The sequence below is a fragment of the Harmonia axyridis genome, chromosome 7, assembly GCF_914767665.1.
Source record: "Harmonia axyridis chromosome 7, icHarAxyr1.1, whole genome shotgun sequence".
In the NCBI taxonomy this organism is placed as follows: domain Eukaryota; kingdom Metazoa; phylum Arthropoda; class Insecta; order Coleoptera; family Coccinellidae; genus Harmonia; species Harmonia axyridis.
In genome coordinates this window covers 6,629,441-6,693,922 of record NC_059507.1, presented here as the reverse complement: position 1 = coordinate 6,693,922, position 64,482 = coordinate 6,629,441, and the positions used below count along the sequence as shown (strand labels likewise).

General features: G+C 36.0%; 1 protein-coding gene and 3 long non-coding RNA genes across 6 annotated transcripts; 3 read left to right on the top strand and 1 right to left on the bottom strand.

Moving 5' to 3' along the window:
- Positions 1 to 27,664: 27,664 nt before the first annotated feature.
- LOC123685087 (leucine-rich repeat-containing protein 24-like) lies at positions 27,665 to 47,430 on the bottom strand. 3 transcript variants are annotated; one of them, XM_045624669.1, is made up of 2 exons: positions 47,329 to 47,430; positions 27,665 to 29,881 (listed from the first exon to the last, which is right to left on the bottom strand). In XM_045624669.1, exon 2 carries the CDS (start codon positions 29,835 to 29,837, stop codon positions 27,816 to 27,818), a length of 2,022 nt encoding a protein of 673 aa, XP_045480625.1. In that variant the 5' UTR covers positions 29,838 to 29,881; positions 47,329 to 47,430; the 3' UTR covers positions 27,665 to 27,815. The 3 variants fall into 3 exon arrangements, with proteins under 3 accessions (XP_045480625.1, XP_045480627.1, XP_045480626.1); XM_045624671.1 differs by lacking the exon at positions 47,329 to 47,430 and adding an exon at positions 46,949 to 46,972; XM_045624670.1 differs by lacking the exon at positions 47,329 to 47,430 and adding an exon at positions 37,811 to 38,067.
- A 7,422-nt stretch (positions 47,431 to 54,852) lies between these two features.
- Positions 54,853 to 55,392, top strand: LOC123685089. Its single transcript, XR_006748254.1, has 2 exons — positions 54,853 to 54,987; positions 55,202 to 55,392. It is a non-coding gene; the product is annotated as an uncharacterized LOC123685089 (long non-coding RNA).
- Positions 55,393 to 59,985: 4,593 nt separating this feature from the next.
- On the top strand, positions 59,986 to 60,637 carry LOC123685088. Its single transcript, XR_006748253.1, has 2 exons — positions 59,986 to 60,156; positions 60,451 to 60,637. It is a non-coding gene; the product is annotated as an uncharacterized LOC123685088 (long non-coding RNA).
- Positions 60,638 to 62,077: 1,440 nt separating this feature from the next.
- On the top strand, positions 62,078 to 62,642 carry LOC123685091. The gene is made up of 2 exons (XR_006748255.1): positions 62,078 to 62,269; positions 62,450 to 62,642. It is a non-coding gene; the product is annotated as an uncharacterized LOC123685091 (long non-coding RNA).
- The last annotated feature ends 1,840 nt before the right edge of the window (positions 62,643 to 64,482 follow it).

The window sequence follows — 64,482 nt, the reverse complement described above, 5'->3', positions numbered from 1 at the left end:
AGAATTGGAGGCTTTAGTTGATCAAGACTCGTGCCGAACGCAACAAGAATTGGCAGAATCATTGGCAGTGATGCAAAATATATGATGGCCAGAACGTTACAGTCAATGGTGATCTGTATAGAGCCATGATTACTAACTTTTTCATTCCTGAATTGAACAACCTTAATGTCCAGGAGCTGTGGTTCCAACAAGACGGCGCAACATGTCACACAGCTCGTGCCACAATAGATTTATTGAAAGACACGTTTGGTGACCGCCTAATTTCACGTTTTGGATCTGTGAATTGGCCTCCAAGATCTTGTGATTTAACACCGCTAGACTACTTTCTGTGGGGCTATGTAAAGTCATTGGTCTATGCGGATAAGCCACAAACCCTTGACTATTTGGAAGACAACATTCGCCGTGTTATTGCCGATATACGGCCACAAATGTTGGAAAAAGTCATCGAAAATTGGACGTCCAGATTGGACTACATCCGAGCCTGCCGTGGTGGTCTTATGCCAGAAATCATATTTAAAATGTAATGCCACAAGATTATCTTGCAGATAAATAAAATTCATGTCAATCGAATAATCCATCGTTGTTTCATTGCAATTTAAAGTTGTATAGCTCTAAAAAAAAACACTCTTTATAATATTACTGTAACTAGCGCATTCACCATTTTGCACACTGTGCTGTGAGAACGACCCGTTTCTTTAGGCTTGCAGATTTCTCCATCGCGAACGTAACTCAGCAAGAGGCAGTAAATCAGAATTCCACATATCCCGAAAATTCAACGAACGAATGAGAAACTCAGAGCATGACCGTGGCTGTGAAATATATTTTTTTCAGTGCGGAAATTCGAATATAGACCCGAATGTCTTGTCAGGTCCTCATATCCCACACATTATTTACCGAGACAGTCTCGAAGTGTCAAGTCGAAGACGCGGAAAGCGCAAAAGTCGTTTGCCAAAGTCGGTCTACGTCGTGCTGGTACGTGAAAATAGGGGATCTGTAAGGACACGTTTCTATAATAACATTTTTATTAGTGATTTCGTGGCGGCAAGGACATTAGCCCCGCAGTAAAGATGGCAAAACCTGCCAGCTCCGACCTCCGTAATACCTACTGATGAATGGTTTACTTCCTCAAATTTATGGAATTGTTATAGATTTATAAATCACACATGTAGCACTAACGAGCGCTCTGATTTTCTCGAAGTTTTTTTCGATATTGAACAGTTGAAAGAGAACACACACGTGGCTGCGCAGTTCAAGACGAAATTAGAGATATTTCTTCTTACAAACCATTGAGATTTTTATGTAGTTTCAACATAACTTCCTTAAATATTAATCTACATTGTAGAAAGTAAATATTTTTATTTAGTTTATGATATGTACTTTGTACAAAGCACTGATATATTTTTGAAATATTCGTGAGAAAAAATCTACCAAAAATGCTCACAAAAAAGATACAACTATGATTTCGTGATAAATATAATCGACCGTCGTACAGTGCTGCCCTCTACTCATTTTCTGCGATAAATGAATGAAGATGAAGTGCATATACAGGGTGGACAAATAAGCGAGGTAAGCGGCTATATCTCAGGATCCACTCATCGTAGAGACTTGCGTAAAAATTATTACCACTAAAGTCTAAAGTGTATAAGAAAACACACTGGAAATTGTTTTGAAGTTCATACCTCTACCGCTAGGAGGCGTAATAGCTATCGTCGAGTAGAAAAATGAATTTTACTCGAGTTTCACTTCCGATTTTACGACATCAAATAAGGGTAGGGAAAAGGGAGAAATCTGACTGATTGAAATGCCTGTAACTCCAGTTTGGCTTAACATTTTTGAGCAAATAAGATTTCGTCTGAAAGATAATATCTTGTTGATTGAGGACAAAATATACCCATGATAAATTTGTTTTTGCTGCTTTAGATAGGGGGCGCTAAATCAGAAGTTCATTTTTTGTTCATTTTACTCCGCAATTTCAAATGTAATGATAGAATTTTCTCGAAAGAAGCAGACGTACCATCCAATTTGCATGAAAAAACCTGTAGGTCGCAGAGCGATGGTTTCAGGCGTTCTGGAGTTATGACCGAAAAAAGATATTCTTCAACTGATGCACTGAAAACCAAAATTGTGTCTTTAGGTTCTGACAGAAACAGAAATCCCATCAAATTTGTATCAAAAACCCTGAAGGTCGCAAAGCGATAGCTTCAGGCGTTCTGGAGTTATGACCGAAAGAAGACACAATTTGGTTTTTCAGTGCATCAGCTATCGCTTTGCAACCTTCTGGTTTCTTCATACAAATTTGATGGGATTTTTGTTTCTGTCAGAACTTGAAGACACAATTTGGTTTTTCGCCGTGCATCAGTTGAAGAATATCTTCTTTCGGCCATAACTCCAGAACGCCTGAAACTATAGCTACCTTAAGGTTTTTCATGGAAATTTGATGAAATTTCTGTTTCTGTTGGGAAAATCCTATCATTACATTTGAAATTTCGGAGTAAAATGAACAAAACAATGAACTTCTGACTGAGCGCCCTCTATCAAAAGCAGCAAAAACAAATTCATCATGAGTATATTTAGTCCACAATCAACAAGATATTATCTCTTAGACGAAATCTAATTTGCTCGAAAATGTTGAGCCAAACTGAAGTTACAGGCATTTCAATCAGTCAGATTTCTCCCTTTCCCCTACCCTTATTTGATGTCGTAAAATCGAAAGTGACAATTCAAAAAGATAGAGAATTTTCCAAGGATTACAGTGATGATATTTTTTCTTCAACTTCATATGGAACGATAGCTATTACTCCCCCTAGCGGCAGAGATATGAACTTCAAAACAATTTCCAGTGGGTTCTCTTGTACACTTTAGTAGTGAAAATTTTTACCGCAAGTCTCTACAATGAGTGGATCCTGAGATATAGCCGCCCACCTCGCTTATTTGCCCACCCTGTACAACTTCGTACACCTTACAAAGTTTGGTCATCGCAGGAGAGCCAGAGATAAATGAATGATACGCAAAAAGCAACGTGATGATAATCCCTCTAAAGTTCTATTTTCCACTATGTCAGCAAATAGACCAAAAATAACTAATTCTAGAGTGCTGAGATTTTGGGAACGTCGAAAAAGGAGAACACAACATTGGCAGAGAATACTTTTTTGTTGACATGATTATTTTTTGCCATTGTTGAATTTCCAAGCGGAAAATACGTATATTGGTATCAAAAGATAATTAAAAGATAGAGGCCTTACACAGTACAGTTCTATATCACTATAATAATCAAATTTCAATAATACTCGTATTCGAGTATTATTAACCTAAGCCGAGTTTCAAAGGACATCACCGAGGTTGACAGTGTAAAGTGAAATGACTTTATTAATCCTGCAGAACAGGTCATTTTGATTGGCATATGTTCATTAATAGATGGTCATTTTGATTGGCATATGTTCATTAATAGATGGTCATTTTGAAAGGACGAACACCTATAAATTCACGTCATTCATCGTACGTGTTTGGTTGGTAATCTTTCAATGCGTGAAATAACAATTTGGTTTTTTGTGATATTGCTATCCGCTATTTGCTGATTGAAATGAAAAATAACAAACGAACTGAATTTTACCCACATTGAAAATGTCAACTAAGATATGTTTTATACACGAATTGACGTCCATTTCGTTAAACCTACCGGATGAAATAAAAATGTTTAAATTGAAATGGTGTAGTCACACCATCTGAATAATATATATCATTTGTTCAAACGTTTTAGTTGGAGAGTAAATGATGAACGGTACGAAATGAATAACGTGGCCCAAATTTTGTCGCGTTGTTTCGCTAATATTTGTAATTTATAGTGAATTATTTCATATACGAACAGAGCATATATTCGATATATTTTTCTGAATCGGTGATAAATCTAATAATGCGGATATAAATTTATATCAAAGGAAATGAAGGTAACGTCCCGGAATTACTTGATACGTTTAAATGGATCTGTAAAGGTTTAATCAGCCAACTTGTTTTCATCACAGCAATATTTGATATATCAAATTGGCTTTCATAATATGGCGATGAAATTAGATAGTAAATTACATATACACGTGATTTATCTGATTTGATTCAAAATATTTGTTGCATTCCATAGACATAAGTTCTTTTGGACTTCAGCATTATCGACCCCATCTTGTGTTACCTCTGACGGTTGAGCATCGCCGGCAACGATTACAGTTAGGCAGAGAACGACAACATTTGAATGTGGAATGGCATCAGGTCGTCTTTTCTGATGAATCTCGATTCTCCTTGGGTACACATGATGGCCGAAGAAGGGTTAGACGACGTCGGGAAGAAAGACGTGAACCTCAGTTCGATGTTGAGCGTCATGTACACCGGACAGTAGGCGTTATGGTATGGGGTGCTATTGCACATGCAAGTTGGTCACCTTTAGTCTTCATTCGAGGTAACATCACAGCGCTGCGTTACCTCCAAGAAATAGTGGAGCCCTATGTTCTCCCTTACCTTAACCGGCTCGAGAATCCAATATTTCAGCAAGATAATGCCCGAGCTCATGTTGCCAGAGTAAGTTGAACTTTTTCGAAGCCACTCATGTGAATCTTTTGCCATGGCCGCTTAGATCCCACGATCTTTCGTCCATAGAGCATGTTTGGGACATCATTAGTAGAAGGCTTGGAAATTTACTCCAGCCTTCACGGACTTTGGCGACTCTGAGACATGAAGTAAAGGTAGCTTGGGTTAGAAGAAGAAATGGACCATCTTATTGCATCAATGCCGAGACTTATTATCAACAAATTTATTGAAAAATATTGTAAACTCTTCGTTTTTTTCTCCAAATTTCAATCGTTTACTCCAAGCTATACTACCTATGTTTTACCAAAAAAAAAAAATTTTAATTCAAATAGCTCCTTCTGAGTGTTGCAATTTTTTCGTCAGTTATCATTTTTCTCACAGTATGAGCTATATATAGTATTCAAATTCAGTAAGCTAAAAAGAATACTGCTACTTTTCATAGTAGTTGTAGGAAAACTATAATACAGTGTTCTCCAATAGGTACATGAACGAACGTTCAAAACTCAGTATAACCTCCACTAATTGAATATTGAATGCAATAATACTAAGTGATCCTTTTATTTCAACAATGAAATGCATATGATATTCTGCTTTCGGTCATTTCTCGGCTAGCAAACCACTAGATCTTGTCGCAAAATCGACTTTTTTGCCTCTCGAAAATTTTAACTACAAAATACCATCAGCTTTTATACCGTTTATCGAATAACAATAGATGGATATTAAAGCATTGGTTCCAATTTCCTTCCTCAACGAGGAATAATACAGAGATTAAACTTTGACGACTCGAAGCCTCGAAGATTCACAATACAAGGGTTGCTGTAAATTTTGGTACTAGTGAATACTGTGTTTTAATATTCAAGAACTTAACTCACCGAAAATACGGGGCTTACGTTGGTGAAGTGATTTAGTACAGATGTTCCTTCAGTCTGGGAATTGGAAAACTAATCAGTTGAAAAGCGTCTAACGTATAGACGACGTGTTGTTTTCGACACCAGCCCACTTGTGAATGGGGTGAGTATGAAGAAGAAAAATTCTTGCTTCACTTCAGGAATATTAATGTATTTTAACACTGAGCAAAAAAAACAAGTTCCTACAGACACATAGAAATATTCAATGGATTTGCTGAAAATACATTATCAAACATTTCAACAAATTTTATTATTTACAACAATTATTTGGCCAACACTAAGGCTTCTCCAGATGAATTTATATTTTGACCATTTCAAAAGAAAATGTAAGCCACCTTATAAAGGTAACAAAACTGTTCTCTCAACATTATTATAAATGAACAAATAAAGAGAAATTCATGGTTATAGTTGAATATCTTCTGATAGTTTGGAAATCCCAGGCTGAAACTTTTGAAGTTTAGTTTCTATGAATTTTTGATCAACTTCCGAATTTTGTTAACTTTATAAGTTGGTCGACAAGCTCTGTTTTGTATCAGAAGAAATGTAAAACTTACCCGAATAAGACACAGTGCAGGAGAAACAATTTTTGCCAACATTAAAATTTGTCTAAATGGATTATATTTTATTAATGTTAATATTGTAGATTTTTGCTCAATAAATTGTATTTAATCTTCCGAATTGGTATTCGAAAAAAAAATCAAAAGTTACTCGTCATCTATCATTAGTTCTTCTCTTTCCACAAACAACAACACACATTCCAGAAAAAATCATCTCTCTAACTATCATGGATCAAATTTAGTGTTGTAACATTTCAGCCGAAACCGGGGTGATAGTCGATAACTGACCCCGCCTCTGTATCTCCGATAATTATTCCATTTTTCCTTCCTATCCAACTGGAAAGAATGAAGTATTCCATAACATGGAACCGGTATTCATCAAAATCGACCCGGATCCTCTCACCAGGAAACGCCAGAAGTTGGGCTCACTGCAAAATATAAAGTTGAGTTTAAATTATGTCAAAAATAATAAATGGAGCAAAGTTTAACAAAGTTATATCAAGGATGACTGGTATGCTCTTTTGAATTTCCTCAGGCCCATTCCATACTCGGGTTTGTCGCATCTCATAAGGGACCTGAAATGATACTAAAAATATGGTCGGAGTTGGAATCAGATACTTCGCTGAACTAAATGAAATTATTTTGCTTTGGGGATATCTGTTTGATTATTTCCCTCATTGTGAAATGAACCAGAGACAGCCATTTTCCGAGTGAATTATGTCATGAATAAATGAATACTGCATAGGACCTTCTTCAACGCGATTATTTTTTTCGTTTGTCCTCCACAGAGACTTTCATTTCGTCGTTTATTAGTTATTCTGACATATTTTCGATCGTTCGATTGACTTAAATTGATAAAACAGGCCAATTATTGAAAATCCGCCGGTCTACCTCAGTAAAACACATTTTTTTTGGCAAAATTTTTTATTATTCAACATAGTTGCCTTTTCGATACCATTTTCGTAGTACTATTCGTCTTCTGCTTCAAAATAGGCGTCAGTTTCGGCGATTATTTCTTCATTGCCGCTAAATTGCTTTCCAGCGAGCATTCTTTCGAGGTCTGAGAACAGGAAAAAGTCGCTGGGGGCCAGATCTGGCAAATACGATGGATGCAGAAGCAATTCGAAGCCCAATTCATGCAGTTTTGCCATTTTTCTCATTGATTTGTGACCTTGATATTGTCTTGATTAAACAGCACCTTTTTTTTCTTCAAATGGGGTCGTTTTTTTAACAATTTCATCCTTCAAACGATCCAATAAAGCTATTGAATAATCGCTGTTGATGGTCTAGCCCTTTTGGAGGTATTCAATTAATATTATACCTTGCGCATCCCAGAATACCGATGCTATAACCTTGCCAGCTGACTGTCGTGTTTTTCCTCAATTAGGATTCGGTTCATCGTGTGCAGTCCATTCAGCTGACTGTCAATTGGACTGCGGAGTGAAATAATGGAGCCATGTTTCATCCATTGCCACATACCGGCGCAAAAATTCAGGCAACATCCCTATTGTCGCAGCTGAGGCTCGGAAAATCCAAGTATGATTGTTGAAAAGCCCCTCCATCCTCAACGTGTCACAGTTTTTGTGATATTTGTGTTAGTGGTGTAATTGGACCTTCCCCATTTCACAATGAGATTGGTGCAACTGTTACGATGAATGAATTGCGATTCTGAGCTATTATTGATGATTTTTCAGGTCAGAATTTGATGATATTTATTTGGACGTCGTTTATTTTCAACAAAACGTCCGTACATCTTCCACAAGAATCGAAACAATGAACACACAATGAAGTAATCCTGTTAAAATATTCTCTTTTTGTCAATATCAAACATCTAATTGAAAAAAAAAGGCAAATCCTTAGTTATCTCTATTCTACTATTTCAATTCTATATCATTCTGTGAGTTTCAATGATAATAATTGAACATTATCAAGTGAATTTATCACATATTGACACTCTAGCTGATTAGGCAACGTACATAGTGAAGCAAATAGTAATATAGGAACAATTCCAAAGGACAAACAATAATTCGTATTGTGAAATGTGATACCCAATCCCAGGGCTGTGTTCACGACGATTTGACTATATGAAATTTATACCCAACTAAAATCATCTATCCTGATTATTCCATTTGAATGTTGCTACGAATATTTCTTAACGATGAAATTTTCTGAGGCTATTATCCGAATTTCCACCCCAAACCAATTCCTAACAGTCCCTTCATAACAGACTTGGTTTACATCAAATCAAAATAATCCAAGAATGCTCCAATTACCGCAGAAGTGTTGTTGAAAGTGAGAAATCATGTAAAATATACTTCAAGGAGATTCCACATTAAGATCATCAATTTTTTTAAACTGCTGGGGCTTAGACTTCATAAAGTTCTAGACTAAGTGAAGTAATATAAGGATGATTATGGCAGGATATAAAGTGTGTGGTAGAGATAGCAGAACAGGCGAGGTGCTCATGGTATGCCACTTTATTAGTAATGTCTTCAACATCAGAACCGTTATCTGAAACTGAAGGGAGAATATAAGGACAGAAGATTACTTGGGGATGGGAAAATTTCATCATTTGATTGTATCATTTTCTAGAAAAATATTGCATAAACAAAACATCATGTTAGTATTTATTTATATTTGAAGATGTTACAATACATTCAAGAATGCTTCAAGAGCTATTGCTCGTTCATACAGAGACAAAAAATGAAGTGAATAAGTTTCAGAATAGTAATTTTTCGGCAACCGTCCGGGAAGTGCTCACTTCCCGGACGCTTTTTCTCTGGGAAAGTAGCATTTCCCGGCCTAGTCCGGAAAGTACGTACTTCCCGGACTAGGCCGGAAAAGAATCATAGAATCAATAGCAACCGAGATAACGGCTGACAGTTCATATGAAATTAGTTGTCAAAAATTTGCATGTTTTTTGATCGCAATCGCAATAAATATGGAAAGCAGCAGCGATAGTGTTATTTTAGATGGTTGCCGAAAAAATATTGTACGCAACACGCCCGAAAATGGTTTTTTTGGACTCACAGACTTCCAGGACTCGCTTACGCTCGTCCTGGAATTTTGTCTATTCGTCCAAAAAAACCCTATTGTCCGGACTTGTTACGTAAATTACTATTACGTAACAAGTCCAGAAAATAGGGTTTTTTTGGACGAATAGACAAAATTCCAGGACGAGCGTAAGCGAGTCCTGGAAGTCTGTGAGTCCAAAAAAACCATTTTCGGGCGTGTTGCGTACAATATTTTTTCGGCAACCGTGTAGAATAACACTATCGCTGCTGCTTTCCATATTTTATTGCGATTGCGATAAAAAAACATGCAAATTTTTGACAACTAATTTCATATGAACTGCCAGCCGTTGTTTCGGTTGCTATGGATTCTATGATGCTTTTCCGGCCTAGTCCGGGAAATACGTACTTTCCGGACTAGGCCGGACGGTTGGCGAAAATAGATATTTACGGTAGTTTCATTATAGGAAACATAATGTTTATTATTTCAATATATACATACTAACTGACAGAGGAACTGCAACACTCAGATGAAGTTGTTTAGATTTCATTTTTTTTTTGGTAAAACATAGATAGTATAGCGAGGATTGAATTTGAAGAAAAAAATCGTGAAGGTTTTTTCATGTGAACAATTTTTGTTACTTAAATATTGTAGTAAATCAGCTGTTCGAGGAGATCCAAAGTCGATGTTCAGTTGTTGTTAAAATGCCTAGAGCACGTGTACGCGGAATTTATCGCCAGCTAAGTGAATTTGAAAGAGGTCTAATTATTGGGAAGCGGGTTTGTCATTTCGAGAAATTGCAGAAATAAAACGACTGTTATGAGATGTTGTCAAGCGTGGTTTGATAATGCCTAAAATGGAAGAAGAGTAGGCAACGGACGTCGGAGGTGCACAAATGAAGTTCAAAATCGACGTCTAAGACTTATCTCCATTAGAGACCGATTTGCGACAACTCGATCTTTGGCTGATGAAAGGAGAACAAGATTATCCTGTAATTGTCCGAATGGTTAACCGCCGGTAAAGGTCTTTTGGACTGCAGCATTATCAACTACATCTTGTTTTACCTCTGACGGTTGAGCATCGCCGGCAACGATGACAGTGGTCTAGAGAACGTCAACATTTGAATGTGAAATGGCATCAGTTCGTATTTTCTGATGATTCTCGATTCTCCTTGGGTGCACATGTTGACCGTAGAGGAATTAGACGACGTCGTGGAGCAAGACGTGAACCTCAGTTTGACGTTGAGCGTTCTGTACACCGGACAATAGGTTTTATGGTATATGTTGCTATTGCACATGCAAGTAGGTCACCTTCAGTCTTCATTTGAGGAAACATGAGAGGGCTGCGTTACCTCCAAAATATAGTGGAGCTATATGTTCTCCCTTACCTTAACCGACTTGAGAATCCAATATTTCAACAAAATAATGCACGACCTCATGTTGCCAACGTTAGTTTGAACTTTTTCGTAGCGATCCATGTGAATCTTTTGCCATGGCCGCCCAGATCCCCCTATCTTTCGCCCATAGAGCATGTTTGCCGAGACGTGTTGGGGAGTGTGAAATCGCGGTGGACGAACACATTTTTAATAAATTCATTAAAAAAAATTGTGGAATTTCTTCAAATTTCAATCATTTACTCCTTGTTATACTATTTATGTTTTACCAACAAAAAAAAACCGAAATTTAAACAGCTCCTTCTGGTGTTGCAGTTTCTTTGTCAGAAATAATCCATTTATCCAACACCTCATCTTCATCGGAATCGTTATGAAAGACGGACAAACGGACGAAGTGAGAAACTAAATAGTCCATCTTTGACACCCAAGTCCGGATCCATTTAAAACGAAAAAGGCTCGTAGGAAACGCATTCCGTACGATTTCCGGGTCACAGGAAATCCTCTATGGAGGTTAATTTATTCCGAATTTTGCCATTTCGTTCTTTACGGCCCGATAAGAAAATGAGGCGGCAGCAATTGGAATCGAATATTTCCGCTCCGGGTAGCGGCGACTTTGTAACTTCATAATCCGGGAAATTATATCGGTCCGGATACGGTCCGATCTCCTATACAGTTCGTTTCCGACGAAATTGGGTTATTACTGGAGATAACCGAGAGAAAATTAGTTCCATTTTCAGGGGAAGCTAACCGATGCATCCAATCTTCATGAGGATGTTGGTACTTCGCACTAATAAGTAGATAGATTCATTAGAATCACATATAGTCCGGTCAATTTAGACATTCGAAGGTACATAAGTTCCCAACAAGCTGAAAATGAGTAAAATTGTTTAAAACATAATCATAAACAATACCTAAAAGATCCTCAACATTCCTGTGTAAGGAAAAAAATTATTCAAGGTCAAAGGTCAAAAAAATGAGTTTTTCGCGATTTTTAGTAAAACGGTGAGTTCTATCATAAAAGTGCTTCAGACAAACATTGTAGATTATAAAATTATATATGAAAAATGTATCAATAGTTTTTTTCTTACGAGCCATCGTTTCTGAGATGACGATTTACCAAAACTCTCCACATACAACAAATAGAGCAATGGCCCAAGCACCGATCCTTGAGGTAAGCCACATCTAATATTTTTTCCGACGGAATTGGGTTATTACTGGAGATAACCGAGAGAAAATTAGTTCCATTTTCAAGGGAAGCTAACCGATGCATCCAATCTTCATGAGATGTTGGTACTTCGCTCTAATAAATCGATAGATTCATCAGAATTACAAAGTGTGTAGGTCAGTTTACAAAAAAAATTGATATACCTATACCTACTTATACCGAGTGTCCCAAGTTATCGTATACAGACAATATCAAGCCAATTTGATAAGATTTTCGAAAAATTCAATTTTTTCCCAAATTTCGAGTTCAAATTTCCTCAAAACCGGGAGCTTTACGAAGAATCGGTTAGCGGTGCCAGAATTGAGGATCTCTGATTAGCCGAATTTCGATCTAACCTGAAAAATTTTTTGTCGAAAAAGAAATTGAAAAAAAATAAAAGTTCCTTCATGGGAATATTGTATCATTTAATTGATCGAATTGACCATGTAGATCACCAAAATGCTTGCATTCGGGCGATCAGTACATTAATTCAGAAATCATAGGTAAAAATCTGAAATTTTCAAAGAAAAAATTGATAATTTTCCCGGAGGTGCCACTTCTTCTGGAGGTGAGCTACGCACTTGAAACCTCAGTATGTTTTAGATCGTAGCTTGAAGTTTGAAAAAGTTTTCATTTGAGGGGTCTGTGACGAATAATTCAGGAGATATAACAATTTTTAGAGACAAATTCAATTTTTCCCAAATTTCGAGTGCGATTTTCCTCAAAACTGTGAGGCACTTTCTCTCACTAATAGCGACCTCATCATAGGAACTTTAGAGCATTCGAAGAATCTTAGCCGCAGATTTCTTCAGATCAAAGCAGAAAATTAAAACCTTCCGCAAATGTCATCGAGAACTTGATGCATGATGCAGACACAAATTGAGTAATATCTCGATGACCTTACTTTATCTTATTGTATGACATCTACGATCTATTTATTTTGACTACCACTTACCACTACAGACATCTATTGCAAAACGGCGAAAATAAAGTTGCACACCCAATAAAATAACAATTTCAAGCTTTTTCCCATAATCATAAAAAATTGAAATAGTATATACAAAAAAAAAACAATATTTCTGTGATTTCTAAAATATTCCTACTTTGAGTCAGGTTTGACCTCATTTTTCATTTTGTCAATCAGTCTTTCAATCATCTGATAATATTCTACGAGAAAATAATAAACCAGAGTGTAAAATTCACCGAGTTTTCAAAAAAGTTTTTATTCATGAGAGGTTGTAATTCAATGTCTCGGTGCATTCTATCAAATTGTCTAACGCCTTCAGCCGTCTTATAAAACTCCGTGCATTCTCCCCTCCTATCCAATCCTCTCGAAAAATATTACACGGAAATAAGTGGAATTTGGTCCGCTATCCTCGCTCAGGATACAGATTATCCCAGGTTACTAAGAACCATTAAATTAAGTCATTAAATGAAAATGTCAAGAAGAAGACATTTAAATAAGTTTGAGGTGAATTATATTTCTAGTAGTAACTCTGCATAATTAACGTGTCACCCTGGTGGGATAAGAATCGAGCTTGAGATTCTTGCAGCTTCAGCTACATCGGCGTTTTCATTCTCCACTTCTTCAGGAAAGGAGTTGGAGTAGCTGTAATGGATGTGGTTTGGAACGAGCGAGAACTAGATGGGATGGAAGGTTTTTTAGAAGTAATCAGGAAATTCACAGTTTTTGTCGCGATGAATATCTTCATGTACAGAGTGTCCTGAATTCGATGCTCAGTGAAAGCGTTTTAAGAACTATGAGACTCAGAGAAAAAATCTTCAAGATAGAAAATAGTAAGATATCAGAAAGCTGATCATAGATATATTGATTCGTCCTCGAGCTACAGGGCGTTTCTGAAAAATGACTGTTTCAAATAGTTCTAGGTGCTCTAGTCATTTGTCATCGTAGTCTACAGCTCGCCCTCCAGTTCCTGAGTTCTAATGAACTCCAATGTTTAGGTTGTCCTGAAGCAGGTTACTTCCTCACTTCTCCAAGTCTCTTGTTCAAGGCATTTTATGCGTTAGCTAGCAGTGGCGAGGCATTCCGTCACCAGTTGATCAGGAGTTTCTTCCTCCTCCCCACAGAATCTGTACTCGTCGTTTTCTTCTAGACTCATTCTCATGAGTTGCTTCCTGAGGTGACGTCGCCCTGTAAGGAATCCTGTGAGGAGGTGTAAGAATATTTTTGCTAAGATCCATTTACTCCTGAGATCTCACAGTGTCGAAGTTTCGAAGAAAGTTTTAGGAATGATCCAACTCAAGAAGATTCCACCAGGGTGTTTCTCTTTCAGTTTTTATTTCTTAAGTGTTTGATTAAACTTCTACACCTGCTGGACCTGAGCTTTTCCAGGGGCTAGCAAAAGACCAATATAAGGCAGCGGTCCAGCAATGACAGTTGAATAACAGGATAACCCACTGGACAAACACTCCTGGACATATTCAAGCCAAGAAATTCGTGATGATCTCACCCAACTACGCCAGAAAGCTCTTGAAGCTGTCACGAGCCGAGCTTCGGGTGATGGTGAGACTGCTGATGGGGCACTGTAGGTTCAAACATAATCTGTACCGTAGGGGAAAGACAGCAGATTAAATTTGCAAGCTCTGTGGATCAGAAGCAGAAACAGCCATACACATGGTATGCAAGTGTCCAGAGCTGGCTGGCCTAAGAACCATTCATATGGGGAAGCCAGTCCTGTATACCCGAAAGGTAACAGCCAAGGCCCCTAAGGAGGTTGTCAGTTTTATCAACGACATTGGGTTTTCATGAATAAGTAGAGTAGAGAATAAAAGATCTACATGGTCGCTGTTCCCGGAAGGCTTACCGAGCCACAACGACTCCAGTTCAAATAATAATAATAATAATAATGATAAATTTTCTAGTATACAATGAAACCATCAGGATAATATCTCAAAATTTGTTTAACAAGCGGTAAAATGATTGTTTGACAGTCTGGCAATGACATTTTCAATCACTTTACAATGAGACAAACAACCATTGATTTCTCTTGAATAATACTCGATTTTTTTTCGATATCAGAATGAAACCTCTTATTGGAAAACTCAGTATTTGCATTTTCATTTATTATTGACACTTCGTTTTCTGATGTGTTACTCTTCTCACTCCTGCTTCGTCATTGTAAGGACTTTTTCGAACAGTAACTGAGTTTGTTCGCAAACAAGCGGATATATGAAGTTTCTTTTGGCGATATGACACAACTTTTCAGGTCCTTTTACTTACCCAATTGATATCTTCGGAAGCGAAGCGACAAATACGTGATTTAACGTGCTATTTGTTATGGGTTTGAACTTCAAGTAACTTTCAGAACTTCTATTAGATTATTTCAACCTCGGGCAAGTTTGCTTTCCGGTTATTGAGAAAACCATTTATCTTCCTTAATTATATCATGAAAAAGTTTCAAACTTTTGGATTATATTTTGAAGGTAATTAATACTGATAAGTTGAGAGAAGCATTGGCCGGGAAAGGTGAATTGGGAGGTTAAAGGTTTGGCAAGGGAGAAAACAGACAAATGATGGCTATGGAAACAACATTTTAAATAATATCCACCGTACATTTCACCGAAATTGTAACTAATGTACAACAAAAGTATAAAGCAACTCTTTTTAGTACTTGGGAGATTTGTCGCACTGTCTTGGAATCAGGAGCTTTTGAGCGCTGCTCGTTTGTTCATGCATTGCGTCATTGGTGGCCAAAGAACTGTTTACCTCAATATCTATAGTTTATTAGCAATGGCATGACGTTCCATTAATGATGGAAAACGATACTAGCCAAATGGCAACGGTTGCAGCTCCATTTCCTTCACATGAAATTTTCCATGACCATTTCAAAAGTTTGCAGTTGTATGTCCTCGATATCTTCACGAATTCAATCCTCAAGGTCTTGAATCGATTGTGAAGCATAGGCCCCAAAGGAAAAAGTCTAAAGGTGTTAAATAACAGGAACTCTGTGGCCAATTGTGATAACATTCTTTACTTTGCCAAACTGCGATTGTAGGGATTCATCAAGCCAATTAGCTTGACATTTTAACAAACTACTTGACTTGAAAATCAAGCTCGTGAAAAATTGCATACTTGAGCTAGACTTGACTCGATTTTAGATATTTATTGCTTGATATCAAGCTACTCGATATTACTTGAGCTTGATACATATTTCTGCAATCTTGTGCGCGCTAAGACTATTGGTAGATTTTGGTAGTTTCAGAAATATACTTCCAAACTTGACTGAAATGGCCAATTTTTTCTATCAACGCCAGCATCTTCAGCTCTTGTTGAAAGACAATTCTCCAGAGCAACTATTGCAGTTACAAAAACCCGCAATAGGTTAGGCGACAAATCTATAACATGCTTCATGAAACTTTATTTTTTCATTATTGTTTATTTTGTTTTGATTAATAGTGATTCAATTTATGTTTCTATTTCAAAAAAGTTGATATTTTCGGTTCTTTCATACAATGAGTTCAATAAATAAAAGTGTTTTTTGCAACCCATAAACAAGACTTATCGTCTTGGCAACAGATACTGTAACCAACACAGAAATTTGTCAAGCAGTCTTAACAACAATTTTTTCATATTAACAGAAGCCATAAAGTTATGTTTCAACTAGAATATGTTTTTAGGCGTATAATTTTTCGTATTATTCTTCAAATTGGTACCGCGTCAAACGAATATGTGATATTTCTCCGTAACATTCGGGAAAGCTGGATCCCAAAACTTTCTGTGATATCCAAAGCTTTCCAGAAAATGAAAACCTATATTCCGCTACTTACCTAATCCCATCTCTCCTGATTTATAACGCATCCTCAACATTTTTTCCCTTCTGACACATCCGAGGACGTAGTATTAGGTCATAATTTCTGGAGGAAATTTTCAGCTTACAGTTATCAGTTCCTGTTTCAGTGCCCCTATTCATATAAATATGATTTACAATTTTTTCAGGGCAAGGATTTCTGTTGTGTTGTTATATGTTGAGTTGAACCAAGGCCAGGATTTTTCGTTCAGTTTTGGCCCCCTTTATTCTGGGAAAATGGTACGAAAATTCCCAAATGATCTATAAGCTTTCGTCCCTTTTTCAGTGCTTTCAATTTTTCAAGTAAATTTTTTATCAAGAAAATTCTACTATACCGGGTGATTCTTTTTAGTTGAATCGGTCAAAAATTTTGAGTTTTTGATGGGGATGTCCACTTATGCTGAAACCCCTTTCATTTTATTCCCCCTTGGATTGAGTAAGGACGTAAACTTCGAAATTTCATATAAAGGGTGTTTTTTTTAGAGCTATAGAACGTTAAATTGCAATAAAACAACGATGGATTAATCGATTGACATGAATTTCATTCAACCGCAAGATAATCTTGTGGCATTACATTTAGAATATGAATTCTGGCATATGACCGCCACGGCTGGCTCGGATGTAGTCCAATCTGGACGTCCAATGTTCGATGACTTTTTTATAAATTTGTGGCCGTATATCGGCAATAACACGGCGAATGTTGTCTTCCAAATGTTCAAGGGTTTGTGGCTTATCCGCATAACCAATGACTCCACATAGCCCCACAGAAAGTAGTCTAGCGGTGTTAAATCACAAGATCTTGGAGGCCAATTGACAGGTCCAAAACGTGGAATCAGGCGGTCACCAAACGTGTCTTTCAATAAATCGATTGTGGCACGAGCTGTGTGACATGTTGCGCCGTCTTGTTGGAACCACAGCTCCAGGACATCATGGTTGTTCAATTCAGGAATGAAAAAGTTAGTAATCATGGCTCTATACCGATCACCATTGACTGTAACGTTCTGGCCATCATCGTTTTTGAAGAAGTACGGACCAATGATTCCACCAGCTCATAAAGCGCACTAAACAGTCAGTTTTTCTGGATGTAACGGTGTTTCGACATACACTTGAGGACTAGCTTCACTCCAAATGCGGCAGTTTTGTTTGTTGACGTAGCCATTCAACCAGAAGTGCGCTTCATCGCTAATGGACAGAACCATTATTTTCGAAATAAAATTGCACTATTTGCGAGCGTTGTTCAGGCGTGAGTCTATTTATGATGAATTGCCAAACCAAACTGAGAATAAATCACTTGACAGCTGTTAAATCGGTTGCCACCTCGAACAGTAATGCCAACTTAAAGTTGTATACCTCGAAAAAAAAAACACCCTATAGAAACTCCTGTTTTTTATTGCAGATTCGTATTCTGCGGAAAAAAAAATACAATAGTTTTGTAAGAAAAATTCACAAATTACCACAAGAGGCTCTGTAATCCAATTTGAATTTTCCGTCTAAACGACCTAAATGTTTCTGTGCATTACTCATATGAAATTTTACTAGTAAATTGTCAGACAATTCGTTAAAACAGGGGCGCTCATTTGAAATTTCAAAGTTGACCCCCATACCCCCACAATTGAGGGTGAATGTTGTCCTCAAAACAATCCTTATAATGCTGATAAAACAAATTTTGAGATTCTATTCCAAACGTTTCGTTCATTCAAAGTTTATATGAATGTTGATTAACAGAAGTACAACAAATGAAAGTTAAACCTAAAACAACTGAAATAAACTGTTATTACGAATGGAATAAATTCGCACAATGAAAATAAGCACATCGGAAATATACAAAAGGGTCTCGACAACATATACATAAATTGCTGGAATTTGAGTTTTCAAGGTGGATACAGTTATTGAAATCTCCGTTTCGTCATCCGTGACGTCATACCATCGCTAAATAAATAAACTACATCACCTCATATGTTTAAATTTACAGCGATACAGTGATCCAGTGAGTAACAATAATATTCCAATAGATCAAATTTTCGCCCTGCTATTGATTAAACTATTATTATATGTGAAATCGTTCCGAAAACGACTGTTTATTGTTGAGCTGGAACAGAACAAGTCTGCAAATTGATTCGAAATGCGTTGTCAAAATAGATGGATAATGAGAGATAATAGGTACAGTTTCAGCTATCATGGATAGTTTATTGTATTTGCAAGTGATTTCGGATATTTCAATTATATGTAATAATCTTCTATAACAGATATTGTTGGATGAGGAGAAACATTCGAAATTGTAAATTGAATGAAATACCTAATATGTTTTATAATCATATATGAAAATGATAGTTCTAGGTTTATTTTTATGATTTTGGCGGTTTCTAACTCTATATTGAGCTAATTTCACAGTTTTATTTTCATTCTTTCATTGTTTGCAGGTCATTCAGATGTGAGATATTAAGATCTTTATTGAGGATGTATATTTTACTCAACCATAACTCTATCAGTTTATGAGCCAGAAAGTTTTTGTAAGCTAAGTTCCCAAATAGGGTCAAGTAGGAATGGCCCCTAAAAAATTTAGATCATCGTGGCTTTGGCGGCTAGAGGGTGTTAAAATTGCATAGAGTTAAGACCTAGTTACCTCATAAGTATAAAAGCTGAAATTTATATGTATGTGCTATTTGAATTACTACCAAGAAATGTTTTCAAAAATTAGAAAAACTTTTCATAGTGTCAACCCCTTGCAAGATACCCCAAAGTTAATGAATTTTATGTTCAATTTACCTCATAAGTGTGAAGGATGAATGTCATATTTTATGTTGCTTGGACAATAAACAAAAATTCAAGTGTACTCACGTCATATTTGGAATGAGGCAACTATCCAATATCTCCACGGCTGCTATAGAATACAGCTTTTTTAAATTCGAATTTGATCACAAAATGTTAGTATTCCATCACTTGATACGGGTATTATATAATAATTCTATAACACCTGATTCCGAAAGCATTTTGGCTGAATTTAATTCCTTCACTTGTTATGGAATAAATATTTCGATAACATAGAGAATGAAATCTATCTGTAATCTGAATTGAATAGCATATCAATTTCAGTTTTCATATTCATTTCTGAATTACATGATTCATTATTTATCGTTGAAACAAACAAAAATGGATGCTTCAAGTGGATTAGCTCTCGAATTTCGAAATCAATGTTGAATTATTGAATCTGCTCATACCATAACCGAAATATTTTCTCATTTTATGGTCTGGAATGGAATGGCAGGATACATTGAAAATTCAATGTGACATCGGATGAACGTAGCCAATACTTTGATCTCTTCGATAACTGGCTATTATCCTTTATTGAACAAGCCCTCAACCACAAATACTACGCATACAAACAAAACTTATCTTCTGAAAAACATGTTATAGGGAGTGCTCCACGAAATATCTGAGGTACGGTTTTCGATTACAATAATTGACGAAATACAGCATATAAGTGACACTATGACATAGATTTCGATGTTTAAGATTTGTTTTTGGATTTTTATTATTGTTCCTTAATAAAAATGAACGTATTTTAATTTATTTCACGTCAACAGTATAGTTTGCTAGTGGGCTAAAGTGATTTTGTTTCGACATCATTTACTTAATAGAAATAAATATTTCAAAATGGACACAACAGTATGAATTGTGCTCTCATTATTGGAAAAAAAGGAGGAACTGTAATGGCAACACTTGAAAATTTAAAAAGGCCAGTGAACATATATTGAATTCGAAATTATCCAAACAATTTTCAATTATTTAAATTTCAGATTTATATGGATTTAAAACGTTTGAAAAAAAGATGGCATATTTCATTCGGAGGAGTAAAGACTTTCCATGGCTTGCCTTCAATTTCGGCTGGTAAACACAAACATGAATAGTGACAATTCCTCTCCTTATGAAATAATATATTAGGTGTACAACTTCGCTACCGCCGTTTTGCAATAGATAACTGTAGCGGTGAGTGGTAGTCGAAATAAATATATCCTAGATGTTATACAATAAGGTGAGGTATTTGTAAACATAACGCCATCGAAATATCAGTCGATTTGTGTCTACATCATTAAATTATTCTCGATTAAACATGTCATTTGCGGGAGGTTTTAATTTTCTGCTTTAATACGAAGAAATCTGCGGCTGAGTCTAATCGAATGCTCTCAAATGCCTATAGTGGGGTCGCTAAAGGTGAAAAAACATGCCGAGGGTGGTTTCAACGCTTCAAGAACGGTGATTTTGATGTCGAAGACCGGGATGGCATTGGAAGAGAGAAGGTTTCCAAAGATGCAGAATTGAAAGCATTACTTAAATAAGTCTCGTGTCAAACGCAACAAGAATTGGCAGGATCATTGGGAGTGACGCAACACGTCATGGGAATGATCAAGAAACAAGGAAATTGGATGTCGTACGAGTTGAAGCTGAGATATGTTGAACGGCGTTTGTTTGCTTGTGAACAGCTGCTTGCAAGGCAAAGACAGAAAGGATTTCTGAATCGATTTGTGCTGGAGACGAAAAATGGGTTCATTACGATGAACCCAAGTGCAGAAAATCATGGAGACATACTCGGAAACGTTGGAATGGGAAGTCCTACCCCACTCGCCTTATTCTCCATACGTTGCACATTCGAACTATCACTTCTTTAGATCAATGGCACACGGCCTGGCTGACCAGCAGTTTCGGTCTTACGAAGAAGTAAAAACTTGTTTTAATGAAGTAGTTCAAGAGTGAGTGAAGTATGGGAAAGTGCTGTTTTTTTTCGATTTTAATCAATGTATTCAATTAGATAGTGGGATGAATAATTAATTCCTTTCAAGGGATTTTCGAATGAACCCTTCCAGCTGAATATTTGAAACGGGACATTTCCGTTATCGCTTCTACTCGAAATTTGCAGTTTTTAGCGGTCAAATTTATAGGTTCAGATAAATTATTCCAATAGCATAAATATTCCCGGGGCTCCGAAAGCGGGCCATTTAGGACGTGGTCTGGTTTTGGGGGATCGATATGTGCCTGTGGGCGTTTGAGGCATAGGAACATTCTTATTCGGGTAATTATTACAAACCACTTTGTCGCTTTCGTCCGCCGCCGCTGCAAAAGGGAAAAATTCACAGTCAATAAAACCGAGCAGATTTATTTATTATGCATTTGCCATGGGACTTTCGTTTCGGGAGGAGAAAAAAAAATTAATGTACCGTTTTAATTCCTTTTCCCGGATAGCATTAATTATCTGGGGTTATAAAGTAGTCTGGAAGAAGAAGAAGAGGGGTGTTATTCATAGAAACTCCTGTGGAAGTTCAAGTGGCCCTGTTTCACGCACTGATAGGTATGAATATTCTCTGTTGTTTTAGGATTTTTTTTTTTTGATTTATGACGACTTGGATATTACTCTTTTTGGAGGAGTTTGAACTGGAAATACCTTGGAACTTTTTCGAAAAGCCAATACGAAAAATTAGTCAGAGTCAGTTTTATTTCAAGTGAAAGAATTTATGAACAATGTGAAATTGTTTCGTATCCAAAAAATATTATTATTTTATTGAATAGTCGGTTCTAATACAATGAGAAGCCTTTGTTGTTTTTATTTTTAGTTTACCTGACGTTTCGCCCGATATGTTGACTTCTTCAGAGCCTGAAATATACATAAATTTAAATTAGTTATATGTATCGGGTGTTTTTGAGGTATATAACTTTAAGTTGTCATTACTGTTCAAGATGGCGACCGATTTAACAGCTGTCAAGTGATTTATTCTCAGTTTGGTTTGGCAATTCATCGTGAATAGACTCACGCCTGAACAACGCTTGCAAATAGTGCAATTTCATTTCGAAAATAATGGTTTTGTGCGAAATACGTATCGCTCACTACGTCCATCAGCGATGAAGCGCACTTCTGGTTGAATGGCTACGTCAACAAACAAAACTGCCGCATTTGGAGTGATGCTAATCCTCAAGTGTATGTCGAAACACCGTTACATCCAGAAAAACTGACTGTTTGGTGCGCTTTATGGGCTGGTGGAATCATTGGTCCGTACTTCTTCAAAAATGATGATGGCCAGTACGTTACAGTCAATGGTGATCGGTATAGAGCCATGATTACTAACTTTTTCATTCCTGAATTGAACAATCATGATGTCCAGGAGCTGTGGTTCCAACAAGACGGCGCAACATGTCACACAGCTCGTGCCACAATCGATTTATTGAAAGACACGTTTGGTGACCGCCTAATTTCACGTTTTGGACCTGTGATTTGGCCTCCATGATCTTGTGATTTAACACCGCTAGACTACTTTCTGTGGGGCTATGTGAAGTCATTGGTCTATGCGGATAAGCCACAAACCCTTGACCATTTGGAAGACAACATTCGCCGTCTTATTGCCGATATACGGCCACAAATGTTGGAAAAAGTCATCGAAAATTGGACGTCCAGATTGGACTACATCCGAGCCAGCCGTGGCGGTCATATGCCAGAAATCATATTTAAAATGTAATTCCACAAGATTATCTTGCGGATAAATAAAATTCATGTCAATCGAATAATCCATCGTTGTTCTATTGCAATTTAAAGTTCTATAGCTCTAAAAGAAACACCCTTTAAAATACCCGAACAGAAGGCTCATTCTAACACTCGTTCTTTCAGAGCTAAAAAAAGAGGACTGTCCTCTTTAAAAAAATCTCCGGAAATTTCTGATATATCTATGCCGAATCTGAGGAAAATGTTATCGAATAGAAAAATTGGTGGCTGAAATGCATGAACTAAATATAGGAATTCAGAGCGACCCAATTTTTCTTAATCAATCAATATCCCCAATTCGTCCAATTCAGTTGAAGGTGCCCAATATTCAACTTTTCCCAAATTTTAAGAATTGATTGGAGTAGATCCCATTCTGTAGCGAAAAGCTATGATTAAATCGTTAACGAAGCTAATTACTGGCTTTGAAATAACAAATAAGTTTCAAACTTCCTCAATCAATATAGAATAGGAACAGCATTTTGTTCGAAGTGCCGAATCCCAAGATTCTAGAGTTGTGATGGTAATTTCGTTAAACTTATAAACACTGCAGAAGTTTGTTCATTTGGCTTCGGAATAACTAATATAGAAGTCAAGTCCAGTTACTCTTTATGAAAAGGATTATCATAAACTCAAGTTGGATTTGGATTTAATTTTCGTTTTTCGTCTTCTACTATTTCATAGTTCTTGAGATTCAATATTGTAATTTTATCTAGACGAGAATTCTGGTTATACGATCCTCCTGAAATTCAGCATGATCATTGTAGTGATTATTTTACATATACACATTCAATTTTGACCTAGTCTGTTGTTAAATAATTTGTTTTTTTCCATATTTTGCTTGAGTTTCTTATGTTTCTGATGACTAGAGGAACATGGCATTTTGCATAAAACTTGAAATTTACAAATATAATAATACTAAAATGGCCTATTGAAGGTCAGCAGTTTCATTTTTTTAAATATTTCCAGAAATAGAGATACGATTAAGTATTTGGTTATAAATTAACGGCTTGAAAGCTCTTGCAAAAAGGTATTACTCAACAGAAGAAAACGCATACAATAAAGTTTCAATCATGTTTATTGATTTCTCAATAGCAAAAAAGTATGTTCAGAAACAACTGTAAATACACTTGTCAGTTCATTGTCTGTAGGTTTTCTAATTGTCGTGTTTTGTTGCTCTAAAATTATACCAAATTGGTACTAGTACTCTCGTTGAGGACGAAATTGATTTTGAATTCAAATTATTCATCAATGAGTTGGGTCCAATCATCGATTTCCAATCTCTCTTTAGTTTCCAATATCTAGTCAAAATTGAAAATTGCAGAAATGGAAACAAACGGAAATAATTGAAGTTATATCTACGTTTCAATATAATCAAGCTATTGCTTTCGTTAACTGGTCATCAGATCAAACACGTGATAGTAGGAAGCGGAAGTGATATTGTAGATACACCGAGATACACTAATTAAAGATTCTTCAAATGTTTCGTTCATCAACATCAAATAGATGAATATTGTTTTAATTGATTGATTAAAGCTTTCGAATGACTGACCCTATATTTCTAATTAGAGAGTATCCAATATCAAACGTTAGTGCTTTTTTCATTTCTATTTTTACTGTACCTGCTACGAAAAATAGTGTGAATTTCATAGCTCACTGAATTTCAAAACCATGTATCATTCATACCGTGAGAATGGTATATTATTTCATATGGAGAAGTAGTGTCACATTTCATGAGCCTGTGTTAGGTGAGCAATTAAAGTCAGTTCTTCATCTTTGACATAGCAACACTTTTTCCTCCGGTGTTGAAAAAGTAAAACTTTTTGATGATCTTGTCATTCAAAATGGACATTGTCACACGGCACTTTGCCCACACCACGCTTGATAGACCAATGAAATTGAAATTTTGAAAAGTAGTTCCTATGGAAACGCGAGAAATGCATGGGTACTGTCAACTTGCATTATTAAATTTGTTAAGTTGTAGGAAAATGATAGTGTGCAACATGATAAAGAGTCTTTTTTCTCACTTCCCTACTCGTAAGAAAAGTTGAACTTTCCGCATAATATACTATTTCGATATTCTTCTTGCATTATCTGATGATTCTATGGTGGCGAAATTTTACAAGAAGCTTGAAATTCAAGCTTTGCGCACAATTTCTATTGATAGTGTTGTCAAAACCATTGAAAAATCGAACAGAATATTGAAATTTAAATGACGAAAGCAATGAAATGTCAAGAGCTTTCGAGTCCTTGTTCATTCATGCACCAATTATGTGGCCTTCAGCAGCGTAAGATACGCATAAAAGCATTTGTTCAATTTTTTAGTTGATGAACATACATCCTTTCAAATATCACTCTGAAAATAAATGAAGTATTCTCATATTATTCTTCTCTCTTTCATCATCTCCCAAAGCTTCATAAAATTATCAAACGAATTGCTTGGTAATTTAATATCTGTGTCAACACAAAATGACAACAATTTCAAGTAGTGAAGATGTTAAACGGAACCGCTATAGCCAACAAATGTAGCAACGAAAATATTGACAATTGAATATGAAAAACACTCGTTTGAAGAATTCTCAGCTTTTTGAATTCACTCATTAAGAATTCTCTTTTCAAGACGTCTTAGCAGTAATAAACAGAAATGCCCGACGGGAAAGATTTTCTCCACCTTGTTAAATTCATGCCTTCGCGCGAGAAAAGTAATTTTCTTTTTGTGTGATTCCTTCCCTTCAAGGAATTTCCATTCAAAGTTGAAAGAATTTGAGCTAATCCATTCATAAAAAATATAGTAGGTGCTTATTCTTTACTTTTGTAGTATAAGAAAGTATTGGAATAATATAGAAATCACTGACATGAAGTCAATCGCATGTTCATTTATTCGACACTTGTGCCTTAGGAGACCACATTATTTTCGTATATAGCTTTTTTATTCTGAGTTCCTGGTCACTCAGTAATTTTTTGTTACAATCTCATTGCCTATGAAAATTTAATAATCGCATACTTCCCTTTTGTAAATAAATATTATAGTACCAAAGAAGATGTTGATATATCAGAATACCCTGAATTATGTGATTTTTTTGGGTAGGTATCTAAGAATTTTGAACTTACCTAGGCTAGGTATTTTTAAGTAGGCACTACAAAAGTACTCGAATCTCCTCTAAAATGTTATATGCTGAAGTGAAAACCATTTTTTCATTAGTTTATGTTCATTATAATGAAAAAAACCACTTGTCATTGAAAAACTTTATTTTTGCTACACATTTCTTTACAGTTCATTTTTGATCCAATCTGTACAACTAGATTTATTGATTTATCCATGATTCAAATAATATGTCATATTTGACCTAAATACTAACAGCAACGGCAATATTCTGTCACTTATCACATGTAGGAATATCGAAATTGCTGAAAATTTTTCACAATAATTTCAGAATTTCATTGGGTATAAATGCAGACTTCAACTACACCTCTACAAATATGTTCAATATATTTACATGATTTAATTTTGATATCTACAGAAGTTTTCAATACTCAATATTGAAATATAGTTTTTGATCAGCGATGAATTTTGGAACGAAAGTAGTTTTAATTATTATGTTTTTTTTATGTCCTACACTGAAGAACCTTCGTCAGTTCATTTAGCATTCAAATATCAAAATCAAAAATATCATAAAAAACCAATATCACAGACTACTTGGAAAAGTATTAATTGTATGAAAATAGTTTAGAGTATGAAAAACTGTCTATATTTGATGGTTTTAGAAATAATATACGATAGGAGAATCTGATTCAATGATTTCTGGTTTACTTATTCTCATCATTCATATGTACCTGATTCCAAAATTCCACTGCACGCTGCTCAAAAAATTCAATGTTGTCAGGGCTTAAATTAATTGGACTGAAGGAATTACCAACTGAACTTGGAAAGATAATAATAGCAATCAACATGAATATTTCAACAGAATGTAGAGTGGACAGAATTCCACAATCAAGATCCGAAATTTCTTCTCTATAGGTTAAAGGCTCAGAACATTTTGATTTTAGTTATGGGAATTTTATTGCAGCTAAATTGTATTATCTATACATTTTTCGAATAGTTTACCATGACTTATATCGATTATACGATAAACTTATTGAAGTTTTACCACTTCATAACTAACTCCATTTACAAGTTTATATAAGGCACAGATATCTATTAAGAACAACATGAGTTATAAACTAAGAATAATAAATATAAATAGAGGGAGCATATGTCATTTTCAGTGAGCAAATTTTGTCCCCAACATGAACTATTCGCGAGTTTATCCACAAAGAACGCATTTTTAAGTCCCATAGTGAATCAACGTTTTATATTAACTCAAAATATAATGAAATAAATTCCTTAATATATCAGGAATTCAGAAAACAAACTTCAAGCGCGCCAAACGACATGAAACAACCGATGACACTAGGAGAGCAAAAATTGCCAAACCTTGGATTTCAGTAGGTAGATACAGAAAATAATAAATAGCGGATTCCAAATATTCAAATTTGAATATTCAATCGGGAATCATTCAAATCAATATATTATACATTCATAACAATATAGTATAATTGTGGATTCTAAAATATATCAAAATCCAACAACGTAATCTAATCATGTTGTGAACATGTCAAAATTACGTATACTCCATATATCTATGTCTATTACTCTATGGTTGACAACTACAACTCTCACTCAAAAATTCATATTCGAATTCGAATCAAAAACATTATTAAAAAGTTGAAGATACTCATTAAAGCTTCCACAAGTAGAATATCAATACACTACATCACATGTAAATCTTTAAGGGGACCTAACATTTAACATCAGATACATCTCTGGCTTCACTATCATCCAACACTTGTATTTCTTCTTCAATTCGGTCAGCTCCATCGGCTTGGCGCTGAACCTCTTCAGTCTGAGCACTAACACACTTCATCAAGACGTTCTCCTGGACTTCGACAAAGTTGGCTGGCAAACATGGCGGCCACCTTATCGGCGTACAGCACGTCTCTATCGTAGAAGGCTGAAAATAGGGCAGACTCCGGACAGGATAACCGTCTGCGGTATACCTAAGATTCCCGTACGGTTCCAAATGGCCCGGCTGAGCGATGAACTCGGCCTCCAACGAATACCTGCAAACTAGGCCGGGTTTCTCCCTCTTGTACGGAAGGGTTTTATAGCAATTTACATTTAATTGCTCAACCGAAGCATCCCCGACTAGATTGATTGGATTCAGCGGGCTCAAGCCGAAGTCGTTCCTTCGGAAATCCGTCCTACAATTGGGCATACGACTCTTAGAGATGGACGATTGCCAGGTCTGCGATACACCGTCAGTGCCGTTGATGAGATCCGGGTTCTGTTCCGCATTATAGCGTTTCAAGGATGAGGGACTCCTTGCCTGATTAGACGTCGAAATCGGAGACGCGGAATGCAGAACGTCGCTTTTCAACTGGGAGTTACACAACTCCATTTCTTCCTCGTAATGGCACGCCAACTTTGAGCCGCCTTTCAAACTTTCCGGATAATCATCTATGCTATCCTGCAGCAAACTGTCTTTCGTCGAATTGCTCAGGGTCACCTTGGAATCGTTCCTCTTCTTCCTCATCTTATTCCTCTGGCAAGTCACTACGGAAACACAGAAAACTCCTAGCAACAACACACCAGTTACAACCGCTGTAGACATCAAAATCAAAACTATATCCAGCTGTGGTTCCATTCGTACATCCCTGTGCACTCTCTTCAAAACCACCCTAATGGTGAAATTGGCCTGGCCAAGTCCTGCATGATTTTCCGCTGCACAAACAAAAGTCCCATTGTCCTCCTCATTTGTGTTAAATATGAACAACTCACTGCGTTTGTTCTCGGACCCTTCTTCAATGAAGTACATCAGATGGACACCAGGGGCAACCATCGTGTCATTCTGTATTATTTGTCCTTTGAACCACCAAGACACTTTAGCTTCAGGCGTTGCCTTGGTGTGACAAACCAGAGATATGTTGCGACCTTCGCTAACCTCCAAGTAGAAAGTTGTTGGTGATATTTCTGGAAGACAGGCCAGTTCAGTTGAAGCTACCGTTTTGAGGTTTTGTTTAGCGAGTCTCTGTGGTGCAGTGCATACAGGGGAAGCTGGAGTCGGTGTGTTCGTGTCTTTCACGTATTTTTGGAACTCCACCAAGTGACAGTCGCAAGTCCAAGGGTTATCCTGGAACTGCACTCCTTTCAAGGTGTTAGGAAAGTATTTTAGACCTTTGAGAGTTGTTAGTTGGTTCTCGTTCAAATGTAGCCATTCCAGGCTGTATAGACCTTGAAACGCACCCTCCTGAATATCGGATAGTAGACATCGTGACAGCTCGAGGGTGTGTAGGTGAGTTAAATGACCGAAAGCTGCTCTGGGAACCACCTTTATAGGATTCGAGCTCAGAGTTAGTCTCATTAACGATGGGCAGTCTTTGAAGCTTCCTGAGGGAATTGCTTCAAGCAAATTCCCGGATAGATCTAATTCCACTAGGTTTATCAAGCCCTTGAATGTGCCATCGCTTATGCTCGTAATGCGACAACGTGCTAGATGAATTTTCTGCAAATTAGGTATACCCAAATCCCAGAATATCCTTGGCTGCAGTGACTGGAGATTGTTGCCTGGAAATTCGAGTACTTGAGTTGCTGGTTCCATGCCTTCGGGTATAATACGGAGATCTTTGTCTATGCATTCAACCGTTTGCTTGCCGTATTTCCACTTGCATATGCAGGGATTGGGGCAACTGGCTGCCAATTTGATTAGGAACAGGAGCGATATAGCGAGGACGGCGTGGTTGGTTGTTGCTCTGCATTTCATTTCCTTGGCTTGTTTATTGCAACTCTAGTCGGCGGATCACTCATCTGAAACAAATATGTGGAATTAGTGTCATCAAAGTTTATTCAACATATGATGTATAACTAGAGGTCTGTGTTTTCTCTATTTCAGTATCGTAATAAATTCATTACAGTACTGAAAACAGTGCTGTAATGAACTAATTAGAGCATTGTTTGTAGTTATATTTTTCGTTTTATGGTTGTCAATATAGACTATCCTATCAAATTTCGATATACGGCAATTGTCGATGTAATATAATTTGGATGAAGTGAAATGATTTGAAACATTATTCGTAATTTCTCTTGATTCTGGTGGTGTTGAATCGATTTCGTCAGATATACCTCACTTATTTATTATATATTTGTAGGGAATTTATCGATTTCCTCGAAAATATTCGAGTTAAGTTAAATTTCGAACCAAAATTCTAAAAACAGAAGAACTCGGTGTAAAAACTTCAAATGATCAAAGCCACACCCATTAGGGGTCCATAGAAAGGCTCTACTAACGGTCGAATGAAAACGGCCTGAGTGCCCATAAAAATCGGCATTTCACTGCGAATAATACAATTTAGTTCAGTCCAGTCTACAACTACAACATATGTTCAACACTTGCACCGACAAGGGAAAGAGTAAAGATTTTCACATCTGTTCCCGAGACGGCGCAAAGTACCTGCGACCGAGACGCAACGACCCAAGTGTTGTTGAATTTTTCATTGAATTTCAACAATATTTCACAAAACTTTATTGAAATGGAAAAATTATCGTCTAATACTCGTTACAGAAGGCAATTCCAACACGTATGCGTTCGAAAACTCGCTCCAACGTCGCTCGTTTTCGAATTTCGCATTCGTGTTGGAATAGGAGTTCATTCTGCAACTTGTTTCAGAATATACTATTCTCTAATTCTGTGGTTATTCCGTTCATTCTTCCACATCTTGTAGAACAAAATCGTGCGAGAATATATCAGAAACGCACAGTTTTCATGGTTATATTTTATTATTCTATGTTGGTACTCCGAACTTTCCGCCACGGCTTTATCTGCCAATTCATCAATTTGCCTTAAAGAAAGCAGTTCTGCCAACCAACATTTTTCAATGCAAAAATCACTAAATTATATTTATGGAAATATTTCATTAATTTCAATGAAAATGCAATGAATTAGAGAAAATAATGTATAATACTCGTACAGAAGGCTCATTCTATCACTCGTTCATTCCAAAACTCGACACTTCGTGGCTCGTTTTTGAATTTTGAACTCGTGGAAGAATATCAATGCCTTCTGCACTTGTATTATAAATAACTATTATGTATTAGGCTGATATGAGTGAAACAAATCGATGTGATTTCCTGGGAGTTCAGTATACATCGATTACGATAGCTATTCGTAGTAAACATGTCATTGTTCCGATTCGTATGACCGTAATTGGATCCAGTTAAAGCCTAATTCCAATAATATTCCATACCTCATAGAGTATCGGGATTTCGTTGAATATTTTCCAAAAGGATTATTATAAGTATTGTGAAATAGGGCTATTGTTTCGATCAAATCCCACGAACTACTGATACGAAATATGAAGCGACATGAAATATAGGCTCTTGATGATTAGAATCCGATCGAATGAAATCTGAGTTGCTAGTTGATAATTGTAGAATAATATCGAATATTTCCCACCTGTCAAAAATCATATGTATATGGAGAACAATTATCGAAAATTACAGCGATAATTGCATTGTAGGAAGCGAAACAGCACTGCGATAATTGTTCTGTTCATAGATGCATAGTTTCTATGCATCTTACACAATTCAAATCTATGGCAATTCCATTCTAAATCAGTTTGACAAGTATTGTAACAGTTTATTCGGGAAATATTTCCCCGAATTACACTCGTGCATCAAAATGACCGGATAATTTCGCATTCCAGCGTGTTTTCTTTAAAAAACTGCATTCGGTCATTTTCATTTTTGGAGAAAGAGCTCGACACCGAAGGTGGAGGGCAGTTTTACTCATGCAGTTTTTATGACAACACGCTGTCATGCAAAATTATCGGTAATTTTGATGCACTTGTGCAATTACTTACGAAAATACAAATATATAGTGAGGATATCTTCCTTGCACTAGAGGCATATTTAGCATAAAATGGATGATCCAAATAGCATGAAGATGAAAAATTTTCCTGATCTCATTTCGTCGAAAGATATGAAAGTTTTACCGAAGAGGTTGTTATCGCTGTGTGAATTGCATCCTTGGAAATACCTTACTTCACATTAGCGCTTTCGTCAGGCTCAGAAGAATTCCTAAATGAAATGTTGAAATGGTTCATTTCAAAATTTCTGGAAACATATTTCAAAACAGTCAACACTCTTATTGAATAGGAATCAAGGAATTTCAAGTAGTCTTCTCCCGAAAGATTTTTATTGTCATACGTAGTGTACTACCCCTGCAGTATCTTCATTTTGTGGTGTTGTACCTGAAAACTTTCGTACAGCTATTCTCACATATTGTCAGTTGTTGTCTTGATTAATATCGTAAAGAGTAGTTTCTCAAATTATTTTTCACCTAATCGTATTTCATTCAACGAATTCTGCTTTTCTTTTCTTCAAAACACCGCCAAATACTGTCATTGTAGATAATCAAATTATCGGTGCGATATTTTTCAAACTGCACTCCTACCAGAATTCATTCGAATTTATGGTGAAAGGAGAAATTGTTTCTCCATGTCTCATTTTTTATTGAGAGAGAAAAAGTTTATCGCCACATCAATTTTCTGTTATCATAGTCCCTCGAGATATAACCAGAATATTGAGGTTATTGTGAGGTCAGGATATTTCGATATATCTTTCCGTATTCATTCAATTCTAAGCTCATACCTACATTCGCAACAATATTCGAAGTGTTTTTGTTATTTACCTATAAAAGCAACGAATTCTTTGGATCATCTATTGCATATACGTTCTATGAAACATTTATGAAACATGTATTTTCAGGAAAAATATAAAATATACTGACTGACAAAGAAACTGCAACACTCAGAAGGAGCTGTTTAAATTTTGAATTTTTTTGCTGAAACGTAGATAGTGAAGAAAAATCGAAAGTTTATCAATTTTTTTTTCAATAAAGTTAATAATGTGTTTTTCCACTTCGATTATCTATACACTACCCAACACGTCTCGTCATCGATGCAATAAGATGATCTATTTTGAATACGTGAATTTTGAAAACTCTTGCATAACTGTACATCAGGACTTCAGTAGGGTAAAGCAATTAACACTCATAATTGGAATATCTCTCAGTCGACCTATTTCAGCCAGATATCTAACCTTAACGACGCTAGTTCCAATCGAGTATCTAGGATTACAGTGACAGAAACCTATGGCAGAACTTGCACAATTTTCCCCCACCAAATCTAATCCAGGTAATCTAAGTTTGCAGAGAAGCTATTCGCATTCTAGGTCGACGTCTTCCTGGCAAATAATAGTCTATCAAAGAACAAATATCTAGCCGACTGTAACGTTATAACTTGAAGATGTGACAAGCAATAAATTATCTGGGTTGAGCGCGAAAAGTATAGAACAAATTCCAAAGGTCGGACAGCTGCATTTGACGTTGATTTGATTAAATTTTCATAAATCAGAGGAGGTGAACGAAAGGTTCATTCGTGGAAGTGAAGTCTAGTAGACTTTCGAGCTGAACGAATGCTGAAATATTAGGAAGTAATAATGAAAAATGTATTTGGAGTTTATCCAAATTTTCTATTAACAGGGTATACGCCAATTACCGGTAATTGTTTGCTGTCTACTTTGGAAGTAATAAGATGGAAATTTATTAAGAGTTTGATGCACAAATTTGAAGATTGCTTTCTTTAGAAAAATGGAAATGAGGTGTGAAGAGTTAAAATGCTGCTAATGAATATAACTTCCTCTTGTTTCTCTATTGGAATTGGGATTCATGGCTTGATTTTCAAGCTACTTGTCTTGAGCTGAACTTGATTTCAAGTCAAGTAGTAGTTTTTCAATCTCAAGTCAAGTATTTATTTATCAAGTACTTGAATCATATCAAGCTACTTGATTTTTAGCAGTTTTATTGTGTACCTAGTGTCACATCAATAAAAAATGATTAAATGAGGGGGAACCTTGCAAAAAACACTTTTATTCATCAAACTTATTGAGTAAAAGAACCGAAAATATCAACTTTTCGAAAAAGAAACATAAATTAAATCACTATAAATCATAACACAATGAAGAATAATAAAAAAATAAAGTTTCTCAATATGAAAAACCGTCAGGCTTTTTTTAATTTCATAATTTTTCATCCAGGATCTATAAGACACATAATCTTACAGATTTGTCGGCTTACCTATTGCGGGTTTCTGTAACTGTAAGAGCAGCTCTGGACAATTGTCTTTCAACAGAAGCTAAAGATGCTGAGGTTGATAAAAAATTCTTGGCCATTTTAGCCAAAATTGGAAAAATATTTTTGAAACTACCAAAATCTACTGATAGATTTCATAGAAATGTGAGAAAACTACTAATAAACACACACTGGCGAATGCTTAAGTTTCTCGGCGCTCGAGGAATCGCCTTATTCAGTCTAAGCACACACGAGATTGCAGAAAGATATGCCGTGTGACGCGTGCATTTCAAGCTCAAGTAATATCAAGTAGCTTGATATCAAGTCAAGCAATAAATATCTAAAATCAAGTCAAGTCAAGCTGAAGTATGTAATTTTTTACGAGCTTGATTTTCAACTCAAGTAGTTGATCAAAATGTAGCTTGAATATCAAGTCCAGCCGTGATTCCCTATTTTCGAGATAAATGATACGTTCATACTCAAAACGCACTTTGTATAACCCCAAAGTTCATCAAGATCTGACAATCAGGGCGCAAAATATTGGGTTCCTGGGTATCTCACGTTTGCGTATGAGTAAAATGGTACTTTACATCTAAAGAGTTGAAATTTCAAAGAAATCTAAATATGCAATACCAATTTTATTGAGATACATATGGAAATACATGCTCTAGGCCCAAACTGAATGACCATACCAGATTCCATCAAAATCGGATCGTGATTAAGGCTATTACACACTACCTTTGCCAATTGCTCTTCTGGAGAGCACTTATCTATATAAGTATATATGTAGGATCCAGTCATTGTTCCCTGTAAATAATTGACATGGTCAACAGGATGCTTGAAGACCTATTAGTTTCTTCAAGTGTCGAGGGCATGACGGTTTCAATGAATTTACAGGGAACGAATGGCTCTTGTATATAACATAGAAAGGAAGTGTTAATTCTTCGGGGTGTCGAAGATGTGTGATGTCAGTTGTAAATCTTAAGATATTTACTGGGGGTTGGGTACCGGATGTCACATCTGCGTATCGAGTGCCAGCCCTTCGAGAATATTCGATTTCCAGGAATCCACGAAGAGCTTTGTAGGCGGAACGGCAAAACTCTTATTGGACTAGGGGTTGGTACTTGGTACTTCTCCCCGATATCGGAGTGGTGCTAAGGGTGTGGGCAAGCCGGAAGAAGGGAAGTCGATAGCCAGGGAAGGACAGTAAGTTCCAGCCGGTAGACAGTTCAAGTTAAGTCCAAGTCGAGTCAAGAGTAAGTTCGGTCCGTCAACTTAAGACGTACGACGTAAAGACGGTGCGCGGACTAGAATAAGACGAGTCGCGAATGAGTTAAAGACGAGACGAACGAAACTAGAATAAAAGACGAAGACGTGATATTCAAAGACGTTTCGAGTAATTAACACTCTAATTAAAGACGAAATTCAGTACCGTAGTGAGAAACTTGTAATTAAGACGTATTTAATATCTATTCAATACTGAGTTTGTACTGTATAAGTGTGCCTTTGTAAATAGATGTAAATAACTCAAAAGAGTTTAATCATTACTTAACCCGAACAAAGTCACGGAAAAGAAGTGAAAAGGCCAGGTAATCGAATCATACCTCTAGACGATCGATTAACCAAGCCTACATATATGTGGTCACCAAGAGTAGAGTTAGATCATGAACGACGAGAGCTCAAAAGTTTCTGACTTTTTAGGCCTTCAACATTAATGAAGCAAGAACAATAATAGATATGTAGCAACTGTTTTATAATGAATTTCACGAAGACAACTATTGTAGTTACCGAGGAAAAGCTTTCATTAGGACTCAGCGAATCCTTTAATTCGATTCATTATATTAATGCAAACATATTTTGATCGAACGATTCCACATCCTAACATCAGACATAGTAAACCAACACTAACTATCAATCATTCTGAATACACACATTCCCTAAAGATAAATTTCACTCTGGTGTCACTAATAACTACAAAATTATTCTCGACACTAGAATGGTGGAATCGAATCTGTCATTTGAATTCCATCAATCCCATAATGGATTTCGTCTGCGAACTTCGATTCCAAATGTAATTAAATTTTCTGCCCCCAACATAATCATCTCTGGAAGTTAATTCTGCCGATATTGAATTCCTGATGAAACAGAAATCCAACGTGCTGGTATAGGATTTATTCAGTCCTGTGCGCTGATTCAGGATCCAGCGGTTGGATTTTAATGTTTATCCTTGGAACATCAGAGGTGGGATTCGACAACGCATCACTCAATAAGTCCTACGCCTGGCATTCAGATGACAAGGCCAGTGCCATAGGACTTTTTTTTACCTCGTTAGTAAAATGCTAACTAATAGGCCAAATGAAAAATCCCCGATCTACCATAGTAAAACACAATTTTTTTGCCAAATTCGATTTTAATATGCAACATAGTTGCCTTCAAGGGCGATACAGCGATTATAGCGATCTTCAAACTTTTCGATACCATTTTTGCAGTACGATTTGTCTTTCGCTACAAAATAGGCTTCAGTTTCGGCGACTACTTCTTCATTGGCGCTCCAGCGAGCATTCTTTTGAGGTCTGAGAACAGGAAAAAGTCGCTGGAGGCCAGATCTGGTGAATACGTTGGATGCAGAAGCAAATCGAAGCCCAATTCATGCAATTTTGTCATTGATTTCATTGATTTGTGACACGACGCATTGTGTTGATGAAACAGCTCCTTTTTTTTCAAATGGGGACGATTCTTAAGGATTTCATTCCTAAAACGATCCAATAACGCTATATAATAATCGATGTTGATGGTCTGGCCCTTTTGGAGGTAATCAATGAATATTATACCTCGCACATCCCACAGTACTGATGCCTTTGCCAGCTGACTGTTGTGTTTTTCCTCGTGTTGGATTCGGTTCATCGTGTGCAGTCCACTCAGCAGACTATCGATTGGACTCCGGAGTGAAATGATGGAGCCATGTTTCATCCATTGCCACATATCGACGCAAAAATGCAGGTTTCTTGCACTTAAACAGCTTCAAACACTGCTCAAAATCATTAACAAATTGTTGCTTTTGATCGATTGTGAGCTTGCGCGGCACCCATTTTGCACACAGCTTTCTCATGTACAAATATTCGTGAATGTTATGATGTACATGTTCAGATGCTATCTTCACAATATCTGCTATCTCAATCACCTTCACTTTAAGGTCATTCAAAATTATTTTGTGAACTTTTTTGATTTTTTCGTCGGTGACAGCCTCTTTTGGGCATCCACTGCGTTCGCCGTCTTCGGTGCTCATTTCACCACATTTAAACTCAGCATACCAATCAATGATGGTTGAATTTCCTTGTGCAGACCCCGGAAACTCTTCATCAAGCCAAGATTTTGCTTCAACTGTCTTTATTCCCTTCAAAAAGCAATATATATCAGCACACGCAATTTTTTTTTCCATCTTTTTTCAAATTACAAATGTGGACAGTACTTTGTATCATAAATGTATAACCAGTTTTTTACAATGAAGCTTTGAATTTCGGAAGAATTGTTCATCTATAAAATACACGATAACAATATCTCCTTTTATCAACTTCAGCGTCAATGAAGGAAGAAATACTCTAAATTACCTCTTCGACACCCGGTTATAAGTTTCATCATATTATTCGAGAGGAAACTTCAAAATCCTTTCAAACCCATTTTCGATTCCCCTTTACCAAATAGTCGTTTTTATCGCACAACTTTGGAGCCCTGCCCGTCAAGTTATATCAGTGACACTATTAATAACGGTTTTAAAGTTCCAGAGACATCGTGTCACTTCTATCGCTGCCACGAGTGAACGGGGCTTAACAATGAGAGTCTCGACGAGAGGATTACTGGGTTGCCGCAGTCTGGCTGAACTTGCAACCTGCAACAATGAAGCCATATGTGGGTCGAAGTTGGAATTCAATTTGTGGAGCAGTTACATTCTGATAAGTTGAGGTTATGATTGTTACTATTGTTGGAATGGAATAAACAACTTGGAGGTCTTTGAAAGGGAGGCGAAAGATCTCTCTCCGTGAAGGAATTCTATATAAATTCTAAGAATTTAGATCGAAATTTAGCGAGAAGTATGAAGCTCATAAATATATTCAGAGATGGCAGTCATTGTGAGGTGGAGAACAGAAAAGTGCAGTTATAATGGAAAATATGAGCTGTTAAACATCCATTCAGGCTCCACGAATATGTTTTAATGAAAATGAAAAAAGGGCTTCTCATTATTGGACGTTATTTTGGACACAGATTTCTAAGGTTGACATTATATATACAGGGTGTGCCACGGTCGATATAGTCACGTTTTCATTTATTAAGTACTTGAACCATGTCAAGCCACTTTATTTTTAGCAGTTTTATTGTGTAGTGTCACATCAATGAAAAAATGATGAAATGAGGAGAAACCTTGCAAAAAACACTTTTATTTATTAAACTTATTGTATGAAAGAACCGAAAATATCAACTTTTTTGAAATAGAAACATAAATCAAATCACTTTAAATCATAACAATATAAAAAATAATAAAAAAATAAAGTTTCTCAATATTGCGCAATCTCCAGGATTTGTTTGATTTCATAATTTTCCATCCAGGATCTAAGACACATGAGGCATCTTAGGCCCAGTTTCACCAAATGCTTTAATCTTGACTTAGCTCTTAAGTGAGGCCTTAGATCACGATTAATATAATGTAGCGTTTCACCACACTCCAAAGCGCCATTTAATCGACCAATCGCGATTTAGCACTAATCGGCCATTTTTGGAGGATTATAACCTTTCAAGTTGAGATTAATAATTATTTATCAGTATGGAACTCTTGTCTTTGTAATTATTTTTCCGGAAATTTCTAATTTTTGGGTCAATTTTATCAAAATATGACTATATGTATAGGCTCAATATGTCCCATTTAAAATACACGTAAACTTTGTTTTTGTGTTTTATGAAATTTATTGCAAAGAATAATTTATTGATATGTTTGATTGAAATATTATTTAAGAAGCAGTTAAACTTGTTAATAAAAATAAATAAGTTAATAAAATTACTTATATAGTTTTTTTCCAGAATGTGTGGTTTTGTGAAATGGGATAATTTCTTTTTAACTTCTGCAAGTTTCCGACATTTCGAAGCACATCACTCGACATTTTCGGCAAAAATTAACTTTGTTTTTTGTTTACAAGATGACAAATGTTTTGAAATGTTATGAGTTATGAATGAATGACACCTGACACCTAGCGCCAATGGTGGTCATCACTGATAATACGATACAGAATACTATATAACTCTTTGTTCACAACGTTGCCAAATGGTCTGACTATTTAATCGCGATTTGGTTAATCGCGATCATCTTCGGGCGGGTTGAAGCATGGTGAAACAGAAAACACTATTAAGCCTGCTTTAGTAACAAGCGGAGTTTAATCAATCTGGGATCAAGTGCTGTTTGGTGAAACTGGGCCTTATAGATTTGTCGTCTGACATACTGCAGGTTTTTATAACTGAAAGAGCAGCTCTGGAAAATTGTCTTTCAACAGGAGCTGAATATGCTGACGTTGATAAAATATCCTTGGCCATTTTGGCCAAGTTTGGAAAGATATTTCTGAAACTAGCAAAATCTACCAATATATTTCAAAGAAATGTGAGAAAACTACTGATAAAGTCACACTAGCGAATGCTTCAGTCTCTCGGCGATCGATGAATCCCCTTATGTAATCTAAGCGCGCACGAGTTTGCAGAAATATATGCCGTGCGACGCGTACATATCAAGCTGAAGTAAAATCAAGTAGCTTGATATCAAGTGATGCGATAAATATCTAAAATAAGTTGAGTCAAGCTCAAGTATGTGATTTTTCACGAGCTTGATTCTCAAGTTGAGTAGTTGGTTAAAATGTCAAGCTACTTGGCTTGATTGATCATGTTTCAAATAACAATAAAACAGTCCACAAAATGTTTTTGAGCGATCGTAAAATTGAGTTGCGTGTTATAGAGGTGTAGTTAAAGATATCGAAAGGCCTTTATTCACCACTTTACGTAAATATCTGTCCCTAAGAAAGCTTTGCTGGAAATGGCTACCGCACTTGACAACTTCTGATCTGAAGCAACAATGCATCGTCGACTTCGACTGGATTTTTTGCATCAATATATGAAAATGGATGAAATATGGATTCATCACTAGAGTCTATTGTCAAAGACGTCAGCTGAATGAAAACAGTTGGATGAAAGCCCTTCAAAGCGGACAAAATCTCAAACAGTAACTGGCAAGTTATGTCATCCGTGTTTCGAGCATGTAAAACTATCTCCAGTGGATAATAAATAACAGTATTGGATCGATTTAGAATAGAACTGAAGAAACAGGTCCGAAAATGCAAAAAAAAACTCTCATCAACCAAGACAAAGCTCATTTCTACAAATCGATTAAAACCATAGTCAAATTGAACGAATTGCTCAACTACCCAGCTTATTCTCCAGATCTAACTCCCACTGATTACTGGCTTTTTATAGACCTCAAAAAAAAATGCTACAGGTAAACAATTTGCCAGCAAAATCATTTCGCAAGTCGAATCAAATAATTCAAACCGTATTACGATCCCAGATTGATTGTCAGACGAAAACCCAGGATTTTGACAGCTATACCGTGGAATATTTCAAAAACCGATAACTTCAAGTGCAGCCCGATCGCACGATACGAGGGTATTACCTTGGGAATTTATTGATTAGAGCAGATGACTGCATGGAATTGACACAAGTGATAAATTATTAGACTTCGAACTATCGAAAACAAAGCCAAATAAACCTTGGGCATCTGATGTTGTGGAGGGAAACAACCAGCGGGGCGTATTTATCCTTTATGAAGTTGAAGCAATGCTAAGCCTTCAGATTATATACAACGCTATATATTCCCATGGAATTTAGAACGTTCAGTTCGATTCAATTAAATCTGAACGACAGGGGAAATTGAACAGTTGGTACCTTGATTTGTCAGACGTTATATCACAAGAGCTATGAATTTGATCGATTTAACTATCAAAACATGCAGAGCAGATTTGCTTGGGAAATGGTTGAACGCACAATAATTTAATAAAAACTGTGTGTCAATAATTTGAAATAACTGATTAATTAATAATTTCAATAGAACAGAATCAATCGAGATTAATCAAATTAAAAACAAGCAAACAAATATAATAAAAAATCCTTGCTCAGAAACCTATCAACGTATCATTATAAAATTGAGAACATATTGAAGGGTGTTTTTTTAGAGCTATAGAACTTCAAATTGCAATCAAACAACGATGGATTATTCGATTGACATGAATTTTATTTATCCACAAGATAATTCTGTGGCATTACATTTCAAATATGATTTCTGGCATATGACCGCCACGGCTGGCTTGGATGTAGTCCAATCTGGACGTCCAATTTTCGATGACTTTTTCCGCGAATGTTGTCTTCCAAATGGTCAAGGGATTGTGACTTATCCGCATAGACCAATGACTTTACATAGCCCCACAGAAAGTAGTCTAGCGGTGTTAAATCACAAGATCTTGGAGGTCAATGCACAGGTCCAAAACGTGAAATTTGGCGGTCACCAAACGTGTCTTTCAATATATCGATTGTGGCACGAGCTGTGTGACATGTTGCACCGTCTTGTTGGAACCACAGCTCTTTTTACATCATGGTTGTTCAATTCAGGAATGAAAAAATTAGTAATCATGGCTCTATACCGATCACCATTGACTGTAAGGTTCTAGCCATCATCGTTTTTGAAGAAGTACGGAGCAATGATTCCACCAGCCCATAAAGCGCACCAAACAGTCAGTTTTTCTGGATGTAACGGTGATTCGACATACACTTGGAGCTTCACTCCAAATGCGGCAGTTTTGTTTGTTGACGTAGCCATTCAACCAGAAGTGCGCTTCATCGCTAATGGACGTAGTGCGCGATACATATTTCGCACAGAACTATTATTTTCGAAATAAAATTGCACTATTTGCAAGCGTTGTTCAGGCGTGAGTCTATTCATGATGAATTGCCAAACCAAACTGAAAATAAATCACTTGACAGCTGTTAAATCGGTTGCCATCTTGAACAGTAATACCAACTTAAAGTTATATACCTCAAAAAAAAACACCCGTTACAATACGTCGATTACAATACGTCGATCCATATTATAACTCATTCATACCCTAGAATCATATTAGTCATAGTTTTGAGTAACGACTACCTATTTGAAATTTTTATTCGAATTTTGGAATAAATTAAACCGTGTTCGAATTCCGCCAGTGGATATTTCATTAAAATATTTCAACGTTGATAATATTATGATTTATTTAACGTATGGTGGTGACTTTCCTCGTTGATAGACGAAATAATTAACGAAAGTGTAAAATTTGCTTTATCAAATTTCAATTCTAATTTCTAATAGTCTAAACCTAGACCCAAACCCTCTACTATATTCGTCAAAACAATTAACTCAATTTGAAACATGACGTTATTGTATAGGTACGAAGAAGAAGTCTTGGAACTCTTATAAAAATAATGACACAATATTGCACAATAAATAATATTCTTCCCTGGTCATGATACACTCGATTTGTATAGGGTTAGGTTATCTACCAGACAAAAAATATAACTTAATCTATAAATTGAATTATCTGACAGTTTATCCGAAACACAATGTTTTATACATATCTTTTGGATAACTTATGAACAGCTTATCTGGGACTTAATCAGCAATATGAGAAACACACCTTTATTCTCATTATTTTTGGTCCTCTATTATATGGATCTTATCACGAAGATAAAAGCGACAGAAAATGAGCTATTACGAGCTGCAATGGATATGACAAACCCACAATCAAAACCAAACAAAACAACAAACCCTGAGACCCTTTCTCAGATTTCCTGAAGAGAAAGGTAAAAACGAAAAAGCCTTTCAACATTCAAATGAAGAGTTAAATAGACCAGTTCACTACAACCCTGTCGAAAATGTGATAAAGATGCCAATATATACCATGAAAGATCTAGAGACCAACGATGTAGGAACAAAAAATGTATAAAATCAATAGCAAAACGAATGAACTATCCTATGAAAGAGCTTGGAACCACGAATATTCGGTTTGGCCGTCGACGTGAAAGCATTGCTAGGTTATTCTATGAAATTCTGTGCTTGGGATTATCGTTATGAACCCATTTTTCGTCTCTTGTCACAATGAGATGCAGAAATCCCTTCCTTCTTTGCCATGCAAGCAGCTGTTCTCAAGCAAACAAACACCGTTCAACAAAATCCTTGTTTCTGAATCATTCTCATGACTTTCATGCGTTTTGAAATGGCTTGTTGCGTCGCTCTCAATGATCCTGCCAATTCTTGTTGCGTTGGACACGAGTCTGGATCAATTAATGCCTCCAATTCTGCATCTTCCAAAACCTACTTTCTTCCACCGCCATGCTGGTCTTCGACGTCAAAACCAAAAGGATAATAGGCAAATAGAGTCTCACACTGTTTCATCCTTCGTAAGGATGGTTCATTCATGAGTATTATACCTCCTCAACCAAAGAAAAAAATTACGTTGATGATATAAAGTGTGTTTTTTTTAGAGCTATAAAACTTTAAATTGCAATAAAACAACGATGGATTAATCGATTGACATGAATTTTATTTATCCGCAAGATAATCTTGTGGCATTACATTTTGAATATGATTTCTGGCATATGACCGCCACGGCTGGCTCGGATGTAGTCCAATCTGGACGTCCAATTTTCAATGACTTTTTCCAACATTTGTGGCCGTATATCGGCAATAACACGGCGAATGTTGTCTTCCAAATGGTCAAGGGTTTGTGGCTTATCCGCATAGACCAATGATATTACATAGCCCCACAGAAAGTAGTCTAGCGGTCCAAGATCTTGGAGGCCAATTCACAGGTCCAAAACGTGAAATTAGGCGATCACCAAACGTGTCTTTCAATAAATCGATTGTGGCACGAGCTCTGTGACATGTTGCGCCGTCTTGTTGGAACCACAGCTCCTGGACATCATGGTTGTTCAATTCAGGAATGAAAAAGTTAGTAATCATGGCTCTATACCAATCACCATTGATTGTAACGTTCTGGCCATCATCGTTTTTGAAGAAGTACGGACCAATGATTCCACCAGCCCATAAAGCGCATCAAACATTCAGTTTTTCTGGATGTAACGGTGTTTCGACATACACTTGAGAATTAGCTTCACTCCAAATGCGGCATTTTTGTTTGTCGACGTAGCCATCCAACCAGAAGTGCGATTCATCGCTAAACAAAATGAAATGGACGTAGTGCGCGATACGTATTCCACACAGAACCATTATTTTCGAAATAAAATTGCACTATTTGCAAGCGTTGTTCAGGCGTGAGTCTATTCATGATGAATTGCCAAACCAAACTAAGAATAAATCACTTGACAGCTGTTAAATCGAACGCCATCTCGAACAGTAATGCCAACTTAAAGTTATATACTTCGAAAAAAACACCCGTTATATAGTAGTCAACAGCATTATGACGAATTTCCTCAAAGCAACAAGCAGGATGACCGCACGATCAGACGTAGTAGACGAGTCGTCTTTGTCGCAGCACAAAAACTTCTCCTTTGTGCCGTACTGAACGACAAAGGGGCAATTTATGAGTTGCATTTCTAGTAACGGTTTTAATAAGCTTGTCAGAGGCACATGCTCGTGTCAGACCTTCTAATTTACTATGTTGCCCTTACCTACAACTCACGCTTCCCCTTGTTCACATACTCGGGCTTTTAGAATTGATGCTCTACAGCGATCCTCTCGGTCGGATACTGTGAGGTTATAAATGAGGGTACCTTTGGAAATGTAAAACAGGAAAAAGGCTTGTTCCGTCAGAGACGGATGTTTTTCGAAATCTCCTTCGGGATGGGAGAAAACACGGGGATCATATTCTGATTGGAATGTTCGATTTTCGAAAGAATGTAGCTAGCTGCCTGTAGTTTTTGATTATTTATCAGTGAAAAAGGTCACATGATGGGCATCAGAAATATTCCAGGAAGAAACCCCAAGGCAGTTACATTTCGTTTGTTCGCTTGAACTGGAAATTCTTATAGAGCAATAAATATAGATAGAGGGAGTACACGCAATTTTTACATGTCCCCAACATCGTTAGAATAAGTTGTCAGATTGTGATATTTTTTTGAGTTCACAATTCTACTATATCTGTAGGCTTGGTTAATCGATCGTCTAGAGGTATGATTCGATTACCTGGCCTTTCGTCTTTTCTCCGTGACTTTGTTGGATTTGTAATAAATAAACTCTTTTGAATTATTTACATCTATTTACAAAGCCACAATTATACAGTACAAACTAAGAAGATACTAATTACGTCTTAATTAACAAGTTTCTCGCTACGGTACTGAATTTCGTCTTTAACTCTCGTTTAATTGTTTACTCGAAACGTCTTCGTCGTACTTCAAGATTTCGGTCGTCTCGTCTTTAACTTGTTCGCGACTCGTCTTAATCTAGTCCGCGAACCGTCTTTTCGTCTTACGTCTTAAGTTGACCGACCGAACTTGTCTCGTCTTTGATTTGAGTTAAACTGTACCGTCTGTACACGTCTTTGGTTTAATCTTCACTGTTACCGTCTTCGGCTTAACTTGAACCGTGCTCTCTGTCGATTGGAACTACCCTGTCTCGGTTTGACCACACCCTTAGGGGAAAGTACCTACCATCTCCTAGTCCAATGAAATCTTTTGTCGTACCGCCCCCAAAGATCTTCGCGGTTCCTGGAATCGAATATTCTAGAAGAACTAGGGCCTGAGAAAAAGATGAAACACATGTGGCATAATCGTCTTGTTCCGAAACTTTTCCCAACCCCATAAATCCCTCAAGTTTTACCATCGACATATGACATTCTTCGACATCCCGAAGAATAGCACATCCTTTTTACATTATGTACAATACGTTCCCTGTAAATCTATTGAAACTGTCATGCCCTCGACATTAAAAGAAACTAATAGGTCTCCAACGCATCCGGTTGACCATCTCAATTATTTACAGGGAACAATAAACTGGATCCTACATATCCTTATGAATGTATATTATATTGAATGAAATATGTTTATTTGAGTGATTCTAGATTGAATATGCAAATATGAATATTTGGAATCCGATATTCTTCCTAATTGTCGAATTTTTAATAAGCAGGATATTTATTATTTTTTGTATCTACCTGCTGAAATCCAAGGTTTGGCAACTTTTGCTCTCCTAGTGTCATCGCTTGTTTCACGTCGTTTGGCACGCTTGAAGTTTATTTTCTGAATTTCTGATTTATTAAGGTATTTATTTTAATATATTTTGAGTTACTATGAAACGTTGATTCACTATGGGACATAAGAAGTGCGTTCTTTGTGAAGAAACTCGCGAATTGAGTGAAATATCGTATCACTGATATGTTTTCATTACCGCGCGCTTCATGTCAAATTCGATAATTCATCTTAGGGACAAAATTTACTTACTGAAAATGACGTATGCTCCCTATATCTATGTTTATTACTCTGAGGAAATTAAAGAGGCTGAAAGCAAGCGAATCTGACTGAAAATGGCGGGTTTTGAATTGAAACTGGCCGAAAACGAGCATTTTTACCAAAAATTGTGTTTAGTGATGAAGCTCATTTCTAGTTAAATGGTTCCTTCGTGAAGCAAAAATTGCTGTTTATGTAGCAAAGACATTCCTCAAGCGTTAATGGCTTACATCCACTTATATTGACTGTTTGGTGCGGTTTCTTATAGGCCCCCGGCATCATCGGTCCTTATTTCTTTCGAAATGAGGATCTGAGTCAATTGGACACTTCCTAGTTGTGATTTGACTCCGTTAGACTATTTTTGAAGGATCCGCTGAGAATGAGGGCGATTAACTTGAAACGATCGCTCAAAAGGGCAAAAACTGAAAAAAGAGTACATATAGGTACCATATGAACTCATGCTATTACCTTAATGAAATAGATGTCCTAATGAAACCTACATACTGAAAGGGTGTCTTTGATATCAAATCAAAAGTATACAGTACTCAGAGAATTTATTATTAGTATATGGTAGGTATATGTATATAAATCATGAAGAGATTTTTCTTACCAGCATAAAGCAACTTCTTCAGACTAAAGAACACAACTGAAGTCTGTATAAAACAAAACAATAACAAACCTATCATCGTTCCTATCCTCAAAGTAATAATTATCCATTTCATTCGATAACCCATTGGAAGAAATCGTCGCAAAATAGACAATAAGGTCAGGGGAGTTCGAAAATAATTACAATAAGCTTGATAATAATAACCTTCATATACGAATAATGAGTTTATCAAAAATTCTTCCAGCATTTTAGAATTCAACTTCAATTATCTGGGAGCGATAAGTAAAAACTCATTAAAATATTTGGAAAATATTGTTGCTCTCGAAATTATATTTTTGCAAATGAATGAATATCAGACTTCAACTTGAAGTGTTATATTTTTTATTGTATTGAATTTGCAGTTTAACTGTTGATTTGTTATCTACTACTCATATGTTACTCTATGTATGTAATACGTGATTCATTATTATGATACGGATGTCGGTTATTTACTCTATATGAGTATTGCAGATGATTCAATCTGACATTCGTCTGATTATTTCAGATATTCAAACTGGAGAATCTGGATCTGAAGAATCTGGAGAATAAGCGAAGCGCAATTCGTTTAATTTGATCATAGTTTTCATCGATTTGTGACAATGAGCGTTTCCAATACACGAAACTAGTTTTCATCCATTTTTCAAACAAGAACAATTGTAGCGTCACCTTCAATATCTCGATGTAGATTTTACTCTATGAGTACAGAAAAAAAAGAACGATTTCCTTGCCAATTCGTGCTAAATTTCAGATACGTGGGGAATAACCAAGACGTACCGCTTCAAGTATGTGAAGCATGGATCGTTACATGAAACTTCGCAATAAATTTCAATATATTCGAGGTAAACAACGGAGGTGTGAGGTTTTGGTCTGAGGAATTCAAATAGTCGGCATTGTCTGGTTAAAGTTGAATGTGCAACCAATGAGAAATGTATGTCTTTGCTGTACGAAGTATGACGTTTGGAATCATGATGATACACATATTGCAACTAACATCAATTGAAGCAAATTTTTGGCGCATTCGTGAAATTACTGGGACCGATTTGGACGTAATCTGGTAGTCTAGGAGAACAACTCATATCGCTATATATTGTTATACAGTGTGTTCCCAAATCGGAGGTACAAAGAAATATGAGAGATTCTTTGAATATTTTAAAAAAAGGCCCAAAAACAAGGGCTAGCTACTTTTGTTATTTGAAATAAAATTGGAAAAAAAAGAATTTCGTGTGCTGATAAAATATTGCTTTTTGAAGGCAAAAAATACAGTTGAAGCAAAATCTTGGCTTGATGAAGAGTTTCCGGGGTCTGCACCCGGAAAATCAACCACCATTGATTGGGATGCTAAGTTTGAACGGGATGAAATGAGCACCGAAGACGAACGCAGTGGACGACCAAAACAGGTTGTCACCAACGAAAAAATAAAAAAGTTCACAAAATAATTTTGAATGAACGTAAAGTGAAGTTGATCGAGATAGCAGACATTGTGCAGATATCATCTGAACGTGTACATCATATCATTCACGAATATTTGTACATGAGAAAGCTGTATGCAAAATGGGTGCCACGTGAGATCACAATCGATTCAAAGCACCAAAAAAAGATTCTGAGTAGTGTTTGAAGCTGTTTAAGTGCATTGAACCTGAATTTTTGCGTCGATATGTGACAATCGATGAAACATGGCTCTATCATTTCACTCCGGAGTCCAATCGACAGTCAGCTGAGTGGACTGCACACGATGAACCGAATCCAAAGCGAAGCAAACACAACAGTCGGCTGGCAAGTTTATGGCATCAGTATTCGGGATGCGAAGGTATAATATTCATTCATTACCTCCAAAGGGGTCAGACCATCAACAGCGAATATTATATAGCGTTATTGGAACGTTTAAAGGAGGAAATCGGCCCCATTTGAAGGAAAAAAGGTGCGGTTTCATCAAGACAATGCACAAATCAATGAAAACAATGGCAAAATTGCTTGAATTGGGCTTCGAATTGCTTTTGCATCCACCGTATTCGCCAGATCTGGCCCCCAGCGACTTTTTACTGTTCTCAGACCTTGGAAGATCGCTATAATCGCTGTATCGCCCTCGAAGGCAACTATGTTGAATAATAAGATCGAATTCAGCCAAAAAATGTGTTTAACTATAGTAGACCAGGGACTATTCAATTGGCCTGTTATGTTTACTGATTCTTGAATAAAATATCGTTTTTCCTCCATAGTGGTTAATATTTCATAAAATATCAATTATTTTCAAAATTATTGCAAATATTTTATGAAAAATGTATATTTTATCATCATTCAAACGACTTGAACTGATATTTGAATTTGATGACCAATTTCGATCAAATTTTCACATAAATAGTTAGAGATAAGGTGACAATTCTATTAAATTGCATTTTGAGTCAAACCTTATCGTTTGGGATCATTTCTGTCGAAACATTTCAACAATAAACAAATTGTGACGAAATGATAGAGCGATCGATTAGGAGAACGAACGCTCAAAAAGATCAATAAGTATTATGTTGAGTGAAAAAAATAAGTTGCGCAGCAAATCACAGCGGAAACGGTATTCGATTTCCTAGTCATCGCTATATCGAAAAAAATAAATCGAAATCATTTTATTATCGTGTTGGCACGCAGAGAGACAGAATTATATGTTCCGATTTCAATTCGGAGCAGGAAATGGAGCTCGAAAATAGTCGATTTAGTTTCATCAAATATGACCGTTCTCAATTGAATTACCTATTTTATGCTGCATAGTTTTTAATAGTTATATCACAAGATTTATGAGTTCAATTCATTCAAACTCATAGGTCGAGTGATGAACGTCTAGATTATATCCAGGAAATAAAAGAGCACTGAATATAAGTAATTGTTTTTGAGCGCTCGTTCCTTGAACAGATCCGGAAAACACGATAACTCCCAATCAAAAAGTCCTTAAAACTTGGAATTTTTAGGATAGATTCGTATCTCGAATCACGAATTGTTTTCGCGTAATGAATAGATAAATTCTTTCATCTCTTTTTGGTAAAACATAGATGGTATAGCAAGGAGTAAATGATTGAAATTTGTAAAAAAAAAACGAAGGGTTTACGATTTTTCTTAATAAATTTATTAATAATGTGTTTGTCCACCGCGATTATCTATTCACTCCACAAGACGTGTCGGCATTGATGCAATAAGATGGTCTATTTCTTCTTGAGGGATACTATCCCAAGCTACCTGTACTTCTTGTTTCAGAGCCGCCAAAGTCCGTGAAGGCTGAAGTAAATTTCGAAGCCTTCCACCCATGATGTCCCAAACATGCTCTATGGGCGAAATATCGAGAGATCTGGGCGGTCATGCAAAATATTCAAATGGGTTGCATTGAAAAAGTTTAAACTAACTCTGGCTACATGAGGTCGGGCATTATCTTCTGAAATATTGGATTCTTGAACCGGTTAAGTTGAGGGAGAACAAATGGGTCCACTATTTCTTGAATGTAACGCAACGCTCTCATGTGCAATAGCACCCTGTACCATAATGCATACTGTACGGTATAAATGACGCTCAACATCAAACTTAGGTTCACGTCTTTCTCTCCAACGTCGTCTAACCCTTCTTCGGTTTTTAAGTGAACCCAAGGTGAATCGAGATTCATCAGAAAAGATGACCTGATGCTATTCCACATTCTAATGTTGACGTTGTCTGCACCACTGTAATCGTTGCCGGCGATGCTAAACCGTCAGAGGTAACACAAGATGGGGTCGATAATGCTGCAGTCCAAAAGACCTTATCCGGCAGTAAACCGTTCGGACAGTTACAGGATGACCTTGTTCTCCTAACCACTCATCAGCCAAAGATCTAGTTGTCGCAAATCGGTCTCTAATAGCCATAAGTCTTAGACTTCGATCTTGAACTTAATTTGTACCTTTTCGACGTCCGGTGCCTACACTTCTTCGATTTTGGGCATTATCAAACCACGCTTGACAACATGTCATAACAGTAGTTGGATTTCTGTTAGTATGGTTAGCGATTTCTCGAAATGACAACCCCGCCTCCCGTAGACCTATAATTCAGCCTCTTTCAAATACACTCAGCTGGCGATAAATTCCGCGTGTACGTGCTCTAGGCATTTTAACAACAACTAAACATCGATTTTGGATCTCCTCGAATAGCTGGTTCGTTGTAAAAATTAAAAACTTGCAAAAAACGACTAAAATATTTCAGTATCTACCAAAAATTGTTTACATGAAAAAACCTTCACGATTTTTTTCTCCAAATTCAATCATTCACTCCTCGCTATAATTTGTATGTTTTACCAAAAAAAAATCCAAATTTTAAACAGCTCCTTCTGGGTGTTGCTTGCAGTTTCTTTGTCAGTTAGTACATTTCAAGCAAACAAATATCTTATCTTATGGTTTTAGGCTCTCGGAAAAAGCACTTTCAGATTAATCCAACCCAAATAGGGTTGCTTAGAGTTACTTCCGATACACAATTCAAGTTCAAAACCAATTATCAACTAAAAACATCGAGATCCAGAAAACGTCACAAGAAGAATTAACTTCATCAATAGGACCGGCCGGATAGAGTAGTATTGATGCTGTAGAAGCTCCTGATTGCTTCCCTCCAATATCAGTCAGCACGATTGAGCAAAACAGGCCCCAGTGATTGCATTCTCGATGTCCCTGTCCACGTCAACACACAGAGTTTGCCCTCCTGACTGAAAGATTATTTATTCATGGATCCCCTGATTCGTTCTAAATTATGGTGGCGCAAATCTATCAATTCCGCAGAGTGGGCCGAGATCGGAGAGCCAAGGATAAATGGGAATGTCTTTTCGGCGTGAATCTATTGCTTTATCAGGATCTTTCAGAAGTCCCCGAGAACGTCTTACTTTCCGGTGACGAAATCCTAATACTCGTCTCCCATTCATTGAAGAGGCTTGGTGATTTTATTTTCGTTTCGAGGGAAAAGAGAGAGCTTTTTCAGAAGCCCTAAAACGTGTTAGGACAAGAGATTTTGTTTGCTTGGGATATTAGAAAGCGGACGCTCAACTCAACTTAATGCATGTATTCATTACACCAAAATAACTCAATGACAAAGAACAATGAAATAAATCATCGTCATTTCAAGAGAAAAAGTTCCATAGATGCATTATTTTTGAGTTAGAGAGTGTTGGAGTTTGATTCTTCGTAGTTTTTTCTCACAGCACCTTGCTTTTTCAAGATATTCTCACTTGAAATACTCAAATTCTGATAGTTATTATGTGGCGACAAAAAGCAATTAGACATAATGTCTGTGTCTAGCCAAAATTCTCGTCACAGTACCTAATATAAATGTGTAACAATGGTCTTTCGTGGTACTTGTGCCTACAACTTTCTTATCCATAGGGTTCTCAGAAATATACAATAAACAATCTTTTCCCTACCCTTATTAGTATGCAGGCACCATGATACCATTGCGCAGGTATACAACCTAGAGAATAAGAAAAGGTAGAAGAAATTTACAGTATATAATAAGATTTTATGTTTTTAACCCAGGTATAAAACTGGGAAAAGGAGAATTCAGTGATCTGAGTTAGGAGGTGATGGACCAGTTGAGTTAGTAGTATGTTCAAGGATATTTCCAAGTGCTGTACCACAATGAAGTTCTCGTCTGTCGTCCATCAGTGTTTCAATAATCCCCACCAAAACACAAAACCGCAAAATTCCAATTCCAAGTTTTCATCATGTGATGTGCTAATTTTGAATGGAAATCAACAAAGTGATATTTTTTCCTGGAACAGTGCTCGCTTCCACAGGGTATTAACAAATTGGATTACAAATATATGTTTTTTTTAACCGTATATAAATGAGCTATCAACATTTTTGAAGAACTTTTCTGGATTTTCTTTCAATACCAAAGAATTCTTCCTTAATTTGGCGTAGAAACAATTGGAATTACGAAAGTTCTTGGCCAACGAGCTTCAGCGAAATATTAGTTGACCGAGTTTTTTTGCCGGTGAGTGTATAAAAGCTTTTTCGGGTTAGTACCCACTAACAGTTTCAATTCTGCCAATCGACCTTTAACATCTGCAAAATGAACAGCATTTAAAGCTGTTAATATACATAAATACTCTCAATAAAGTAACGTGTGAATCAAATGAGCCAACTTCGTATTTCTATTGACATTTTAGCACTTTACCGAATTGAAAGCGTTCAACTCGTGAACTCATTGTCTATCTGCACTTAACTCACAACGTATCCGACAAAGCGTTTCGAATGTGCTTTGGATGTTTATGGTTTATTGCCACGTTTAGGAAGTGACCCTTGTGAATAAGTGACTACAGCAGGAACGTTAACCATTCATTTTAAATGGGGAGAGATATATCTATTCAATAGAACAGTAGGGTGTTGAAATGGGATTATATATGACTGACCCCTTTGAGGTTGGTAATATTACTATATAATGTTTCAACTCATCGACACTAGTCGGTAATATTGAATGAATTAAATTAGGATGAGTCTATAAATTGGGTCCTTAACGATGAACACGATATCTTCATATTTCATAGGGTTTTATTGTACAATAAAACTATTAAAAATGTGGTGCTGGGTTTTCCAAGAAGAGGTTTCATTTTGAATAGCTCGCTATCTGGACAGCTGTCACTTTAGAAACTTTCCTCAGAGTAAGAAACATAGTTAGAGGAAGCATATATCATTTTCTGTAAGCAAATTTTGTCCCCAACATGAACTATCAAATTTGACATGAAGCGCGCGGAAATAAAAACATCTCAGTGATACGATGTTTCTCTCAATTCGCGAGTTTCTCCACAAAGAATGCCCCATAGTGAACCAACGTTTCATATTCACTCAAAATATATTGAAATAAATACCTAAATATATCAGAAATTCAGAGAACAAACTTCAAGCACGTCAAACGACGTGAAACAACCGATGACACTAGGAGAGCAAAAGTTCCCAAACCTTGGATTTCAGCAGGTAGATACAGAAAATAATAAATATTCTGCTTATTATAAATTCGACAATTAGTAAAAATATCGGATTGCAAATATTCAAATTTGAATCACTCAAATAAATACATTTTATTCAATATAATATACATTCATGATATAGTAAAAATGTGGATTTGAAAATACATCACAATCCGACAACGTAATCTAACCATGTTATGGACATGTAAAAATTGCGTGTAGCTCTATCTATTTTATTACTCTATAATGAAAATGGAAGGATTAACGCTTCAACAGCGCTTTTGAATTTTTTAAATTCACTACTCAGCAGAGTTGAGTTTAATCAAAAAATTGAAGGGATGCAAATTATTGCAATCAATTTTTTTCTATCCTGCTCACTATATTGGAGTCGAGTCAGTTATTTCATAGCAGAAATAATTGTCTACCTGGAGAGAAACATTTTAAGCAAGTAATTCAAGGAATGTTAATGAAAAATTGTTCGAATTATCGTACCTTCCCATTGTACTGTATAAATATTGATGCTTGATGAGCTAGAAAAAGCAAACTCAATTGGTCATTCAATCAAGAAGGTTCAGAAGTTACATTCGAAATCGTCAAGATGAAATTCACCATCTTCTTTGCACTTGTCGCTGTTGTCATTGCTTCTCTTTTGGGAACAGTTGCAGCGAATGGTACGTAAAATTAAATTCATTTATTTTGAATAATAACTGTAGCATTCATTTGGTGATTTCAGTTCATACTTTTTGATTATAACTCTCTCACAAGAAGTTATGTTATATAATATAAGTGTATTCATCAACAATATACATAGCTATAGAAATAAATAAAATTTTAAATTTGAAAACAACTTTTTTGTAATAATATAACGAATATTTTTTTTTTCAGATGAAAAAGTAAAGTTGAATATGGAAGGAAGACGTATTATCAATGCTCATTCGAACTGTCCCGATGGACAAGTCGCTGACAGCAGAGGCAATTGCAGGGACGTCTACTAACTTTTCTAAAACTCGGTTCAATATGTCTAATCTCCAACCATGGCAATACCCAATTCATTGAAATACATCTATTGCATCACATTTCTGTTTTTAAATTTATATCCTCCTCCTCCTATCGAAATATTGCTTCTAATAATGATCATGGCTGAGCTGAGATTCTTAAGATTGCAGACTTCAACTTCAACGTTGAGGTCGATTGAGAATATTGAGGCTACTGGTAGTTCCAGAAAAACTTTTGCCTATTGAACTTTTTGTTTGGAATGACTTGGACTATAATATATCAGAAATTCAGCCAATTTGACTGAAGGCTATACTTTCCCTAATAAAGTGTTCGGTATCCTTTTTGGTCTTTACGTCCGAGAGTTATCGTGCTTACGGTCGGTCAGACATAATAGAATTGGGCAACAGATGTAAAATTCGAAAGATTCATGACGAAATGATGTGGTCCTCTCTTCGGGAACGAGCTCTCAAGAAAGTCCCAACAATTATTCAATCGCCATGAATCTTCAGAAGAATTTTTCATTACAATTTGGTGAAAGTTTCTAGCATAGGAAAATGTGAGAAAAAAAATTTAATAAAAATTCACTCAGTGACATCTGAAACTGGGGCATTCGCCAATTTGTCACGTGTGCACTTCATGTTGAATTAGATTCTTTTGAAATATTTTCCATGAGACAAAGAATGAGTCCCACTGGAACATAATTGAAATTGCATATCTTCGTCAAGAATTCCCTCGAATTTCGTTTCTCTGAAATCACAGCAAAAAAAACTGTCTATGGTAGATAATGAGAGAAAAAATCCGATGCAATTTTTCTCGGAATTTTTGATTTATTTATGCTTCTACAAATGAAAACATTGTGTTCCTAAATTGGAGGAACGAGAATGACAAATTTCAACGAATTTTGTTTCAAGAATCCCATTAACTCATGAACCATTGAGTTTTTACTTAAGGATGGCATATTGTCAGCAAAAAAGCTATCTAATGATGCAATAATATGCAGGGTGTGCCATTTAAAATAAGGAAGTAGTAGTCTGGTTCCGGTATAACCGAAAGTTGTTGAGATCTCAACATATTTTAGGGAGAAAGATCATTGTCTGAAACCCCAATATGAGAATTTTCAGCTCAAAATTATGATAAGTTCTCTATAAACATCTAATAGGCCATCTCGGTGAATCACCCTGTATATCACTCCGTATATGTCGTTTTAAATGAACGGAATATCGTTCAATAAAATCTCATTCATCTTTGAGTTCAATTTGAATTATTCATAATATGATTGAGTTATAATTCTTAAAGACATTCAAACGGAATAACTTCTCAAATTTAAATTTCTCTGATTTTACCAAAAGTCCTAGAACTCAAAGTTATGAATTATTATGAATTTTTTAAATGTTCATTTGATTTTCGGAATCAATATAATAAACCATATTACAAAATTCACTGTATTTCAAATAATAGTTGACATCCAAACATTGTAACAAAATGAGCGATCAGTTTGAGGTAACAAAAAGAGCTCGATACTGTATACCTATCAGTCTTCTAGTTCTCTAGACACCCCTCACTCTAAAGCCGATCTAGCTCACCCTGTACATGTTTATAAATTTGCGGCTAAGAATCCCAAAGTATGTAAAAGCCGACATTTTTTATTGGAAAGGTGTATCCTAAGCCTCAGATCCCTAATATAGCCGACTCAAAAAGAGTGATAGTGACGTCAGCTAAGACCTAAGAGTGAGTAAAAGCTACGCCACTGTGAGGGCTATAATCCATTGAATCCAAGTCGAGGCAAGGAAACTTTTAACAAGGACTTATGGCTTTTAGCCCCTTAATGGCGGCATCGAAGGAAGCATTAAAAGAATATATTCGTGCTTCCGTTTCTTTTTATTGGGCAAGTTGACGGACTCTGTTGCGGGTCAGCATCCGTATCCGGTGGAATTTTGGAGGAAGGCAGGTTTTCATTTTGTACAGGTTGACAGTTTGGACAATTCCAGAGATTCGACCCAGTCGTTTTATAGATATATGGGGATTTTAGAGGAAGGCTTGTCACAAAAGGAAACCCAGGGATTAATCAAGAATATTAACCGGAAATGATTTGCTTTGTCATGTATTTGAGATGAGATTTGAAACTATTAAATATACATGTATATTTAATAGTTGGGATATTTAATAGCTTGGTTAATCGATCGTCTAAAGGTATAATTCGATTACCTGGCCTTTCCACTTCTCCTCCATGACTTGTTGGATTTGTAATAATTAAACTCTTTTTAATTATGTACATATATTTACAAAGACACACTTCTGTACAATCACAGTAGATACAATACTAAATTTCGTGTTACTTGAGTGTTAATTACTCGGAACGTCTTCGCATATCACGTCTTCGTCTTTAACTCTAGTTTCGGTCGTCTCGTCTTTAACTCGTTCGCGACTCGTCTTCATCTAGTCCGCGAACCGTCTTAAGTCGACCGACCGTCATCTTAGACTTGACTTTCTTCGACTTGGACCGAACATGAACTCTCTCTCGACTCGGACCTACTTCGTCTACCCGCTGGAACTTAATCTCCTTCCCTGAATATCGACTCTCCTTCTTCCGGCTTGACCACACCCTTCGCATCACCCCAATATCGGGGTAAGTACCAAGTACCTCCCCTGGTCCAATAACAGTTTTGCCGTATCGCCCACAAAGATCTTCGCGGATTCCTGGAAATCGAATATTCTCAAAGGACTAGAATCTGATACACACATGTGACACATCTGGTACAACCGTCTTGTCTTCGATCTTTCCTAACCTCAGTAAATCTCCTGAGATTTATAATCGAGTAATTGACCCGACATGTCTTCGACATCTCGAAAAATTAACACTTTCTTTCTGAGTTATATACCTATACAAAAGCAATGCGTTCCCTGTAAATTCATTGAAACTAACATGCCCTTGACACTTGAAGAAACTAATAGGTCTTCAAGCATCCTGTTGACCATATCAATTATTTACAGGGAACAATAACTGGATCCTACATACACACCGAAAAAATTACATTTTCTCTTGAACCCTCTACACCGATTTTAGAAATTATTTTTTTCAATTATAACTTAATTCCTGGGAAACATGACTTCTCGAATACGGTCTTCATTTACCCCTTTTTTTGTTATATGTGGAAGTGAACAAAAAAAAATGAAGAGTATTAAAACACCCTGTGGCGTGATTCGTTGACAGACGAGAAGGTTTACAAATACTCAGATGTTGCCTCTTCTTCTTCTTCTTCTTTCATTTAATCGAATATCTCAATTTTGAGAGAAATCACAGCACTCCATATGGTAGGTACCGTTTTTGAACGAGAAATTATTGTTTTGAATCGCAAAGCTCTAGTTCAATTCAATTGATACACCTAACCAAATATGATCATAAATTCCATGAAAATGTTAATTGTGTTGATGAATTCAGATATCATATTTCAACCGATGAACAGAACATCAATGTAATGGAAAGTCATTCATCATATTGTTTTGATTTCATTGCATTATACCAATGAAATGTTCGGTTGATCATTATTCCATCAGTTGGACTCAGTAGATATTAATAATGTTTTCCCGAGATCGCTGGTGAACTCTTCAGTTGGGCAATACAGCGATCTCTTCCCAAGATACCTTCCCATTCCATCGTGGATGGGTGACTCTGTCCTAATGAGGTGAGTCTTACAAACCCTCCAGTGCCCCGCTAGGTTGTGTAGCAAAGTCAGTAACGCCACCTCTTGGGCATGCAGAGTCACTATGAATGGATTACTGTTCACTGAAATTGTCCGAAGTAGGTAATGTATGACTTAATGCATCTAATGAACAAACTTATTCTATCGAAGAATATTTCATCGAAATACGAATACTCGACATCAATTTCAGAATCGTGATTTGATGAACATAATATCAATGTAGGTATACGTTTAAGAATGGAATTTCATCATTTAAATGGAAAAGTACATTATATCGATGAAATCAAGTGATTACCGTCATTCTTTGAAACAATTAACAATTTTTTTTTCGATGAACTCAAACTACTGAAAGTGCTGTAATTTCTTCAAAAAATACGACATACACTGAATTTTTAAAGTGTTTCGGTTCATTAGCTTATGAATTTCAATGAATTTCTAACTACCCGAGTCTCAATCCTTTTGATTTCACATTTATAACTCTCATGTTTTTAATAATAGGGAAAGGGTGATAATTATCTATACAATCGCTTATTTTTACTGAAATTCATTCACTTGTCACAATATCTAATTTTGAATTATCGTCCTGTCTGTCCTGTGTTTTCATATTGCAAGTTGAACATCTTAATTCAAAAACTCCTGATTTACTGATATTTGAAGTTGAATCTGTTTTAAGTATATTGTTTGTATACTTTTCCCGAATGTGATAAGCACCTAATAATAAATTAAAAATTATTTGCTGGCCGAGAAATTATATCATACCCAATATTTAGTTATTTCCGAACAGTTTATCATCAAATTCAAATGAGCCGATTTTCCTTTCAGAATAATGAACTCAAATTTTCAATTTTATATTTAAATTTCAAAAACACTAATTTAAATTCTAATTTCGGTGTCCTCATCACTGATAAAGGAACATTTCAAACATGAAATTCAAGGAATGTTAATGGGAAATTTTTCGAATTAGCCTACCTTTCAATTTCACTGTATAAATATCAGTGCTAAAGCTAGAAAAGTCAATCTTAATTGGCCTTTCAGTCAAGAAGCTTCAAGTTACATTCGAAATCGTCAAGATGAAATTCTCCATCCTCTTTGCACTTGTCGCTGTTGTTATTGCAGCTCTTTTGGGAACAGTAGCGGCGAAAGGTAAGAAAAATTAAATTTATAAATTTCTCATTTATTCTTAATGGTGATTGAAGCATTCAGTTGATGCTTCATGATTATAATTTATATCCTTTGAGAGCGAACGTAAAGACACAAAAATTAACATTATATAAGCTTATTCATCAACAATATACATAACTATAGAAATAAACAAAATATACATAAATTGATTAACTAATAGTGAACACTACAGATGTTCGAATGAAATGTTTTTCAAATGTCATGAATTGAAATGGAGAATCATTATTGTGACAATATGACGAATTTTTCTTGCAGATGAAAAAGTGAAGGTGAATATGGAGGGAAGACGTATTATAAATGCTCATTCAAACTGTCCTGAAGGACAAGTCGCTGACAGCAGAGGCAATTGCAGAGAAATCTACTAACTTTGATAAAATCTGGTTCAATATGTCAAATCTCAAATCTTGTTACTAACTCGTTGAAATAAATTGATTGCATCTCATTTCTTTTTTTCAATTGTTATCCTCTTATAGGAATATTGTTTATAATCGTAATCATGGTTTACTTTAGAAAATTGATTGAAGAAAATGTAAACGACGAAAATGCACCCTACATCATGTAGTTTCAATGCAAAGAATTCAAGTATCTTTGGAAAAAGCAATAGTAAATTACGTATTTAGCAGTACCACGATAACTTACCGGACAATATTGTCATAAATTCAAATTTTTTTGAATAAAAATGGTTTTCAGTTACAATCTGAATGCCAATGAACTAGTTCCTCTGACTATCGATTTTTTTCGTTAAAAAATTTAATGGTACGTCAAAAAAATAGAACGAAAATGAACTGAATTCTACGAAGACAGTTATTTTCAATTTTGTCGAAAGAAAACTGCTTGAAAATTTGCGAAGTCCTGAGATTTTCCAGCCTTTATGGAATGAAATACAATAAATGACCCAAGTCAAGTCAGTGACAGGTAGTACCAGGGCAGCGTAGGCAAAATGCACAATAATTTTATTTTGGAAAATTTTCAGCATTTTGGATATACAATATTGTAGGAAATATTTTATTATCAACATTTTGAATCATGCAGAGATCGGTTCGTTGGCGAGCGCTCAGTATATAACATTTTCTTCAAACGCTCTTGCTTCATTACTTTCCAAAGCAATTTGATTTTCTCCGCTTATATTTGAAATGCAGACATGTTTCCTCTCATAAAAAATTTATTATTGCCAAAGGGTGAAAGTTAATTACATTCGACTGAAGGGTTCCCTTTGCTAGAATAAATTCAATTCGTATAACTCTTCTGAAACTTAATAACTCCTGAAGTAAGTAAGTAAGTGGCAAAGACATCAAGTATCGAATAATTTAATCAATTAGGCACTGGAAATGGACCAGACGAGATGAAACGAGCGAGTATAAATCTCGAACATAATTCAAGATTTTGAAAGAGGAAATGATTTTTCATCTCAATAATTTTCAGATTATTCATATCAATAAATATATATATTTCCACTTTCGTGGTAGTATATTCTAAAAATTATTTTTTAAATCTTGTGTCCTTGATCTTCTCCATTTAAAATTAATGGTTCGCAAATGATTTTTGTTTTTCAAATGTAAAATAGTGGGTTTTTGCCTGAAGTAGATATGTTGCAGTCAATAAACTATGGAGTTAAATGTAAATTATTTTCATAACTTTAAAAATATCACAGAATTAGTATGTATACATATTGCATACTTTTTCCAAATTTATTCCCTAATCGGGAAGTCATTGAACTTCCTTCCTTTTATCTCCTCTAATTTGAATAACTTTGATTTTAAGTGAACGAAAAATTCACCTAGCGGAACCGTATTTTAATTTTTCTCCTATAAATTTTCAGAAAGATTATTTGAATTATCATTTGAATTGTCTCAGTATCAATAGGAAAGATATCATAAAAAATTCGCAGAATTTCAATAAAAACTTTTACGATTATTTTTTGGTATAAAAGCCCATACTGGATAGGGTAAAAATCACAAACTCAACTAGCAATTCAGCCAAGAAGTTTCAGTAATATTCGAAATGAAATTCACAATCCTCTTCGCACTTTTCGCTGTTATCGTAGCGTCATTTCTTGGATTAGTTTCAGCCGATGGTGAGCAAAATCTTAATGTTTATTTGAGAAGGATTCACTCTCCCTTTCAATTCGAGAAAATGAATCCATTATTCTGATTTTTGTTAACGTTTATCCCTACAGTGTTCTATTGGAATTTTTGAGATTGGATAAAAAAATTTGTCATTCTTTCGACAACCTGATGATTTTTTTTTTTTTCAGATATAAAAGCTGATTCGAAAATAGATGGAAAACGAATTATTACCGCACAGTCTAACTGTCCAGAAGGACAAGTCGCTGACGGCATAGGAAATTGCAGAGATGTCTACTAAATCATGGAAAAAGTGAATTATGAATACCTTAATACCTGAAATTATATTGCTTGTTTTCAATGAAATTAAATGATAGCACTGCATTTCATTTTCATGGATATAATCACTTTAAATCTAATATATCCAGATTTGGTGCCTGAAGATAATAATTTTTACCGCCACTATCATCAAAAACGAGTATTATCTGAGAACGCAATAGGTGCATTAATGAACGAGCGCTCAAAAGTTCCTTAGGTCCTGTCAGTAATTTAACAGGTAGGTGGGGAGTTAACGTTGAAGCAATCAAAACAATCCTCAATCAACAAAAAATGTATGTATGCTGATTTCGCAAACGAAATCATATTCAATGATGAGGCCCATTGTCATCACAAAATCAGAATGGTTTAATTATAGAACACGTAATTTTTCATTCCAATTCGATAAATGAGTTTGATTGATGTTAAACCAATAATTAGAGATATATACGTGGCATTTCGTTCAATCAAACCTGATGACAAAACTCTGTAGTAGTTCAAACAATTTTATGTTATTATGTTTGTGTGAAAATATATATGAGTTGTGTAGAAAAAAAAATCATCAAGGGATATTTCATTTCATATCTAACATAAGAAAGCAGAAAACAGCTGTAGTTTTCGAGTAGAAAATTGGATTCACTTACTCAGAAAATTAATGACGAAAAAATGAACAAAATATGTCGATTTCGACTTATTCCTTCATTTACTCGAATTCACATTGAATAAAGAAGAGAATATGATTTTTTGATGAACAACTATTGTACAACGTTTTCAATATTTGGCTCATTAATTAATTATTTGATTTATAAAGGGTGTTTTTTTCAGAGCTATTGAACTTTAAATTGCAATAAGACAACGATGGATTATTCGATTGACATGAGTTTTTTGTATCCTCAAGATAATCTTGTGGCATTACATTTTGAATATGATTTCTGGCATAAGACTGCCACGGCTAGCTCGGATGTAATCCAATCTGGACGTCCAATTTTCGATGACTTTTTCCAACAATTGTGGCCGTATATCGGCAATAACACGGCGAATGTTGTCTTCCAAATGGTTAAGGGTTTGTGGCTTATCCGCATAGACCAAGGACCTTACATAGCCCCACAGAAAGTAGTCTAGCGGTGTTAAATCACAAGATCTTGGAGGCCAATTCACAGGTCCAAAACGTGAAATTAGGCGGTCACCAAACGTGTCTTTCAATAATATATTGATTGTGGCACGAGCTGTGTGACATGTTGCGCCGTCTTGTTGGAACCACAGCTCCTGGACATCATGGTTGTTCAATTCAGGAATGAAAAAGTTAGTAATCATGGCTCTGTACCGATCACCATTGACTGTAACGTTCTGGCCATCATCGTTTTTGAAGAAGTACGGACGGACCAATGATTCCACCAGCCCATAAAGCGCACCAAGCAGTCAGTTTTTCTGGATGTAACGGTGTTTCGACATGAACTTGAGGATTAGCTTCACTCCAAATGCGGCAGTTTTGTTTGTTGACGTAGCCATTCAACCAGAAGTGTGTTTCATCAATAAACAAAATTCGCTAATGAAAATCGGGAACAACGGCAATCTCATTTTGCACTATTTGCAAGCGTTGTTCAGGCGTGAGTCTGAGTTATTCTAACTGAGAATAAATCACTTTACAGCTGTTAAATCGGTTGCCATCTTGAACAGTAATGCCAACTTAAAGTTATATACCTCGAAAAAAACACCCTTTATTTCTAACATGCCGACATGGGATTCTCTTCCCTCAAAGTGATATTTGAAATGGAAAAGTAATTGTTGCAATGTGTGCAATAATTCTGTCTTCATTCAACTGATGCGAATCAATTTATTTTCCTCACATATTCAAAAAGTTGTATTTCCGAGACAATTCGAGAAATCATGGCTCAATATCAAAGTCTGC

Bases quoted from the DNA above. Each gene is read 5' to 3' on its own strand.
- LOC123685087 (XM_045624669.1), bottom strand. From the start codon at position 29,837: ATGAAATGCAGAGCAACAACCAACCACGCCGTCCTCGCTATATCGCTC.